General features: G+C 37.1%; 4 protein-coding genes across 4 annotated transcripts in view; 3 read left to right on the top strand and 1 right to left on the bottom strand.

The window, feature by feature from the left end:
- The window catches only part of LOC306880732 (junctophilin-1-like), a gene marked incomplete at its 3' end in the record, with an annotated part of 19,359 nt that extends 16,071 nt beyond the window's left edge, over positions 1-3,288 (bottom strand). The window contains exon 1 of the mRNA XM_079434466.1: positions 2,617-3,288. Coding sequence (XP_079290592.1) covers positions 2,617-2,995 — 379 coding nt within the window. The 5' untranslated portion in view covers positions 2,996-3,288. The remainder of the gene's footprint in view (positions 1-2,616) is intronic.
- Positions 3,289-21,626: 18,338 nt separating this feature from the next.
- LOC306881292 (peptidase inhibitor 15-like) lies at positions 21,627-25,950 on the top strand. The gene is made up of 6 exons (XM_079435307.1): positions 21,627-21,718; positions 21,880-22,174; positions 22,589-22,707; positions 22,972-23,104; positions 23,178-23,293; positions 23,453-25,950. The coding sequence occupies exons 2-6, from the start codon at positions 21,908-21,910 to the stop codon at positions 23,586-23,588; spliced, it is 771 nt and encodes a 256-aa protein (XP_079291433.1). The 5' UTR covers positions 21,627-21,718; positions 21,880-21,907; the 3' UTR covers positions 23,589-25,950.
- Positions 25,951-31,282: 5,332 nt separating this feature from the next.
- LOC306881954 (cysteine-rich secretory protein LCCL domain-containing 1-like) lies at positions 31,283-38,543 on the top strand. Its single transcript, XM_079436349.1, has 15 exons — positions 31,283-31,489; positions 31,928-32,232; positions 34,715-34,833; positions 34,949-35,081; positions 35,185-35,300; positions 35,395-35,495; positions 35,690-35,857; positions 36,044-36,104; positions 36,186-36,252; positions 36,417-36,547; positions 36,628-36,671; positions 36,754-36,826; positions 36,914-36,983; positions 37,343-37,476; positions 37,833-38,543. Exons 2-15 carry the CDS (start codon positions 31,975-31,977, stop codon positions 37,882-37,884), a joined length of 1,527 nt encoding a protein of 508 aa, XP_079292475.1. The 5' UTR covers positions 31,283-31,489; positions 31,928-31,974; the 3' UTR covers positions 37,885-38,543.
- Positions 38,544-51,700: 13,157 nt separating this feature from the next.
- On the top strand, positions 51,701-56,278 carry LOC306880735 (suppressor of cytokine signaling 6-like). Its single transcript, XM_079434471.1, has 2 exons — positions 51,701-52,029; positions 53,158-56,278. Exon 2 carries the CDS (start codon positions 53,275-53,277, stop codon positions 54,871-54,873), a length of 1,599 nt encoding a protein of 532 aa, XP_079290597.1. The 5' UTR covers positions 51,701-52,029; positions 53,158-53,274; the 3' UTR covers positions 54,874-56,278.
- Positions 56,279-72,089: the final 15,811 nt, after the last annotated feature.

Below are 72,089 nucleotides of genomic sequence, written 5' to 3'. Positions count from 1 at the left end.
TAAAGACAGTTTGCTTGATGGAAGCATCCACTTAGCGATAAATCACTTCGAGGACAAGTTACCATCAGCAACCATGATTATAATCTTTCAAAACATAATACTGTTCAAATGTTTTCGGTTGGTAGGATTTGACATTGAAAGATTTTGGAAAAAAAAATCTTATGCTCATCAAGGCTGCATTGATGTGATTAAAAATACAATAAAAACAGTAATATTGGGAAATATTATTACAATTTAAAATAACTGTTTTATATTTTATAATGCAATTTATTCACGTGATGGCAACTTGCAAGACTGAATTTTCAGCAGTCATTACTCCAGTCTTTAGTGTCATATGATCCTTTAGAAATCATTCTAATATTCTGATTTGGTGCTCAAAAAACATTTCTTATTATTATCATTAATGTTGAAACAGTTGTGCTGCTTAATATTTTGGTGTAAAAGAACAGAATTTATTTGAAATAGAAATCTGACCCCAAAACTGGGCAACAGTTTTGTATGTCCTCACTATGCGATACAGATATAAGGTATACAGCAGATACAGACACAGATATACAGTAGATATAGCCCTATAGTGCCACCATGGTCCCCATCTAGGTGAAAAGTTTTTTAATCTCACTTTCAGCAAATATCCAAAGTGCTTAAATGCATACATAAAATAACATCAGACTATAACTAAATAAATTATTGTCAGGCTAGTAATATACAGGTGTAATCCAATCCACATTATGACGCTGAAGTGACCAAGTGTACAGCTCTCCCTCCTATATCTAATATGCCGACCTGTCAGACCTAACAGCTTCAACGGCAGAGCCAACACTATTTTAAAACATGGAAGTAATCTGAGTCGTTTTGAAGTTTGTGACTCCAGCCAACCATAACTCTTATTTATTTACCTATTTATCCACTCATTCCTTATGATTGTGCATATGCCATTGCCTCTACAGCAGTAATGCTGATACGCTAATCTTCCAATTATAGGTAAAGAGGCAGAATGGAAGTGACTTATGATATACAGAGTGCAAAAGAGCCTCTGTCTCAGCAGTCCAGCTGAGCTATAACACTATTTTCAGGATTCTTTGCAGAAGATGAAAGTGAGTTATGAGTAAGTGGTAATGTGTGACCCTGCCTCATAAATTCAACAGTAGGCCTAACTCTCTGACGCCAAAACATTTCAAGAGAACTTCATGGTTTTGCCAAATATGAATTTACCTTGGATTTCAATTTCTTCTTAAAAGACTTAATAATATATTACTATGCAATTTAAAAGTTATTTGAATAGTAATGCTGTTAACCAATTAATCATGTAATTTAGTTATATTTAATAAAATATATAAAAAAAATATTAATAAAATGTCATAATATTAAATAAGATTAAGTAAGATTATGTTTAACAAGGCAATATATTTAATTCATTTGTAAGTCGCTTTGGATAAAAGCGTCTGCTAAATGACTAAATGTAAATGTAAATGTAATTTTTTCCCCCACAAATTAGAAAAAAATTATGCTTTTGCTGTCTCATAATTCATATGGCTCCTATGTTGATTAGTTAATAGAATTATATTTATTCATTGTAATGCACCTTGTGGACTTCTATTTTACCACTGATACAAAAGTACATTTAAGTATATTCATATAATATTAATAAATTATGTATAAAGTATGCTTATAAACTGTAAAATATATAGGCACCAAAATGTCTCTAATTTTTTTTTTTTACATGGTCACTGTATTTTAAAGTGATAGTTCACTCAAAAATGAAAATCTTGTCTTCACTCACCCTCGGGTTGTTCCAAACCTTTATGAGTTTCTTTGTTCTGTTGAACACAAAAGAAGAATTTTGAAGAATGTTGATGGTAGCCATTGACTTAAAATAGTAAAAATACTAAGTCAATGGCTACCATCAAATGTCTGCATTACACACATTTTTTTTTTTTTTTTTTTTCAAAATATCTTCTGTGTTCAGCAGAAGACAAACATTTATACAGGTTTGGTTCGATATGGATGAGTAAATAATGACATGATCCCCCCGACCCCCAGGTGTACACTGTACATGGCACGAAATAGTGAATTAAATTAACAGGTAGACAATTCTACACATTTTTAAATGTCCATTTTATGATTTAACTTCCATTGAATGAAGTGACAGCACAGAATTTTCACATATAGCACAAATGCTGTTTGCAAAAGAAATAAGCTGAGACAAGAACTTGTCTGCTGGTCTACCAGTCTGCTAGAAGTGCTTTGATTTGACATGTTGCAGATGTAACTATTATTAGCCCTGACCTCTGTGAGCAACTTCTGCTGACCAGTCCAGTTATATGCCATACATCAACTCAACTGCATGGACAAACTGCTTCATAAATCTGAAGACCATGATTTAGGGACCAAAATCTAGGCATAAGAAATAACCCAGGCGCTTCAAGACGCAGTCTTGTTTGATCTTCCACAAAAATGGAAGGAAAAAAGAATCCTTACTATATAATACATAAGAGGCTTTAATTTTATAATGATATATTACAAAACAGAGACCCGATTTCACTCGGCAGCAGCATCACAAACACGCAAGACTTTAAAGAACATTAAATAGGTCAAGTGATGTTTCGCTGAACTCACCCCCATCTCCGTACGTCTCGACCCCATATCCATCTTGCAGTCCATTACTCCATGTGCCTTCATACCTGGCAGGTGTATTGAGACTCTGGCGTACCCCGTATCGACCCTTAAATCCGTGACTCCACTCCCCGCGGTACAGCCACCTCCCCTTGGACTCCACGCCGAGCCCGTGCCGTTTCCCCTGCGCCCAGTAGCCCTTGTATGTATTTCCACTGGGCCAGGTGTACAACCCGACTACCTCAAACCCGTTGGACCAGGACCCGGAGTATTCGCCCTGGCCCTTGGGGCCGGTGCAGATGCCGTGTCCGTGGGCTTTTCCGTCCTCCCATCCACCGCAGAAAGTGCCGCCATCGTCGAAGTCGAACCGTCCGCCCGTCATTCAGATGAAGGATTGAAATGAAAGTGTTTGCGTCTCGATGGTTGCTCGTATGTCGGATGCTCAACAACTACAGCTATAAAAAGGGAGGGGGTGTGGGGGTGAATTTCAGACCGCGGGCGCAGTGCTGTGATGCAGTGGTGTCTGCTGGAGATGGCTGAGGGCGCGCATTGGTGCGAGTGTTGGCGGTGAGTGAGAGGGAGGATCGCGCACAGGCGCCGGAGCCGCAGGCGCTGTCACTGTCGCCGTTCCTGGCTTTTTTATGATCCTCTCCCCCCTGTTCGCTTCACAGGGAGGGAGAGAGAGAGGAGGCAACAGACCAAAGCCGGGCGAGAGACACCCAGCTGATGACGTCAATACTACAAGCCCTCCCTCGCGTTGTACCACATTCACGTCGTTTCACATTATAGGTGGGTGAACGATGCAAGTTTTAGTTTTTGATCATCAGAAATAGGCAGATTTGGATTCGCAAGAACAAATGTTCTAAATAACCTATTTTTAAACATTTTATAAACATCTAGGCTGCATTAACTCCCTTTGAATCTTATTATTTGCCTGTTTGTTTTATTTTCTTACTTTAAACAGCTACAGTGGTGGTCAAAATTATTAGAACACTAGTATTTTCACCAGCTAAAAAATGGTTTTAAGTTATTTCTATCTTTTTCTGTAGTGTGTCAGTAGGAAATATCAGTTTACATTTCCAAATATTTATTTTGCCAAGATTTTTGTTTGCACAAAGAGTCTGACAACAGCCAGTGCTCCACTCAGAGATCTGATCATCATCCAGTCTGCCTGGATTGACGTGAAGAAACAGAACAAACTGAGACAGACTAAATACAAAAGAACTGTGGCAACATCTCCAAGATGCTTCAAGAGACCTACCTGCAAAGCTACAGTACAGTTAAACGCTTTAGGCGCTTGTGTAAAAATGCTGTAAAATGAGGATGCTGTCAAAAATAATGTCATAAATAGGTTTTCTTTATCAATTCAATTCTATTAACTAAATTAAATTAACTTTTGGTGTGACCATCCTTTGTGTTTATAGCAGCTTTTGCCCTAGCTGTACTTGAGCATAGTTTTTTAGGTAGCTTTGCAGGTATCTCTTGAAGCATCTTGGAGATGCTTCAATATATATACACACACACACACACACACACATATACACTGTACACGTACACTGTACACGTACACACACACACACACACACACACACACATATATATATATATATATATATATATACACTGTAAAAAAAAATAAAAAGTTGAGCCAACTTAAATCTTTGTTCTTTGCAGATTTTTGAGTACTCTCAACTTATTTTTGTAGGAGATTCTCAACTTTTTGTTGTATAAACTTACAGTTTTTCTCGATTGTTTACACACATTTTCTGAAAGCATGCCTTATATTCTCAGAACTCTACACACAAATCCAAAAAAACACACACAATGGGCAAAACCCCTCAATTCTCCTGCAAAATGAAACTTTACATTCAAAACAATGTTATTTCTTCTCAAAATGGTATTTTGTTTTCAAATGACACACACAAACCATCATATGAATAGACATTTATAAGAACCAGCTGAACACTGACGTGCTCAATGGAAAACACTATGATGAATGGAAAACACTTCTTCTCCATTCATCATAATGACTTAGGCCTTTTTTTGGTTCAGTGTTACACTTACTACAGACAGTACATACATAAGTGTGTTGTAAAATATTTGAGAATATTGTTTTTATACTCAGAACACACAAATACACGGTAAAATTTTATTTTATTTTTCCCGCAAAAACAATGTACACAGTGTACATCCCATTCCCAACCAACACAAAGTTGCACATACACTACATACAAAACAACAGAAGAATTTACTGTATACGGTAAAAAAAAAAAAAAAAAACTATGCTGCATCCTCTCTTCTGTTGCGGTCTGGCCACAGCACCTCATCCACATCACAAGCAATGTTTTCCCTGGCCAAGCAGCGGGGGAAATATCGCCTAGTATGGCGATTCCAGCCATGAAAAGCATCAGCTGCTATATCTCCACATGCATCCTCCTTAGCTTGGAGAAGAGGTATACGCGTTTGTGGATTTCGGTCATACACTTTCCATCTCCAGGCAGAAAAACATTCCTCAATAGGATTGAGGAATGGAGAATATGGAGGGAGATAAACAACTAAAAAGCGTGGGTGGGCAGTGAACCAGTTACGAACCAGAGCAGCCCTGTGGAAACTTACGTTGTCCCAAATGACAACGTACCTGAGCTGCTCTGGGCCATCTACCTGATCTGGTGGAATGAGTGTGTTGTGTAGGGTGTCCAGGAATGTGATCAGATGGGCGGTGTTGTAGGGGCCAAGGGTAGCATGGTGATGGATGACGCCGTGGTGGGTAATCGCTGCACACATTGTGATGTTCCCTCCGCGCTGGCCAGGGACTTCAACAATGGCACGCTGGCTGATGATATTCCTTCCCCTCTTTCGTCTTTTTGTGAGGTTGAACCCAACCTCATCAATGAAGATGAACTGGTGCTCCACTGCAGCCACCTCTAGCTCAAGGACTCTCTGAAACACACATGACAATATCAGAAATAGACATGGAGTGGTCACTATTGTGAAGCACAATCATTATGATTACAATATTGAAATATGTATAATTTACTGTATACAGTGTTGAGAGTATGCATCAATTGTGGGACTCACTTGCACATAGTTATATCGCAATTCTTTGACTCTTTCTGAATTGCGTTCAAATGGCACCCTGTAGACCTGCTTCATCCTGAGATGATTTCTGCGCAAGACACGGTCCAGTGTTGATAAGCTTACCCTATCAATATTTTGAAACATGTCATTGTTTTCTATTATTTTTCTTTGTATTTGCCGTAATGTTATGGCATTGTTTTCTAGGACCATGTTCATGATTTCAGTTTCCTGTTTAGGAGACAGAACATGTTCCCGACCACCTTGTGTTGGTAATCTTTCAGTTCTGGCAAACAAATAGTAAAGTACTGTAAATACAAAGTAGGTATACATTTCCTAAATACTTGAAACATACTTTACAGTATTTTTACAGTCCTACAGAACAGTCCACAGGCAGTACTGTACTACTGTACTCATTGAGTGCTGTATTGATATGCAGTACTGCAATTTTCTAGTGAGAGTAGATTTCTTACCTATTCTCATTTCGGAAAGTCCGGATGATGGATGCTACAGTGTACCTGCTCAAATTTGGCTGTACTCTTTGCCCAGCCTCCCTCATTGTTAGACCATGGGTGACCACATGATCAACCAAAGTGGCTCGGATCTCATCAGAGATTATGGTCCTTGGTCTTCCTCGTCCTCGTCCCCGTCCTCCTCCTCTTACTCTCACTCCTCTGGCTCTGCCTCTGTTTCCAATGTTGGCATCCATTGCTCCAAAATAGCTCACCTGTTGCCCTTTTATGCTAAAGCTCTGATTGCTCATTGTAAAACTGTGTGACGGGTGTTTGCCCTTGTGATGAGTCAGTGTGCATATTTGAATGGCAGTGTGTTCCTTGTGAAAACAAGATATTTTCTGCATGAAAATTGTGCCAAAAGCAGAGAATTGTGTGTAGTGTTTTGAAAAAAGTGTGTTTTAGAACTGCAATTTGAGTGTAAAGCAGGAACTGTGCTTGTAGTTTAGCAAAATTGGTTCAGGGGGTTGGTGAATGAGTTACATGTTGTGGTAATTGTGTCTCAAGTACCAGAATTTGTGTGTAAACAATTGAGAAAAACTGTAAAACAACAAGTTGAGAAAACTTAAAAATCTGCTGAAGTTTGCTGCCTTAAAATTTTAAGTCGGCTCAACTTTTTTTTTTTTTTTACAGTGTATATATATATATAGCAATAGTGTAATCGTTTACATGCCACCTCTGGTAACGCTGTATAGATAGATAGATAGATAGATAGATAGATAGATAGATAGATAGATGGATAGATGGATAGATAGATGGATGGATGGATGGATGGATGGATGGATGGATGGATGGATGGATGGATGGATGGATGGATGGATGGATGGATGGATAGCTAGATAGTAGGGGTGGCACGGTACACAGATGTCACGGTTCGGTACGTACCTCGGTTCGGGGGTCACGGTTCGATACAATTTCGGTACAACAGGGAAAAAAAAGACATCTACTTTGCTCAGTTTCTTTTATTTTGATGTGAAAATGCTAAATATTATTACATGTTATATATAATCTGTTTTGTTTTCATTGTGAGTGTACACAAATAAAAGCAGACCTTTAACTACAAGCAACAGCACAAATAAAAATACAATAGAGTAAAGATACAAATAAAATAATCAGTGATTTTCAGGGGGTTTTTTAGGTACAGAAATTGAAGTACGATTAAAGTAATCAAAGGTAAAACAGCATTGCATATTTGACTGTATAAATTAAAGATTACTCTTTATTAAAGTTACAAAAGCGATTCAATCAAGAGCAGTGAGCGATTTCTTTGTTGTTGCTGTTTATTTAATATTAACTGTCACTTTAAGAGAAAGCACTGATACTGTACGCCCAGCCGGCTATGTCTGCTATAGGATACTTACCAAGACGGGCATTTTGACAGAATTTTGTGTGAATTTATCCATTAAAACACAATACTTCAGAGAGAGCTTCATATTTGCGCGCGTTCTGAGGCGCAGGTTTGTGCGCTTCTGATGAGCGCACGCACAAATCTTCTCACTGCGCGCGCGAGCTCGCGTCCTCTGGCTCTTAAATATTTGAGCTGGCAAAGCTTACATGACTTTAGTCTAAACACCGATATCAACGTGTGCTGTTCAGGTCTCACCTGTGCGCGCGCTATCAGCACCCGGGTGATGACGGAATAAATGCTCATATTCCAGCATACGGCACTCGCATTGAACAAGAGTGAATGATTTGTCCACTTATTTTTATTTTTTTCTTTCTCATCGCTGTTGTTATAATGTACTGGGAAGCCAGAATGCGCATCCATTAACAGAAACATACATTAGCCGAACCCTATTTGTTTTACATGTTATTTATAACAAACCACATGCGTTGTCAGAATTCAGTTGAACCGCGGTCCTAGCGCGTGCCGAACCGTGTGTGGATAACCGTGCGGTTCGGTTTTTTTCCGCGAACCGTGCCACCCCTACTAGATAGATAGATGGATGGATGGATGGATGGATGGATGGATGGATGGATGGATGGATAGCTAGATAGATCTATGTAGAGCAAATTTCATAATAAAACCTTGAGATTTATGGATCTGGCATAGACTTCTATTGTTTCTAAATTCTCCCTCCAACAGTCAGACCAGTTTAGTTCACAATTAAGTCTATAATTATGCAGCTTACCTTGCCCATAACTTGTGCCACATCATTTTAACTAGTAAAGAAAACAGAGGTAATGTTGTCACAACAAAATAGCCGACCACTCTCATGATCAGATGTGGCCACGTTTGTCCCGGCTGGATTTATTACAGCTTTAGTGGTGGTAATGATTGGCCACTTTGTTCTTATAACTAAAAATAGATCCTGAAAATGTATCACATTTGGCAGCATCAAAGTCATTTACAGGCTAAAGAACTGCTAAGACCTATGTGCACCATCTGAACACATTTCAGCAGTATGTAGCCCTGCAGATTGTAGTTTCTGTATACACTGAACACTCAGATGATGTCAGACACTGACTTGCTGAAAGATGAATGAACTTGTGCCATGCAAAAGGTGACAAAGAACGTCAGCAGTCCTCAGAATAGAAACACTGATCCATGTGGACAGTATTTTACAACAATGCTAAAACAATAAATGCAGAAGTTCATAGCCTACTGCTGTGGTAAGTTACTTAAGTAAAGCTAAGCTTAGTTAATTGACAGTATACTTGTCAATAATATACTTGTCAATAATGATTTCAATTTGAAATATACATTTTTGGTAACATACCTTTTCTGGTAACACATAACTTTTAATTTGTTTAGCAACTAGTTGCTTATTAGCATGCTTATTACTAGCATAGTACTTATAAAACACAAATTAATGACTTATTCTGCATGACCATATTTTTGATCCTTTAACCCTACCCCACTACCTAAAATTAACAACTACCTTATTAACTATTCATAAGCAGCAAATTATGAGTTTATTGAGGCAAAGTTGTAGTTAATAGTTCGTGACAACTGGTCCCCATAGGGTGACCAAATATTTACTTTTGCTTTAACTTAATCAGATGTTTACCCAATAAATGCTGTTGTATTTTCTGACGCCTCCTATTGCTAACATTTTGAATTATTATTAGTAACAGGTGTTGTGAATGAGTATGAAATAAATCTTACAAAGTATTTGAGAAAAAATGAATGCCAGTAGTGACCCCTGGTGTCTATCCATCATCTACTGCTCTCTCAATCCTCTGTATGCAGTGTCCTTGTTCAAAAACTAAATTAATTAATCTAGAGTTCGGTAAGAATGCAATCAAGATTCAGTGTGACATTCATAATATGGTATATATCTGAAAAAAATCAAGACAGCTATACTTAATATGGAAATCTACAACATTACATTACAAAAAAATAAATAAAACTTTATGGCCCATAAGAAAAGTAACAGCTTGCTTCAGGACATTTTTCCCTCAGGTTTGTTTATTGGTTTTCAGCACCAGAAAATAAAAAATAAAATAACAGTAACAAAGAATAGATATACAAAAATGCAAATACTTTACAAAAAGCAAAATTTTTACAAATGCACATAAACAAACGAAATAAATGAGTAAAATACAAATAAATAAATAAATAAATAAAAACCCTATTCAAAATAAAACCCCAGAACCCAGCAGGACATTTTACCATAACACACCACAAGATGTCAGTGTGTGCTTGGTACATTTCCCATTGTGCGTGGAATAGTTACACTTTAAATGTCTTGTTACAGTACATCTCTTTTATGAAGTATGAAAATCTATAAATACAGATTTCCTCTCTTATGCCTCATTTTGGATGCAGTCATTGCTTCTAAATACACATTCGGTTTATTGCATGTCCGAATGACTGTTCCAATCATTTAAAAAAAATTATATGACGTGAAATAGGCCTCTTGCTGGTTCCATTTGGGCAAACGTGGTTATGATGTCAGTGTATTTTCCCTAAAAAGCAGCTGTGTTTAAGTAAACATACATAGACAGAACCACTCCTAAAACAGAGCACAGATTCTTATACATAAAGCTGATAGGTTAAGCAACAGAGAATAAATTAAATTAAGAACAAGAAAAAAATCTATTTTAGGATAAGAACATTGCTTTATCCACTAGTCATATCTCATTTTTGTTCTAACTAACTGGAGTTTGTGTGTGTGTGTGTGTGCGTGATTACAGCAGATCAGTTGAATGATTCCTTGCATCATAAACCAAACATGATAATTTATAATCACTTGCAAAATGACATTGGTTTACACGATTGTTCGCATCAGGAGCAAATTCGGTTGCATCATGGTTATCCAATAGTTGGCAGCACTGTTATCCAATACAATATGTTTCTTATATGCATGGCCACCTGACAAAATAAAGCACACCAGCTGGTCATTTAAGACCTGTTTCGTGCCTCTCTAGGCAGAAGTTCATGGTGGTTCTTACAAAGGCTGGGCCCTCAGTATTTGTTTGGGGGCACTGCAGAGAGCTCAGGCCTCAAACAGGAGGGAAACGGAACAGCAAGCCAACAATAACTCATGCTAAGCACTAAGATGGAACAAAGACAAAACCAGGGCTGCCAGTATTTCCCAGAGGGCATTGGAAAGCCAAACTATATTCCTATAGATAAAGCCATCAGTGCATTCTCTATCAAAACGAGTCTTTATAGGAGACATGAATAACAAAAGGGCATGCATACCTTTGTGCCTAAAGAAATATTTCTGCAGAAAACGCATTTAAAATGTGTTTATTTTCCACTGCATAATAGACAGGTTAAAAAATATGAAATAGTCTTACCAAGACATACCAAGACAATTTTACATGCCACATTGCTGTGGATTTTCCCCAGCAACCCACCGAAGCTCATATGTAACCCCTCATCAAGGACAAGATGTCAAAAATCGGGTGCTCAAATATCTCAGAAAAACAGTGCAAGTGCTTAACCACTTTTTTCCCTGCTAAAACAATGTAATTGATACTGTACAGTTGGCATGGACTTTGTTGTGTGTGAAAGTAAGATTTGCTGTGTAAGTGAGCAAGAACATACATGTATATATACAGATAGAACAGGGCATATTAAATATTCTCTCTTTCTCTGTAAAGTTGGTCAGTATCCATTTGGCCAAATTATTCATCATGTGCATGAAAAGTGCAACAGAACAGCACAATGCTGCCATAATTATACACAACACAAAGACAGAATGAAATCATCTCTTTTTCGAAACTATGATTTCAACAAGAACAACATGAGCTCTTGCCATTATGTCAGCTGCCATTGTTAAAACAAGGCTTTTTTAAAAGCAAAGTTTGGCTGTTAGCTACCCTCTTCCTTCACTGACGCTGTGATGCATGAGAATGAACTTGTATTGCTCATTTATTATATACATTTTAGTCACAGTTTCATTTTATAGGTTTTGCATGTCATCATATTGTGTCATTCCTATAAACAGTTGTAGTGGTGGATGATGATATCGCCAAGTAATAATCTTCTGCATTAATAGTTTGAATATTTGTAAATGCCGTCTGTTAGTTCTATTTTTGTAGCATAATTCTATATATGGTACTGAAAGCTGTTTTGTTTTCTGGCACACATGTGAATTGAGGAAGAAAAAAGAGGTTGGAATGAAGAAAGAATTGTTACACACGCACACACACACACAGTTACTATGCTCTCATTGCAATTCATACCTACAGTGCAACCCTTTGTTATGATATCGAAAGGCTCAGGAGACAGATTCAGACATTTACATTTATGCATTTGGCTTTAATCCAAAGCCATTTACAATGCATTTACAATACATGTATGCAAACGTGAAAACATGTATGCATGTTTTCTGCTGGAGCAATGCTGAAGAATTCCTAATTTTGGGGAAAATATGGTGTTGTAATGAATGTAAGATTTAAAACAAGTGTCCATATGTTCCTCCTTCAAAATGCGGCCCATTGCCACTTCCTGTCTAAACCAGACAACTGACCAGCCATCACTTTAATCACTGCAAAAAATACAGCTCCTGTTCCATTCGGTCTAGACCACATTAAAATTCCCTTTGATGCAACATGACATTTTACAACATTCAACATTAGTTTGTGCGTTATTCCACACTGCACACTATAATTCACATTTATTTAAAGTACTTTGGTTTCCAGTCTACAGTGCTCTGGTCAGATCAGCACCAAATACAGTTTGTGTTCCAATTTCCCTTCGCTTTTAACATAAGGTTTAGGATGGGATTGTCCCAAAGGTCAATCCATGGTCATTGCTTGACTGAGGCAGCTGGTCCCGAATGTACCTATTTACTTTATTGTACACTTTAGTGTATTTATTTATTTTTCAATATTTTGTATTTTCATGCTTTTAGAATGTTTGAAGGGTTTTGATGTTTGTTTTGACATGCTGATAATAGTCCGATTTACATTTAATACAGACTGTGATTCAATTATACAGTTTCTTCTGACATAGTGTTTGTAAGCAATATCACACAATAGCTGTGTCCCAATTCAGAGGTTGAATCCTCGAAAAGATGGAAACTTCAAAAGCCACACCCTTTCAATGGCAGTGAAGGCCTAATCAAGCATTGTTAAATGGGACAGCCCATGGAGAATTGCTCTTGCCACCATGACAGGTGCTGTTGATGAGTGGCAGTAACGTTTGTACTGGATTTTTAAAAAAAGTTATATTCAACATTCTGAAAACAAAACAGGGTTCACAATCCGTTTAAATGCTTAACTTGGTTTATTTACGCACATAATAAAAAGTATTAAAAAAATCTATACAAAAATCTGTAATTTTTATTTATCTATTTTGAAATGTTCAGTGATGGGGGTAACGCATTACAAGTAACGCGAGTTACGTAATAATATTACTTTTTTCAAATAACTAGTAAAGTAACGCATTACTTTTTAATTTACAAGAAAATATCTGAGTTACTTTTTCCTTCAGCCTGAGGTCTATTCATTACACTTTTTAGTGTGAAAGGACTTTTACATTTGCTATGATTAAAACTTCTTGTATTAAAAACAAGCCCTGCTCATATTTAAAAAGTAATGCAAAAGTAACGTAACATTACTTTCCATAAAAAGTAACTAAGTAACGTAATTAGTTACTTTTTTAGGGAGTAACGCAATATTGTAACGCATTACTTTTAAAAGTAACTTTCCCCAACACTGGAAATGTTAGACATTTAATTATGTTGAAACCCAATATAAAAGTGCATCTAAAACAAAGCCTGTGGTCACCTGTGTGCAGTCAGTCTGAGCTGCAAAGGATCTGCTGTATCCTTCATGACCTGGCAAACGAAGGATGCATTTTGAGGCTGCATTTATAGGAGCCTTCAAAATTGGGACTTTGTTGAGCTACTGTGACAAATTCGGTCTTGGATTGCAGCATTCAAAGGATGCAGCTTTAAAACACAGCAATACAATGATTCAATGACTCACTTGTCACTTGTTTCATTTCTGAATGAATCAGTGTTTTGAGCAAATTGGTTGAGTAAATGACTCATTTATAAAGACACTTTATGTTCTATCTAGGTACTTCTATGAATAAGTACTTTGTGGCCATTAAAAAAGTTCTAGTATGACTGTATAGTAGCCTATGAATGTTTCCTGGATGTATTTGTTGTGTTGTCACTGTCATGTGACCTACCTTACCACGCTTCACTGCCATTCACAAATCCTCTCTGGTGGCATCATCGAATATTAAAGACTTTCTGAAGAAAGGCTTTCTGAAGAATTTGCCGAAAGTATAGGTCCTCTGAAGACTTTTTGCCTATTTTTCTTCTGTATTATGATCACTGCATTCAGGCATAGCCTGCTATTTCCCATGCTGATTTTTGTTTATTTATTTGCCCATTATATATAGTCGTAAAGTATATTTAGATGTGGCCAGTCCCTGAGTTAACCAATATTTTTAAATGAATCAGTTTAGTAAATGATTGAATGCCTCACTCATTTCAACAGGAATCTATGTAATCAGGAATTTACAATTTTACAAATATTCAGTATTTAAAAGAAAGTAGATGCTGTTTCTCCATTTGATCACTATATTTGTGTTAAACAGATTATACTCGGGGCCATTGAGTTTACAATAAATCAGTTGTAAATAAATCTGATTTGTGAAATTCTTTACCACACTGTTAGACCTCCTTTATCTGTATCTTGCCAAAAACACAAGACTGCCAAGCCACAAAATAACCATTTATTGCTATAAAAACCACACTATATTTAGATTTCTTCATTTGACTATAGATTCCCACACGTGGTTTTAATTATTTTTTTGTAGGCTAGGCTGTGTGAGATTCATCTATGGTGGGAAGTTTATGGTCATCTTATAAATCACTTGCCATTAAAATCCTGATGAGAAAAACACTGCACTGCATCATGGTGGTCACAGAATGACAGCTGATATTGAGGTCCACCACTGATACCAGCTTCAACTGTAAGAAAGTAAATCAAGGATTACATGTGGACTCAATATGAAACAGACAGTTAATCACAGCATTTGGCTGAGCCAACTACACTCTTTTAAAGGAAATATATTAGTGTTAATGAATTTCGGCATAGAGACTCCAGAGGATGTACAGTATTTTGGTGATCTCCCAACAGTGCTTCATGAGCTTTAACCCTAGTTATAGACATAAATGTGCTTCTTTTGAAATACAATTGTTTTTATTACAGTGCTCATAAATCTCACACATTAATAAATAGCCAAAAAAAGTGTATATTACATTACAATGATGATATGATCTTCCTATAATCAGAGCAGCAGTTTAAGTGAGTGCATTAGAGGTTAGTTCTCTTTGTGTTCCAGAAAATTCTGCTGAGTGACTCATGATAGTAAGCAAGGTCTTCAATCACTTTCTTTTTCAGATACAAGCTGTAGTCCACTGCTTTTATGGAGTACTGAGATGGTTGTGCTTGAAGTTTCCTTCAGGGGAGAGTGGCTGTTTTTCCCTCCCTACTCTGATATAATCTTATATGTCAATAACATGAAAGCAAGGAATTAATTGTTACTAGAATTTGCCTTGTATCATAACTGTTGGGCTAGTTTCTCTGTCATCCTTGAGTCTAATCTGAGCCCAATTGTTAGCAAGTAAACAATGAGGCAAGAAATGATGTCAGAGATGTTTTGAAATTCTGCAACAGAAGACTATTCAGAGAATATGGAGATGTATTTGATTAAGCAAAGATCAGATACACAAGATTGCTTGCCATGGCCGACACACTCTTTGAGTGCATGTTGACAAATGTTTTTTTAGTTAAATGTTTTTCATTACAAGCTGTCAGGACTGTCATAGTTATTTTTTCCAAACCTTTTACATTACATGTATTGCAGTGACAGCTCCCCTGGACAGACAGTTCAGGTTTTGAGTGCAAGAACCCATTGCACCATTACATCTTGCATGAAATAAAGTCTTGTGTTTTAGGCCTGGCCAATAAAAGCATGTGTTGTACCAAATTGATGTATTTATGTATTGGTTATGATTGCAAATCCATTAAAAAAAATCATTAATGATGTACAGACAAAAAAAATTGATTACAGTTTATTAATACATTTTAATGTGAAAGAGAATGTTCAGATGAACTTTAGTTTAATAAGTCATGTTAAAGATGACTTAATATTGTATTTTTGCTAAACACATGTTTTTTTCAACAAAATTGGTTTGAGATCAAATAACAAATGGTGGACTCCGACAATGTTTTGGCACATCTTCTACAGAAATGTTGCATAATTTCACAAATCATTTGTAACATTAACAAACGGCCACCCTAACTTATGCAACAAAGCTCTCTGAAGAAATAAATGTATTTTGGATGATCTTTGATTTTTGTCAAGGAACACATCACCCTATCGCAGTTATATTACAATGAGACATATTTCTTAACAAATGAAGTTGTAAATTTGTCTTTGATAACCATGACCGGATCAAATGATCTGTTGGTCTATCTATGATAGCACAGGTGCGTCTGTTCTTATTAATAGCATTTATCCCACAAGTTATTCAACCAGGTGATAGATGTTTTTACAGAAGAAATATGTAGCATCAACACACTTTAAACCTTTAATAAACATTAATCCATGACAAAGAAGCTACACAAACTGAAGGCTTATAAAGAACAGGAAACAAAGGCGCAAACGAGATGATTAATAAACACAGGTGATACCAATGATAATTAATTAAACAAGGACAGGAAATACCAAACAAGGACAAAACTGAACTAAATGGAAACCGACACGTGACACTTATAGGGTCAATGTAACTTTCAAATGAACACTACCATTCAAAGTTTTGAGGTCAGTAAGATTTTATTTGTTTACAGTAATTATTTATTAATTTTTTTTTATTACTATCCTGCAAGGATGTATTCAATTAATCAAAGGTGACAGTCAATACATTTATAATGTTTCAAATAAATGCTGTTTTTTGAACTTTCTATCCATGAAGAATCCTGAAAATGCATTACGGTTTACACAGAAACATCAAACAGCACAACTGTGTTTAACACTGACAGTAAGAAATGTTTCTTGCAAATCAGCATATTAAAGTGATATCTGAAGGCTCGTGTGACAATGAAGATTGGAGTAATGGCAATATAATATATTAATAATATTTTAAAATATATTAAAATAGAAGACTGTTATTTTACATTGTGAAATTTCACAATATTACAGTTTTTGTTGTACTTAAAATGCAAATAAATGCAGTCTTACTGAGCACTTCTTTCAAAAACATTTTCTTATGGTCCCAAACTATTTAACTGTATGTTTGCACACGCATTTCATTCACAATGCTCTTTATTAAAAAAAAAAAAAAAGAGCCAAGGACAACTTATTACAACAAAAAGTGACCAGACAAAAAACTGTCACTTTATATGGACTGTTTAGTGATGGCAATGAACAAATACTGCCTGGTTCTGCATGTGATAGAAGGTGAATGAACACAATGTTCCTGTTTGAGATTTTCATGGCTCTCTAAAGAATAATTTAATAGTATGTTTCTTGTCATTATTTTTTTCCAGCCAAAAATGTTCAGTTCTACATTTCAAGATTGAATGAATCATGATGAATCATTCAACCAAAATACATTTAAACATGCATGCACACGCCTCACGACAGTCATTTGTTACTTCTTTATTTAATGTATTTTGACTGTAGTGTTATTTTTTAATTTTTTATTTATTGATTATTTAATTTTTTTAATAGAGTAGTTTTGAATGTGTGAATGACCTGGAATGACATGGAAAATAATGAAAATGAAATGAATAGGTCCAATGCATATGCACATAGCAAGCATGGCTATATGTAATTTTTGACTTTTAATTGCTGGAGAACTCAGAAAATACAAGTCATATAAGCAGGTTTGGGCAAATAATGTTTTAATATAAACAGTTATTTAATGAAGACATTGGCTTGAGTGAACTGGTCCTCTGATTACAGGTTTGTCATTTGGATGTTTCACTGGGATGGTATTACCTCCTAAACAGGGCACAGGGTAATAAAGTCGTTATTCTTTGACTATGAGCTTCCAGTTTGCAAGAATATCATTGGGTGGAGCAGTAGACCTTTTTTTTCTTTCTCCTACGCTTCAGTTATAGCTAAACAGTACTTCTCCACTAAATTTGAATATGCATTGTAAAGTTATCAAATATTAATTCATAAAGTATAATGAATTTAATCAGCATAATACTAGGCAAACATGCATAAAATATGCAAAAGCTGCTGAAGCTGTGTGAAATGTATATGTAAACTCAAAAACAGCCCAAATGGTTCTTCCATTACAAATCAAATACTGTGCACAGGTGAAAGGAAATTCATAAGATTCCAGATATTCATTCACCTTATTAATCTGGTTTCTTGCATGTTGTTTTATCATTTTCTTACCTTTGCACAGATACTATGCAATTTAAAATGATACAGTTTTCAGTTACTTATATTTTTCTAAAGTTTCTTTATATACTTTTTGTTGTTATATAAGTAGTATATTAAGTAGTTTGGTGCACTGATACGTTATTGAAGTGCCTTTCTGTAAAACTGAAAAAGAAGTTTTGAAATAACATTTGTCCATTTTATTAAGGCTATAATCGAGGGCATTAAATAGAAACATTGTCCTGGGCCTTGTTACAGTAAGAGGGAGATCCAATAAGGTCCTCTCAGTGTATAATCCAGTCATATTATTATTGGTTTATTTCAGAGGTGTCCAATTCTGCTCCTGAAGGGACAAATGTCTTGCAGAGTTTAGCTCCAATCAGCTCCAGCACACTTGCCTAGAAGTTTCTAGTGAGTCTTGAAGACCTTGATTAGCTGGTTCAGGGGTGTTTATTAGGACTGGAGTTAACCTCTGCAGGTCAGTGGCCGTTGATTCATTTAGGGACAGTAAAAACAAAACAAAACTATGACTCCAGCCAAAGAACTGAAAAATGCATCGCACACAGAGCATAGAGCATATGCTAATTTGCATCTCAAGTTCCTATGAAGGCTTTTCTTTAAACAAAATAACCATTATTAGGCCCAGTGGTGAGAAGACCCACTGAAAAAGTTGCAAAGACATGATATAATGCCAGACATTTCCTTTATACAAATTTACCCAAAAGCTAAACTTCTAACTTAGGGCTAATTACTGCTTGGACACAGTAAACATCTCCCTTCTGGACTGAAGAATGCATAAGCAGTAACATTCAATTCCAATAAAACCTGCAAATTCACAGTTCAGCGGAAGAAAGGAGGAGAGTTGAAAGGGGAGTGGGGTCATATGTGCGTCACGTTGCTCTTACTCAGCTTCCACCTGCCAAAGAAAACGATATGCCTCTGAGGGGCTTCTTAACTTGGCTTTACACACATTCTGGCAAATGGGCTCTTTGGATTCAAACACTGAACAAGTGTATCTGAAGAAAAAAACATAACACAAAAACCATATTTCACCGACTTTCTACACCTAAACTATTAACTACACTGAGAAAAGTCAGTTATGTCCATTAAAAAACTTTTAATCTCCACAAAGAATGGTTATACTTTATGACATTATGAATTTTTATATACAGTGCCTATAAAAAATATTCATACCCCTTAATTTTTTTCACGTTTTGTTATGCTGCAGCCTTATGATAAACTGCTTTGAATTATGTTTTTCCACATCAATCTACACTTAATACACCATAATCAAGTCAAGTCAAGTCTGCTTTACTGTCAATTCTTCCACATGTACGGCATATACATACAGAGAATTGAAATTGCGTTACTCTCAGACCCTTGGTGAAAACAGTTAACATTAAACACGTTCAAATACAGATAATACAGTTTAAACATATGTACATACAACTATACAGCTATACAAATAGGACAATTGTAGAAAAAATAAAGAAATAGATAAAGTGGCATAAGGCGCATGGCAGATAGTGCAAACCAGTTAAATAAAGACAAAACTGTGCAGATATATTTGTAGTGCAAAAGGAGCTTATCAACCTGAGGACATTGTAGAAAAATAAAAAAAGAGATAGATACTGTGGCATAAGGCACGTGGCAGAATAGATAGAGTGCAAACCAGTTAAATAAAACAAAACTGTGCAGATATATGTGTAGTGCAAGAAGAGCTTATCAGTCTGTTAAATTGACAGGAGAACAGTCTTTTTATGAGACTATCTGAGAGGTAGTTTGCAGTCAATGCTGGATGAGTTAGTGATCAGTCCAGGAGAGTTGAAGGGGGAGTGGGGTCATATGTGCGTCACGTTGCTCTTACTCAGCTTCCACCTGCCAAAGAAAACGATATGCCTCTGAGGGACATATCGTTGAAACAGAATTGTCACAACTTCGTAAATGTATTAAAAAAAAAAAAAAAAAACTGAAATGAGTACATTGCCATAACCTTAACAAGTATTCATAACCTTAACTCAGTAGTTAGCTGAAGCACCCTTTTTATTCTTTTATTATCTGTGTCCTGTCCTGTTGCTGTCTTCCTGTTGCACTGTGGAGCTTCTGTTACTACAACAAATTCCTTGTATGTGTAAACATACTTGGCCAATAAAGCGGATTCTGATTCTTTACAGCATTAAGTCTTTTTGGGTATGATACGACAAGCTTTGCACATCAGAATTTGGCAATTATCTGCAATTGTTCTCTTTACCTCTCAAGCTCTGTCAGGTTGGTTGGGGGCAGACGCACATTTTCAGGTTTCTCCAGAAATATTTGATTGCATTCAAGCCCTGGCTCTAGCTGGGCCATTCACAGAGTTGTCTATAAGCCACTCTTGCTGTGTGCTTAGCGCCATTGTCCTGTTGGAAGTTGAAACTTCTGCCCAGTCTGAGGTTCTGAATGCTCTGGACTGGGTTTTCATTAAGGCTATATCAATATTTTGGTGCATTGAGCTTTTCTTACTCTGACGAGTCCCTTAGTCACTGCCACTGAAAAACAGCCCCACAGCACACTTTACTTTTGGGATACTATGCAGGTGATGAGCAGAGCTGGTTTCCTTCAAACATGATGCTTGGAATTGAGGTTCATCAGACCAGAGAATCTTGTTTCTCAGAGTCTGAGGGTCCTTTAGGTGCTTTTTTGCAAATTCCTATGTTTTCATGTGTCTTCACTGAGGAGAGGATTGAGTTTGGCCATACCGCCATAAAACCCAGATCGGTGGAGTGTTGCAGTGATGTTTGTCCTTCTGTAGGTTTCTCCCATCTGCATATAGATCATGGAGCTCAACTAGAGTGACTATCAGCTTCTTGGTCACCACTCTAACCAAAGCCCTTCTCCATCAGTTGCTCAGTTTGGCCAGCTCTAGGAAGAGTCCTGGTTGTTTCAAACTTCTTCCATTAAGGGTGATGTATACTACATGCTTCTGTGAACCTTCAGTGCAGCATAATTGTTTTCTGAACTCTTCCCCAGATGTGTTATTTTGACGTAATCCTATTTCTGAGCTCTACAGGCAGTTTGTTTGACCTCAGGGCTTGGTTTTTTGCTCTGACGTGCATTTTCAGCTGTTAAACCTTTTATTAAGACGTGTGTGCTGTTCCAAATCATACCCATTCAATTGAATTTGCCACAGGTTAACTCCACTCGAAGTGTAGCATCATCTACAAGCAATATGAATGCTCCTGAGCTAAATTTCAACTGTCCCAGATAAGGATATGATTACTTATGCAATGGAATCATTTAAGTTTTTTATTTTTAATAAATTTTCAAAGATGTTAAAATCCAGTTTTTTGCTTTGTCATTATGGTGTATGGAGTGTAGATTGATGTGGGGGGAAAAAGTCATTTAAAGCAGTTTAACATAAGGCAGCAACATAAAATGTGGGGGAAAAAATGAAGGAACACTTTTTATAGGCACTGTACATTGTAGGCTATATATATGTGTGTGTATATATATATATGTATATGTATGTATGCTGGCTGGAAACGTGCCCTGTTCAGGTAACCGGCGGGTAGCAGAGCACCTTGCGCTTGCCTCCAGAATCACAGCACAGTATAAAAGCCAGAGGCAGCAGTGGATAGGATGAGAGATCTCCATCAGGATCACTGAGACTCACGGAGCTGCTGCTTCACCGCACACTCAAACAGATACGAACACTTCAACGGTACGATGTTAATGCAGAAAACTTATATGATAATATAATATAAAAAATATATATACTTTATATGTCATTTTAAATAGTTCAAATATCATATTTTTCGGTCTTTGTCTTAATAATATATATTTTTGAGATGAAAATTTTCATGAGTATTATTTCATTTGCAGATTATCAGTGATTATTTACCAAAAAGGGATGAAGAGCATCAACTTTTTTACCGACTTGCTGCTTCTATTCATAGCCAGTGATGCGAGCGCTTGGATTATCAGAAATGCTACTGAAACGCTCACCGGAACCAATATCACTATCGATAAATCGGGAATGGGGACTGACGGATTAGCATCCATGCCCAAATCAAGGCGAAAACGGTACATTTCGCAAAGTGAAATGATAGCTATTTTGGACTATCACAACAAGGTGCGAGCGAATGTTTTCCCACCTGCAGCCAACATGGAGTATATGGTAAGCAACCCACTCATCCCTCTCATCTTTCCATCTTTCCGAAGTAAACAATATGCAGCATTTTACATCTCAATAGCAAAACTATAAAAAACTGATTAGATTGACATTCGGTGCTGCATTTATATCATTCGACAGCTCCTCCTGCTGGAGACAATACAATGTTATAAAAGCCTATGATAATCGCTTCAAGCCATTTAATCCCAACGATAAATTTACTTTTGATTTTAAAAGGTATAAAATACTTGTTGATTTATTGTACACAGAATTTAATAAAATCACACTGTCTTGATTTAATGTGGACATTTATAACATATGAGGGTGTGCGTGCTTAATTAAATGCCATTTTATTTGACATGCATATGTAAAATAATAATAGTTGAATTTTTATTTCACACAATTGTTATGTTGTTTTAGGTTTGGGATGAAGGCCTGGCCAGGTCAGCCGAAGCTTGGGCAGCCATGTGTATTTGGGAACATGGACCTCCTTACCTTCTCCAATATCTGGGTCAAAACCTCTCAGTCCGAACCGGCAAGTAAGTCTTGCAGGTGAACAGTTGTTTGCTATTGATAGAAGAACCTCTCAGATCTTTATTATTCTTAGAATAAAGAAGAATTATGCTTATTTAATGGCTTGAAATGTCACTTTGGGAGCATTATTCAATTACAAACAATGAACAAGACTCAAGGCAATGGGCCAGACCAGAATTTCATGTTTTGAATGCAATCCAGTGGATAATACTTCTTGTTTTTTCTCTCTCGTTTTCTAAATGGACCCAAATTGTTTCTGCTCCTGCCAGTTACCGTTCCATTCTTCAGCTGGTTAAACCTTGGTATGATGAGGTCAGAGATTATGTGTTTCCATACCCACATGACTGCAATCCTCGCTGCCCGATGCGCTGTTACGGACCCATGTGCACACATTACACACAAGTGAGTTTGGTTGGCAAGTCATAATTCAGATTAAGCAAACAGTAAAATGTCTAACACTCTCTGAATGTTACAGATGGTGTGGGCGTCATCAAACAGAGTTGGATGTGCCATCCAAACCTGTTACAATATGGTAGTGTGGGGCGCTGTGTGGAGGGAGGCAACATACTTGGTCTGCAATTATTCTCCAAAGTTAGTCATGTTTTTATCTTTTCATGCAACCCTAGCCAGATATTACACCCAACAAGAGCACAGAGTGTACCCTTTTCAGTCTGATAAGGCCAGCACATGACTAAGGTGTTATGCATGCTCATCTATGTGGTATATTTTTAAAATAGTCCTATTTTTCAGGGGCAACTGGATTGGTGAGGCACCTTACAGAGTCGGTGTGCCATGCACAGCCTGTCCTCCAAGCTATGGAGGTTCATGCAGCAACAACATGTGCTTTCCTGCCATCAACTCAAACTTAATGTACTGGTTTAAATAAGCTGTCTGTCATATGTTTAAAGGAATAGTTCACCCAAAAATGAAAAATCAGGCCGTCCAAGATTTAGATGAGTTTGTTTCCTCCTCAGAACAAATTTGGAGAAATTTAGCATTACATCACTTGCTTACCAATGGATCCCCTGTAGCGAATGGGTGCTGTCAAAATGAGAGAGCAAACAGCTGATAAAAACATAATGATAATCCACAAGTACTCCACATGACTCCATTGCATCAAAAACTTGTTGTGACATGAAAACCTGCGTGTTTGTAATAAACAAATTCTTAATTTAAGATTAAAAAAAAAAAAGAATCGCTTCTGGTTAAAGTAGGTGTCCTCGATCCAAAATATTGCTTTCTCCAGTGAAAAATCAGAATCAGATCTGTATCAGAAAAGAAATATGCACCAATCAACCATTGTTTACAAGTAAAGACAGTCTAAAGCAGTCCTAAACAAACATGCCAATGGATTTTGAATGAGAGGACAACGGGAGATGGACTTTTTCACTTGAGGAAGCGTTATTATGGATTATGGGTATTTTTTGCCAAAAACCACATTTTAAAGTTAAAAGCCTTAATAATGAATTTGTTTCTAACAAACATGCAACTTTTCACTTTCCAAGATGTTTTCACTTTTCCAAGATGTCCAATGACGGCACCCATTCACTGCAGAGGATCCATTGGTGAGCAAGTGATGTAGTCTGTTCAGATGAAGAAACAAACTCATCTACATCTCGGATGGCCTGAAGGTGAGTACATCTCCAGCTAATTTTTGAGTGAACTGTTCCTTTAATTCTATTGAGTGCATTTTTACCGTGATGCATATCTTTTAAATCTATATTGATTTTGTACAGCAGATATAGTTGCTTTTATTTGTATGTGATATTGTCGATTCCAGAAATGGTGCTAATTTTAATACAATCTTAACTTGACTGTTTTAGAATCAGCCATCATATTGATGCTCATGAATGGATTAGTTATATTTTCTTCTGATGCACAGATCAAGTCTGTGCTGATCACTCTTTACAACTATGTTTATATTCCATTTTTATACACATACATTAAAAAAAATCTGTTTCATCAGGGTTTTTCCAAGGTGCTTGGACATAAAACACTCAAGCTATTTTTGGTAATGACGTTTTTAAAGCTGTCCGTGCATTTTCAGTACCAAAAACCACTCCAAAGTTTTTGTAATGATCATGTTAAATGTATTTTCAGCATTTTTATTTAGTCATGTAAAGTTTTTATAAGTGTTTAGATATATTTTATGTTGTTGTGTGCGTGATGCTTTTACCTATATTGGCAATTCATGATAAATGATCATGAAATGGTGCTCTTCTATGACAAAGATTGTTATTCTGAATTTGATTTGCTTTACATAATGTTTGCTAAACAGTAACATAGCTATGGTTATGCTTACATGACCTCAGATTGTGACCTCTCCCCAACTCCACATCCTTATTTTATAGCTCGTTCTCTGGAAGAGAGAAGGAGCATCTATGCTATAAAATGATTATATAATCTCATATCAATTTGTGTTATATATAAAAACATTTTTGTGCCAGAATATCGTAACAAACTATTCTTTCAATTGGTGGCTCATTGAGATAATTATTAACTGCATTAGTTCTTCATTCCCAGCTTATAGCTGTCTTGATTCCAGCTTTCTTTTCCTTTCTATTTCTTGCTCTGCTTCCTAGACTCAGCTGTTCGCGCTCACAATCAGCGCTTGTTTCCTTTTGACGCTGATTCGTTTCTCTATTTCTCTCTGTGTTACTAGACTTCCTTGTCAGATTATTGTGCTTCGCAGCCATTCTGTCAGATCTCTCTCTCTAGACTACTGTCTCTCTGTTGAGTTTTTGTTGAATAGTATTCTGTCCAGTCCAGTCCTGTCGAGTGTCTGACCTGATCTCTGGCCAGTCTCCCAGCTGCCTGCGGCCAGTGGATCGTTTGCCTCTGGGCGCAGCCCTCCGGACAGTACAGTCTCCTGTGGAAGTCACCGCTAGCCTCTCTGGCGGGACCATTCGCCCTCTCGTTCAAGTCAAGTCTGCTTCTATATTCCATTTTTTTCCCTGAGTTACTTTCCAGTTCTGCGTATGCCTGATCTGGCTAGTGAACAACAGACTGCCTGAGTTCGTTTTTGTGGACAAACTCTGTTTTACTTGCCTTTGCCTCTGGGTCCCTTTGTGTTTGAAACAGAAGCGGGATTGTTGTCTTCTTGTTTTCTTTTAAATAAGGGATAGGTAGATCACATGCCCTTAAATCTCCTTACACACAGGATAGCACATTGCACTGAGATTATTTATTTCAGCCCAATATGCAGTTTTTGTGATGAAAATATACTAATAAAGAAGTCTTTACTACTTGTGAGTGTGTGTTTTGGGGTACAGTTTACATGAGGTTGACACTGCATTTAAAGTATTGCTATTGCAAATATACACTGACATTTCTTCGAATTCAAGAGATGTATTGAGTTCATTTGTAAATACATTTCTAAGATTTTCCTGGCACATGTTGCTCATTGTCTTTCAGAGGCTGCTGTACTACATGTACTTAATTGATTGCGTAAATGTTTGTCTACGAAGCTAAATGGTTCCAGTTTTCCTGGACAGTTTTGCAGCGTTGCTTCTCATCCACTTTCCAGATTTTCTTTTGTAGTTATTTTTATTTGATTCTTTTGTACTTTTTTAGCTTAATATACGCCTTTCTGTTCTGTTTCTGATGAAAAGCTCAGAGCTGTCCAAAGATCTGCAGGCCTCAAATTTTGAGTCACCTGAAAATATTCCTGATCACTGCAAGACTGATCTGGTGAAAATATTCTCAGTATTTCTGTATGTTGATTAAGCTGAAATATGAGAAATAGTGAACCAATAGTATGTTTGCTCAGGGGAAAAAAAACAACACACCCTTATTTTTTTAATTTTTCAGGCCATCAATATTGGCAATGGATGTAAGCAGAAAGAAACTGAAAGATTTCCCCCCTCACCACCACCAAATAAGAAACATAACAACCCAGCTGCCTCAGCAAAATCAAGTCAAGTCTGCTTTATTGTCAATTCTTCCACATGTACGGCACATACATACAGATAATTGAAATTGCGTTACTCTCAGACCCTTGGTGCATACAGTTAACATTAAACACTGACTGTAGACGTTCAAATACAGATAAATACAGTTTAAACATATGTACATACAACTATACAGATATACAATGAGGACATTGTAGAAAAATAAAAAAAGGTCCAGGGGATGTGGGGAGCGGGGGGGGGGGGGGGGTGTTATGTAGTATCAAAGTTCAGTTTTGCATGGGGTAAAAGAGGGGAGGGGGGGCAAGGATGGGAGGGAGTTCAGCTTCCTGACAGCCTGATGTATGAAGCTGTCCTTCAGTCTGCTGGTCCCTGCCTGGAGACTCCGCAGTCTCCTCCCTGATGGCAGCTGAAGAAGCTGTGTGTCGGGTGGGTGGGATCACAATGCGGAGGGCTTTGCGGGTGAGACGGGTGCTGTAAATGTCCTGGGGGGAGGGGAGAGAGACACCAACGATCTTCTCAGCAGCTCTCACTATGCGCTGAAGTGACTTGCGGCAGGATGTGTTGCAAGCGCCATACCACACAGTGATAAAGCTAGTTAGGATGCTCTCGATGGTGCCTCTATAGAAGGTGCACATGATGGGGGCCGGGGCTCTGGCTCTTCTAAGTTTGCGGAGGAAGTAGAGACGCTGCTGTGCTTTCTTGGCCAGTGCTACAGTGTTGTTAATATAGGTCAGAACCACTACATACATTACAGTTTTTCTCCATTGGTTTGGCTCATTTCAAACAGAAATTACATTCTCAAAATAACATGGACAAACCTCCAAACCTCTTGGCAAATGTTCACAACAGAATGGCATTTCTCATTCATTTTATCAAATGGCAAATGCCTTAGTACATGTCTCAATTGTCTCAGTGCATCTTTGCAAATGATTAAGTACAAGTAGCCTACAGTTATACAGTTAGCCCACATTTAGCACATTTTCCAAATGAATAGATCTTGTAGATCTAAACTGATTAGTTGATTCTCAGTCTAATGATCATTCTCTCCAAAACATGTCAGCATGATTTCATTGTATAAGTACTCGCATGCACAACTGTCTGTTCAATTGTCAAAATTGGTCAAGAACATAATACCATGAATACCATATATTAATTTCTTTGAATATTTGATAAATTGATGACAGTCATTTACAGTCAGGTGAAACTAGACTAACGAAGGGGGAGTGTCACACACAGGTGTTTTCCCTGATCGTGTGCTGCCAAACACAGATATATAGAGCTTGACCAGCGCCAGTCCGATCTCTGAACATGGATAGACAAGGCCAAGCAAACGGACAAGGGGAAGTTCCTCCTCAAGGAAGAGGAGGAAGAAGAAGAAGAAGAGGAGGACTGAGAATGCGTGGTGGAGGAATAGGGGGAAGAGGCCGAGGAGCGGGAAGACACTGTGCTGTCCCGAATGAAATTCGGGCCACAATTATAGACCATGTCATAAACCATGGCCTCACAATGGCAGAGGCAGGTCGTCGAGTGCAGCCTAATGTGCCTCGCTCTACAGTGTCCTCCATCATCCAAACCTTTCGCAGGGAAAACAGGTATGTACTCTATGTAATCTATGATGGAATTATATGTTGTATAGGACAGGGCACTGTGCGTGAGGCAAAAAATGTATAACTTACTGTAGAGATTTTGTGTGCATCTGCCTACAGTAGTAGGTCTATACTAGCAGGTAAAGAGGACTAGTGGAATGTTTTGATACTAAATATGACAAGAAATAGATTGAACAAATTACTGTAAACAATGGAATTACATAATTTATACAGTTTAGAGTAGTATTCCAGTCACTGTGCAATGTTGCATTAGGATTGTGGTGAAGTTACTGTGAGTAAAACAATAATACAATTACACTGGTAACTTACTGTATTCTGTTTTTTGTGTAGGATTGGACGACAACCTCGCGTGGGTGGCAGAGGAAACCTGCTCAATGAACAACAGGAAAGAGAGATTAGTAACATGGTGATGGCAAATAATGCCATCACATTGAGACAGATCCGTGCTGCCATCCTTCAGGACAATCATATATTCCAGAATATAAACACAATAAGCATCTCCACAATAGACCGGGTTTTGAAGAAGCATCAGATGACAATGAAACAAATCTACAAGGTACCATTTGAGAGGAACTCTGACAGAGTGAAGGAGCTGCGGTACCAGTATGTAAATGTAAGTCAGTTACTGGTTGTCTCTCATTATAACCTTACCTGTAATCACAGTAAGCAGTAGTTCACTTATTTGGTTTCAATACCTCCTTTACCTGATTTCAGAATCAGTATTTGCTTCATCTGACTTTGACAATTTCAACAGAAAACTGCAGTTTACTGTATTATACAATTATCATTATAATCCTTATTTTGTTGTCTCCCAATCAAATCTATCTAATACTGTAGGTTGTACTGTAACATCTCAGTAAGTCATCAGTATTTCCCACTCCCCTTTCTATCAAATACCCCTGCAGTACTTCCTCATAGACCTATCACTAGTTTAGAACCACTGGAGTAGTGGCCTGTAGTATATTGAACCTGTGGGGGAGAACATGTAATTGTCTAACTGTAGTATATGACTCTTCTGTATGACTGATTTTATGTTCTTTACTCTATTTTAGAGAATAATGGCATTGGAAGGACATGAGACCCCTCACATCCTGGTGTTCGTGGATGAAGCTGGCTTCAACCTGGCCAAGGGCCGAAGATGTGGCCGTAATATTATTGGCCACCGGGCCACAGTGGATGTCCCAGGTCAGCGAGGGGGCAATATAACGATGTGTGCTGCCATTTCTGAAAATGGTTTGGCCACTCACATCCCCAGTCTTGGCCCATACAACACACACAAGCTCCTCATCTTCTTGGATCGCCTTTTATACCGATTTTATCCCTGAAAATGAGAGCGGTCTCATAGGGCCTCACCTACCCATTTATGTAATTATGTGGGACAATGTCAATTTCCACCATAGCCCACTCATTAGGGGCTGGTTTGCAACGCATCCAAGGATGGTCATGGAGTTCCTACCACCTTACTCTCCTTTCCTCAATCCGATAGAGGAGTTTTTCTCTGCTTGGAGGTGGAGAGTGTATGAGCATCATGCTCAGGATCAGCCGTCCCTGCTCCATGCTATGGACGCAGCGTGTGACGACATTACAGGAGATCAATGCAGGGGATGGTTGCGGCATGCACGCCGTTTCTTCCCTCGTTGCATCGCAAGAGAAAGTATCTGCTGTGATGTGGATGAGAATCTGTGGCCAGACGGACAACAGCGTGTAAATAATCAGGAGGGTGAAGACAATGGACAAGAGAGGGAGAATGAGTACAGCGACCACTGAATAAGTCCTTGTTTTTTGATTTTTGTTTATACAATTTATTACTGTAATGTACATTTTCTTTTTACATATGAAACCTTTGCGTGTGAATAAAAAATGGTTATAATTTCCTTGGTAGTGTGAGTGCAATCTGTGATGTCAAACCTTGGAGGCTACTCTTTTCTGTTGTATATTGTTGGTCCTCTGCCATAGTGACAAAACATCTAAACATTTTGTATGGCAGTACTCACACAATGCCAAAGGGACGATGCATTTTGGGGGCACTGACTATTCAGATTAGAAAGAAATGTAGTTTTTAACATGAGTGAACTGTTTTAGGAGAGATATGAGCTTTTGCAGGTGAACCATGTTGTTGGGGTCAACCATCCAGGTTTATTTTGACAAAAGCACCAAGAATGATGAGAAAGGAGCCAAAGCTATTGAGAAGGATCTTTGCCATTTTGGAGACACTGACTGTTTAAATGAGAAGGGGATTTAGATTGAAGCCTGAGTGAACAGTTTTGGAAGAGATGTGAGCTATAGTGTTGTGCTAAACTGTAAGAGTGTTTTGCCAAATGATCTTCGAGTTTTGAGAATGTAATTTGTTTCAAGAAATGAGCCAAACCAATGGAGAAAAACTGTAACTGGGCCTGCTGAAGGCCTTCCTGGCCAACAGATACATTGAAATGACAATTCTTTTTCAATTTCTTCATATGTGCACATCTAAAGGTAAGTTTTAACTCTTTCTGTATTAAGGTTACAGGATTAAAATCATGTGATTTTGCCAAAAATACCAGATTAATATCTGAAGGCTTGAAAAAACATTACTCAATGCTGCCATCTAGTGTTTGTTTGGTCTGACACAGTATACCGGACAGTCCATTGTTTTAGATAGATAGACAGACAGACAGACAGATAGATAGATATTTTAAAAAGAAACACACACACATATTTGGGGTTTTCATGTTTTAAGATGGACATAATGATTTTTACAAACTATACAATATACTATTCTATCCTGTAAACCTAACCTTCACGGAAAGCCTTGATTTGTATATATATATACAGGTTTACAGTAAAGATTTACTCATTGGGGACCAAAAATGTCGCCACAAGGTCAGAAATGAAAGATTTTGCCATCTTTGTAGGAGGTCTACCTACCACACGCACACAAATAAAAATAGCAGAAATCTTTGACTAGATATGCAGAGCAGAAGCACAGGCTAATGCAGCAGTATTTATGCGTAGGCTATATTTTCACCGGTATATATGCTTCTGTGCTGTGGGTGTGTCGATGTGCGTGTGGGCGTGGCTTAAAAGTACACTATAAATGAGAAAAGCAGCCTCACAATTTGAAACATTTGAAAGTACATTATTTTGCCGCGCAATGACTCATGGTGACTCATTCATAAAGAAACTTAAAGCAGATCAAAGCAGGTGGACACATGTATTTGAAATACAAAACAGCAGCGAATAATTCTTTCAGGAACACCGGAGATAAACATCCACGCGCGGAACGGCAAAAGGTAAAATGCTGCTTAAAATGCTTTCATTATAAATAACACTTAACATATTTTAAAATATATCATATGAATTGATAGTAGAAAACTCTAGAAAAGTTAATACTAATTTATTTAAAGGTAGCATTAGGGTTACTCATATAACTAAAGATGCTATAGACTTCAAAGGCTTGTGTGGTCAGTTTTAATGCAGGACACGACCGTATGAAATGTTGCATGTGTGTGGCAAAAGGCTTACACAAGTCTTTAACAAGTGAGAAACAATCAGCTCGGTTGTAAAAATGCTGAAACTGCACTTTTCAGTCAGGCTTGTGTGAAATGAGCATCCATGCAAATGCACACAAATCATCATTATGTAAAAATTCTGTATAAATATGTATATAGGCTAAGTATACATTTGTGTGCATTAAACTTATTTTAATCTGATTAAAAATTATTTCACAGGCAGAGAACAGACCACTTTGGATTTTGTAACTGACAGCTGTGGAAACATGAAGTGTGGACATGAAGATTTATTTAGTGGGTTTGTGCTGCTTGTGACTGTCCAAACTGTGGTTTCCATGGTGATTCCCAATGCCACCCACTTAGAAGCCATCCTGGAAAAATACATGGATAAGGATGAGGTGTGGTGGCAATCCAAGTCAAGGGGCAAAAGAGCAATTTCACAGAGCGATATGCAACTGATTCTTGACCTACATAATAAGCTGAGGGGTCAAGTGTACCCCCCTGCCTCAAATATGGAGTACATGGTAAGATCACATGATTCTACCTCAGTCACAATTCTACTGAATCATGCTCCTAACTTATTATCAAAGCATGAACAAAAATATATTTTCTGCACAATGTCAAACAAAATTCAAGGGTCAGTCTTAGTTTTACCTGCCAAATAGTGAATAAAAATAAATTGTCATGACAATTTAAATGACATGATACATTTTTTATATGTCATGACCAATATTAAAATAGTACATTATTTGTCGAAGTAAATTAATTTAGCTTTATAAAAAAAGATTTGCGATTTCGTAAGGTTAGTATAATTCATTAAGCGTTAGATGACAGCACGAGTAATCTAACTGCAAAAAAAATGGAAATGTAAAATTAAATATGCAATATTTCAAATAAATTTAAAATTCTCTGATATTGTCCAATAACTGACATGGAACCAATATACTGTGCATCCCTACTTGAAATAAGCAAGAAGCGAGGAAAGAATCAGTAAAATATATTTTAAAATGTGAAAACCTTTAAAATATGCTAAAGTACAACTTTCCCGCTGAATGATGAGTTAAAAGGCTATTTATAAATTGGTGGGGTCATGAGGGGGCTTATAAATGTTTCACATGGCTCTGCCAACCGGTATTGGGTACCACACCATAACCGCACTTTGCACAAATGCATTAGAACACATTAAACTACAGTCAAGTTTGTGGTCTACAACAAACAGTTCATCAGGTCCATCAGGGAGGCCAAAATGCAGCTTCTCCTTCCCACATTCTGTGGCTCACCTACTGTATGTGGCGCTCAGCCAGACCTCTCATTATTTTCTGGCCAAATATGACCTGATACTTCTTAGAACCAAGCTGCTGCTTCGTCCCACTGCATTGCAGTTGGCAACAATGATGGCAAATATTGACTCAGACATCAAAGAATAGAAAAGTATATAACACTCTAAATCAACAGAGACCATCCTTTTATTTTAGCTCTTAGGTCCAGTGTACAACACAGTAGTTCTTCTTTAATCCTAAAATACATCATGCATTTCTCAGCACTGCACATGGATCATTTTATATTACTGACGCTTGCAATCAGCTGTAAGAGAAGAGTTTCAAAACATTCTTCTGAGACAATTACTTTTGAGTTGATAACATCTGTGGCCCTCTGGGACTCTGAACAATTCAATGTTAAATCTGTCAAATCCCAGAGCCCTGTTTAACAGAATGTGTCTTTGTGTGGGGCGCAGGTAGGGGAGGAGACATTAGCTACCTCCATGCTACACAGTCCTCTGGGAAATTACTCTAAAAGGGAAGTAGAGGGAGTCACAGAGGATGCATATCTTCCTTGGAATGCACCCAGATGGTCGCTGTAACAGCAAATTAGGCATCGCAACAAATAAACAATGTCAAGACAGGTCTCAAAGGCCACATAAAAGGCCAGCGGGCTTTGCATCTCTATGCACGTTCTGCTCAGATGCAGAAAGCTTGCTGCAATTTTATGCACCTGAAAGACCAATATTACATTCACATTTATGCTAAACATTTTAAGTACATGTTGACGACATAACATAATTAATACAGCTTGCATTAACATCATTGTAAACAGTAACAATCTTATATTTTTCAGGTGATATATTGTGCAGGATAAAAGATCAGAGTTATCAAGGTGGTTGAGGAATAGTATTTGTTGAGGACTGATGGAATGGAATGTGCCAGCTCTGCACATATGGAACAGATTAGCACAGGGCAGCAAACTATGCATATGTAATTTTAAATTAAGATGCTCTCTATAGAAATAATCAGAACCCTGTGCAGAACAGTACACTGCTTATTCTTTCATACAATACACTTTAAACCAGTAGAATTTACACTAATGGCAGTTTTAATATGTCTTTGTTTTGTCCCAAGTTAGTGAAACAGAAATTCTTTATGGTTTTTAACTCTAACTGGCCCACTTGTAGATTTATATCAGTCTACTGGACAGAATAACCATGCATTGACGTACATACTGTAGGCAGAACCAGGTTCAACAATTTGCCATAAAATGTTATCAGAATATATATTTTTTCTGACATGCTTTTGCCCTTTAAAATATTTGCTTTTGTGTTTTAAAAGGATAGTTCACCCAAAAATGAAAATTCTGTAATTTATTCACCCTCATGTCCAAACCTGTATTACTTCCTTTCTTCTGCTGAACACAAAAGAAGATATTTTGAAGAATATTCATAACGAAACAGTTGTTGGCGACCACTGACTTCTATTGCATGGACAAAATATATTTTATGAAGAAAGAATTACATGAGGGTGAGTAAATGATGACAAAATTTTCATTTATGGTTGAGCTAGTCTGGATCTTTTACACACAAGACACGCACAGGTATGACATTGTCAGGTTTGAGTTTGATAAGAAGGTGGTTGTCGCCAAATTGTGTGTGAGCTTATTATGCACGCAAATACAGGACTGATAACCGTATTCTGCTGCATATACAATATAGCTTGTGGCTCTTCGCTGTGACAGGTGTGGGACACTGAACTGGAGAGGAGTGCTGAGCACTGGGCACACACTTGTCTGTGGGAACATGGACCGTCTCACCTGCTGACCCGGATTGGCCAGAACCTGGGAGCTCACTGGGGCAGGTGCTGTATTACAAATGCATAAAAACAATATTGATGTCACATTAAATAACAATTGCATCTCAATGAGTTCTTATACAGTGCACTAACTGTTTGCTTTAAATATGATTGTCTTTAGAGACAGACCTCCGACATTTCATGTCCAAGCCTGGTATGATGAGGTGAGAGATTTCAGCTACCCCTATCCACAAGAGTGTAACCCTCACTGCCCCTACAAATGCTCTGGACCCGTCTGCACGCATTACACACAAGTAAAACCACATTCACGTTTTAACTATTTACATTTTGCGATGATACAAGCAATCAGTTGAGATGTGTTATATAGTAATAGCAATATTATGTTTTTTTTCACAGCTGGTTTGGGCCACAACCAACAAAATTGGCTGTGCCATCAATGTGTGCTATAACATGAATGTATGGGGGATGATCTGGGCCAAAGCTGTGTACCTGGTCTGCAATTACTCTCCCCCGTAAGAATGTTAAGCTTTTTTTGTCATATGCAGTATGATATAATTCTAATAAAGCACTGTTATTAGCTTTTGTCATGTGGAATCCTTTTCACAGAGGTAACTGGTGGGGACATGCGCCATACAAGCACGGGACCCCTTGCTCTGCCTGCCCACCCAGCTATGGCGGCGGTTGCAGAAACAATCTCTGCTATAAAGGTACTAAACCATAGTATATAGACCAAATACTGAGATGACAAATTTGATTCATTATTATGACGTATTACACAGTTAAGTTGATTAAAATATGTTTGACATCCCTAAACTAGATAGGAAAACAACATTTAGCTAACATGTGAAGGCTGTAGGTCCTGAATCATTTGAAAAATGTAATTAAATTGTGCTCTCTTCAGATGATGGCAGTCATTATAATTACACCCCTGAGACAGAGGAAAATAACTATATTGAACCAGAACCCGAACCAGTTCGAAGCCACGACACCCACTACAGAGATGAGACCCCAACACCTTCACCCAACGAGAACATTGAGAGGAACGAAGTCATCAGTACTTCCCAGATGTGTAAGATAACTTCACTGGCTGACTCAAGATAAATTGGTTGACTTAAATGGACAGGGCTGTAAAGTCTTTACTGGGTGCCATCAGATACAGTATGTTTGCATAGATACTGTATGTATGTTCTCTTAAATTTAGAAAAAAACAGCACTCCTGTGTTTATATATTGACATCTACTATTATTTTTTGCAGCTCAGCAAGTAGCATGTGATACTAGATTACGTGATCAGTGCAAAGGAACTACTTGTAACAGGTAAAATGGGTGGACAAACAAACATATGTGATTTGGCCATTCTACTATGAATAATTTCATGTCTGGTAAATCTTTAATCAGGTACGAATGCCCACCAGGCTGCTTGTACAACTCTGGAAAAGTAATTGGATCAGGTCATTATGACATGGTAAGTAAATGCATTCGCTTTGCATTTTATTTATATCAATGTGGCATCGCACAGATTTACAATTGAATTTATTTTTTCCATTTACGTATTTAAATGCTATATCTAATTTTGGATGGATTGTGGTCAGCTCAGGGTCTCTCTAATTAATGTTGCTGTTTTTCCAGCAATCCAGCATCTGTGGTAGCGGCTTGCATGCTGGAATAATAGATGATGATGGAGGCTGGCTGGATGTCACAAGGGTGGGCAGAAGGCAACGATTCTCAAAGTCTTTCAGAAATGAAGTTCAGACACTGGCGTAAGTCACAGAACCCATACGTTTCATGCTGCTGGATGTGGGTTCAACAATGTTCTCACATTTTCCATGTTATTCCTCAGGAAAAATCAGAGTGCCAATGCCTTCACCGTATCAAATGTTCCAGGTAAGTGCACATGTCATTATTTTGAATGAGATAAACTTTCAGTTTTAGAAAATAAATGTAATAAATGTTTTATGACTTCCAGTGAAAGCAGTTAATTGTGAAACTACAGTGGCACAATTTTGCCCTTTCAAGAAACCAGTCCGGCACTGTCCCAGGTAAAATAATCTTGATGGATTGCACAAAATACTATGCAGTAAATTTGTCATTAATAGCACAACAGCTAACAAGATGCTTTTTTTCAGGTTGTATTGTCCTCGTAATTGCTTGTATGACAGCAATGCCCGAGTGATCGGAACCCGCTATTATTCAGATGTAAGTCTTAATGCCATTTAAAGGGATAGCTTTACCAAAAATTTAAATTAGCCCATGATTTTCTCACTAGATTTACTGCTGAGATTTACTTTGTATTTTTCAACTTAATTTAACTCAAACTATCCATATTATTATTTATAGCTCTATACTATTATTATATGCCAAAAATGATCTTTTTGTTCCCCTAATGAACTTTAGGAGAATCGTCAGAAATGAGGATTATACTTAAACATAAGTCTCATAAAAGGACAATAATATGTTCCTCTGGGTCGCTCTATTGCATCTATTAGGAAGTCACTGTTCTGTTACCACTGCAGTAGAAAATGAGCCATCTTTCCTTATTGTGTCACACTGAGCAGAATTCCAGTATATGCAGGGCAGCTATCCACGCAGGGGTGATTCGAAGTGACTCAGGGGGTTATCTGGACGTAATGCCTGTGGACAAGAGGAAGCAGTACAAGAGCTCCTACCAGAATGGCATCACCTCAGAGAGGTACTGAGTGTGTTGAGTCAGCTTTTGAGCTACTACTGCTGTAGCTGATCTTTCCTTCTTGGCTTCAGCTTGTCTTCAGACTAACTATCTAATATCCCTCCATATGAGCTTGGTTGGATGAGGTAATCATTTTATTTAGTGGGTGGCTGAACGGTAATCTTATAAACTCTGCTTCTCCTCTGCAAAATAAAACCAGACCACCTACACAGTCTGGTTTTGTTTTGTTTCATTACATAGCATTTTGAGGGTATCATGAGTATCTGAAGGGTGATTAATGAATTATACTAGCATTTAAATCATATATGTTTCTATCCTGCTGGTTCGGGATTAATATTGGCCATTATTCTTCCATTTAGCCTACAGAATCCCTCAGGAGGCAAAGCGTTCCGAGTGTTTGCGGTCATTTGAAACCATCGTCCAAGGACAGATGCAAGGAAATAGAGCTCTTGGTAACATAACAGCCAGTAATTACCACGCATTTGGTTTGCTGGTCTTTCTGGGATGGATTTTAGGCCAGTGCTGTCACGAAAAATCTCCTCAACAGGAAAAAAAGGCATTGACTTTGACACCATCTGGCCCTGAGAAAACAAAGTCTCCATGATTTTTTTTCTCTGCGTGTACATGTCATGTATATATGTGTTGTAAATATAGTGAATTTTATCCATTACATAAATTTTGTATGTTTTTACAAAACGTATATATTTGTTATTTTAAGCACATAAAGATATAAAGCATTCCTTAAAATAACAAAATAGGCAATTGTGCATGCAAACACAAAAGTGTTAATGTCTGAATATGTCGAATGTGTAGAAAAGGCCATATATTACAGTTTATATTTTTGTAAACATATTTTTATATCAGTGTTAAGAAGCTGCTCATTGGTGTATTGCGCTTTACAGTATATTATGCTGCATATGTTCAGAATTTGATACTGTAACAACCTGGCAGGCCAGGAAATCATTATTGCTTTAGAAGAATTTGAAAAATGTACCACAAAAGGAGCAGTGGAGACACATTTTTGTGTTATTTATTTTCATGCAATCTAAAATAAAGATATTTAGACTCATAATTCATCTGTTACAAATATTACTATACCATCCTCTCATGACTGTGACTATGAACATCTTGAGTGCAGACCAAGTATATTGAAATATTTAATGTCCCATCACAATGTCCAGTTTTGATGTATCAGTTTTGAATGTCTGTGATTGTTAAACACAGCTGTGAGGTTATTTCAAATTCGAGACTCTGGAAGGATTTCTTGAAGAATGAAAACCCAACGTGCCTCATGTGAAAACACTCAACTTCTGCTGGCGGTGCACAGGCACCACAGACAAAGAAGGACATTGTGTGCATGCTGGTGTGTGTGATGATTTTAATCTCACTTCCTGGAGTGTATTTCCTCCATGTCAGGCACAGATGTGGTTGAGTGGTAGTAGTGAGCTCTCTGTCACTCACCTTGACCTCTCTCATTTCCTGTCTGCCCTCTCAGGCTCTCCCAAGATCATTGCCTCCAGGCTCACAACCCCTTGCAGTTTATCACAAGTATGTTTCTGCCTTGTTCATATAGCCATCAAATGCAGAATTTTTGAAAAACCTAAATGTGTAGAAAGTTTTACTCATGGAGAAATTACTGTCACTACTGTCAGTAAGATATTGTATATACATAGAGAGAGAGATATTTGTAACAAAATAATAGAAATAATTATAATTATAATAATAATACTCTTGTTCAGCAAGGAAGCATTAAACTGATAAAAAGTAACATAATACATTTATGTTAAAAATAAATTTATATTTCAAATGAATTCTGTTCTTTTGAGTTTTCTATTCAGCAAAGAATTCTGAAAAAGTGTATCATGGTTTGCTAAAAAAAACAGCTTTCCCCATTACAGGAATAAATTACATTTTAAAATATATTAAAATAGAAAACAGTAATTTTAAATTGCAATAATATTTCAGAATTTTACAGTTTTAATAAATGCAGCATTGGTGAGAATAAGAGACCTCTTCCAAAAACATTTAAAAAATCTCACAACCCCAAACTTTTGAATATAATTTTATATTTTATGTTTCCACTGTTTTGTGATAATTTTTTGTGTGTGTTGAAACTTGTTTCCATTATGTTGTGCTGATTTCATTGTGTTATGTTAATTTCGCTGTGTTGTGGCTTGTTTCTGTTTTGTTGTGCTAATTTCACTGTGCTGTGGCTTATTTCTGTTGTGTTGTGTTAATTTCTTTGTGTTGCAGCTAGTTTCCAGTGTGTTGTGCTAATTTTGTTGTGTTGTGGCTGTTCTGCTGTGGCTTGTTTCCATTGTGTTGTGCTAATTTCTTTGTGTCGTGGCTTGTTTTCGTTGTGTTGCAGCTTGTTGCCATTGTGTTGTGTTAATTTTGCTGTGTGGTGGCATGTTTTCATTGTGTTGTGCTAATTTCTTTGTGTCGTGGCTTGTTTTCGTTGTGTTGCAGCTTGTTGCCATTGTGTTGTGTTAATTTTGCTGTGTGGTGGCATGTTTTCATTGTGTTGTGCTAATTTCTTTGTGTCGTGGCTTGTTTTCGTTGTGTTGCAGCTTGTTGCCATTGTGTTGTGTTAATTTTGCTGTGTGGTGGCATGTTTTCATTGTGTTGTGCTAATTTCTTTGTGTCGTGGCTTGTTTTCGTTGTGTTGCAGCTTGTTGCCATTGTGTTGTGTTAATTTTGCTGTGTGGTGGCATGTTTTCATTGTGTTGTGCTAATTTTGCTATGCTGTGGCTTGTTTCTGTTGTGTGCTAATTTTGTTATGTTGTGCTAATTTCATTGTGTTGCGGCTTGTTTCCATTGTGTTGTGGAGATTTTGTCGTATTGTGCACTACTGGGCCACCGTATTGTGTCATATGAACAGCAAGTTACCCCCTGTTATTGAAGACGACTGATGGTAGAATAATGTCATGATGGCTGATAGCACACCTCTACAAAATTATTTGTGACTGAAAACATAAAAAACAGATTCACAGTGAAATATCTCTCATGTGGGGTCACAAATGCTAACTATAGCATAAGCTAACACCTTGTTTCTGTTTGTCAGCTTTTGTAAAACAAACTGCAATAAATTTTACACACTGTAGCTACCCATCTTTTGTGAACCCACACTTTGATGCAAGCCTTCTGAACAATAGTTATCAGTTTGTTTGATCACAGTTACCAGGAGATGGAAGCTGTGTTGTGGCGAAACTTCCCAGGAGCAGATGTATATGATGGTCTCCAGAGAGAAGAGGCATGCATCAGAGCTCTGTCAAAATTCACAAGCCAGTGTGGCAGACGTGGTGTAGATCCAATGTCTGAAAACAGTGCGACTTTATATTTTATATTTGCACCCAACAGACTATTGGCTGGATCCTATAAACTGTAATGAAAAATCTCTGTGGTTCATATTGCGGTCAAAATTAATTATGATCAGTATGCCACCAAGCGTTACGAGCATTCCATAATAGTTGCATTTTTCCTAGTAATGTGGTTCATTGCCATACATTTAGGACATGTTAGGGATATTTAGGAAATATTTGATTGTTATTAATTGAAATATCTACTATTTAAAATTGTTAATATTTGAAATCTTTCATTTTATATAAATTTAAATTAAATTTAAATATTAGTCAGAAACCATGAGATTAATTAAGATTATTTTATTCCATTGATGACCCTAGTTTTTAACATCACAAAGTTAAAATTTTGAATAGTGCTGCAAAATAAAATTTAAATTGAAAATGTTGCATTACATTGTTACATTACTCTAATATACTATGTTTCAAAAACTATTGTCACAACATGTTGTCTAGAAAATGTCAGTGATATGTTTCGCACAGTTAAATGTGTCTTCGTACATAAAAATGGATATCTATAGGTTTCTGTTTCTTTCTTTTGATCTGCTGACTACCTGATAGAGTACTGAAATTGTTTATGGCACAAAGTGTAATTTGAATTGTGTCATACTCTCAGCAGCTAATAAATCACAGTGGAAAACACATTGTGGTTCTCACAAACCACATTTATCCAAGCCTGGGTAGAATTTTAATTGACCTTGTGTAATTTTGTTCTTGGTTTTCAAGGATGAAGACATGTCATGCAACCTGCCCATGATTGCATCTGCCTATTTCTCTAGTTTCTTTACATTGCACAGCTTTTAGATATGATATAAGATATGCCTTCCATATCTTAAATATGCATGACAGTTGCATTTTTATTATTCGTATTTAGCATGGGATTTTCCCTGCTGTCCACAATCCTTTCAGAACAGACCTGCGATCCAGTGGTCCAGAGAGAGATGACCACAGCACTGAATAGTAAGGATGTCTATTTGCAACCAATCCATTTTTGATATCCACAGCCTGGTCATTGCAAGCCAGTTTCTAGAGATGACTCACACATTCATATGAATTCCTCAGAAGCCGCTCGCTTGAGTGGACGTATGATGTGCATGTGGTCGACAATAAGTACCTTCACATAAGGGCTTGCAGAGGCCATGTGCGAGCTCACAGCCACAGCAGATTTTAATGAGTATTATTCTAACATACAGCAGGAACTTGCTTTTCTTTGCATTGCTGGTTTGTATAATGATAATGGAATATTTTTAACCGTGCTTATATACATAAATATCCAGCTCACAGCCCACAGAAGTGTCATATCTGGTTCCAGATGTTTTCATTCTCTACATGTAAGTGTATTTCTGAAAATAAGACATTGTGCATGGGCTTGTATGGGACAGAATTACAGGAAAACTGTTGTAACTTGATCTGAGATACATTATGATTCCAAAATGCTTGTTGCAGATGTTGATGTCCTTTCTGATGGGTGGTAGGTATGGGTTTTTAGGATTACATAGTTTTGTCATTTATACACAAAGACGGAATTCTTCTGAAAATCTTTCAAACTGAGGCCACACCACTTGCACCACTTCACCTTAGAGGTTTGTTTGCCAAGTCTCCCGTTTCTCAGTACCCTAAATCTTTTGCGTTTCACCCTCCCGGTTGCGAAATTGGCTAAGGTGTTCTAAGGTGTATTTGTCAAGATCCCACACACACTGAGGTTGTGCCAGTGTGGTGGTTGTGCAAGTTTTCCCTATGTTCACACAGCAGTCGTAAAAGCAAAGAGCTTTCTGCCCACTCCCCTGTACCTCCACTGTATGTCCTCGAAGAACCTGAGGAAAATTTTCCGCCATGGCTAAAATCGGCATGCTAACGTTTGGCTCGAGCCCTCGGTGCCCTCCTGTCGCTGACCTGAGCAGAATGCACACAACCGAGCCTACTATTTCCATCGTAATATTTATAAATTTCACTAAAATGTATATTTTGCTTCATTGGGAGTACAGACCGTGTCTTGAAATCACGACAGAGGGTTCGTTTTTGTCAGCTAATGTGAAGCAAACCAAAAGAGAGTGGTTTGTTTGGGTTGGATGCTTCAGTGGGTCATTTTGATGTACTTGATTTGTATGATTTTTTATTTGATATGGTTATTCAATATTTTGTCATAATTCATGCATTGATTATATATGACTTTTTCAGTACTGTTCTTACAATTATCAACTATGCAAACATTTACATGATCTACAGCTTTAAACTAATTCAATCCTAACTGTTTCTTGTGACTTTGACCTGATATCGCACCATGTGACTGTATGACTTTATATTTCACAGTTGTGACTTCAATTATCTCTCAATTATGAATTTATATCTCAAAATTGTGACTATACTTAACAATTGTGTCTTTATAATTCAAAACTGTGACTTCAGAATCATATGTCACAATTGTGACTTTAAAATTCCTAATTATGACTATATCTTACAATGACTTTATATCTTATAATTATGACTTTATCTTAATGTGACTTTAAATCTCACAATTGTGATTTTATATCTTTAAATGTGACTTCATATCTCCTAATTACAAAATATGACTTCATATCTCATAATAATAACTTTATCTCAATGTGACTTTAAATCTCACGATTGTGATTTTATATCTTAAAATATGACTTCAGATCTCATAATTATAACTTTATCTTGATGTGACTTCATATCTCACAATGTGACTATATCTTCAGTTATGAATCTATATCCCACATGTGAATTTATATCTGACAATTATGAATCTATATCCCACATGTGCGACTTTGAATTAGACAATTATGAATTTATATCTCACAATGTGACTTTCTCATTTTAAACTTCTAATTTTTTACTCTGAGGCAGAAACAGACTTCCCCAATATCCTTTTCATTAGGAAAAACAATTCAAACTGCTTATAAAATCACTGGCATACAGTAGGTTTCTCACATAGGTTTTGAATTAATGTGGTCTCAAACCACTGGCAAAACAAGAACACGAAGCATTTCAAACCACACTATCAGTTATTCTACACCAGAAGTTTATCTAACCATTTCAGAAGACATAAATGATTTGATGTGGATGTGTTGATCTGTCTTGAAATATATGCCCTGTGACTTTGAATGCTGACTGCGCAGGACATACATAAGTGCACTGTGCAGTGTGTACACTGCGATGACATGATTTCATCCAAGTCGTGGTGTTTATGTGGGTGCTGGGGTTTTTTTTTTGCCAAGGGTAAACAGCGAGAGGTGCTGCTTATAGAACTGGGCTGCTTAATGATACAGTGAGGAGAGGGGCTTGCTCTCACTGTTCACGTCATCTCTGACCTTTTTTCTGTTTGGAGGAAGTATCTGATTTCACCTCTTTTTTTCTCACGTTCACACATAAACCATTGTGGACAGCAGGTGAGTGTAAAATAGCAGCTTTGTTTTGATCTGATGGAGGTAAGGCAGCCAACGCATCAAAAAATGGCATGCAACCAACATGAACGCCTGTTTATACAGCCAGTAAAATCAGTTTCATGCTAAATTATTGTATCCCCTGCCTGATCTATTCCTCCAAGTGTTCAGGACAACATGTGAGTGCCATCTCTGTTGTAGTGCAATACTTGTGTGTTCATATTTACATTAATGCATTTGAAAGATGATTTGATAAGCAGCCTGATTTTATAAAGTCACCATGTTGTTTTCAAAATTAAATATATTAGCCTAGTTAAAATGATATTTTTTACATTGTAAAAGTATGCAGCCAAAGCAATTACAGTAAATATTACCTGAAAAAATATTTACTTGACAGTTGACAGTTAATTTTATGTATTTATGTCTTTTTAATACATTGTGTTTGTGTCATTAGTTCTCAGATTTTTTCCCCATCAAGTCAATCCAACATGAATGTGTTCACGCTCCATCTGCAAACACATGACAAATGTGAGAAGGTGAGGACAAACGACCTGTGCATTTCATTTATTAATATTATTTGTTAAATTTTCACCAAACAGTTAAGGAGCAGAAACGAATGGCTGATGGGCTGTGAGTGTGGTTGAGCATATGGATGCATTAGTTCATTTTCCACCAGCTGTTTAAAAGCAACACTGCCCTCTACTGGACTCTATTGCCACATTTTCCTCCAGTTGTTATTGCAATTTTCATTTCGATTAGCCTTAAGCACAAAATTCGTATTATTCTGCAGATGTGATGAGTCATTATCAAAAGAAAACGTCCTGGTAAGCAGGATCCCCTGGGTGGTCTGGAAATATTCCATTTGAATCCCACAAGCAATAAAACTGAAATGCTCAAACTTACACATCACTTCTGGAAAAGAAGGTATCTTACTGCTGTGTATTGCAGTATGTTTTCGAAGTTTCATATTATAAAGCCAAAGAGAACAGTCATAACCTGCTCTGAATTCACTCATGCCTGTTCCACAAATGAAAGTGCTCGATTTTTCAAGTCTACGTATACACTAGACAAAAGATTATGTTCTTTTTTGCCCTGTTTTCAACCTTTTAAATTTAGTCTCATCAAGTCTCCGATAACAAGGGAGCCCTTTATAAGTGGGCACTGGGGGCATAGTCAAAGCAGGTCTGTATGGAAGAAGCCAAATTTCGTCTCGCTTCAGGGAAGTTTGGCACAATATATACTGCTTTCTTCCTGATAATCAAAGAAAGAGCAAATGCAGCAGAACTGTGTGCGTAGACCACAGGGAACCAGTGGGGTTAAGCTAAGCAGAAAGAAAATAAATCCCATTTCAACAGACTGGCTGCCTATGGACTTATAGACCCACTGTGGCACCTCAGATGAGCAGCTGAGCTACTTGTTCTGTTCCAAAATATATTCATTGTGGGTGCTGATTATATTTTTGCTTACATTTTGATGCATTTTCGTTCACAAGTGCATTTCCAAACAATTTCCAACAAGAAAGCATATTGATTGAAGTCTCATTTTCTCCCGCTTTCCATGTCTCTCAAGCATAGAGATGCAGTGTCTCATTTGTGCAAGTTCACTTAGTTCATTATATAACATTAGGTAAATCAATTCTAGGCCAGCCACTGAAGATATTAAAAATCTTGAGGTTGGCATATACAAACAACCCATTAAAAACAGCCAAAATAATCACGTGACTTGTGATTATTTACTCGCAACCTGATTTTTGCATTTGTGGATGGCAATGCATCAGTGTGCCTATTAAACCCCTGGGGGAAACATGTCTGGCATGAGGCACTCAGTGGTGATTGACATGTTTTCCTGCCTGTAACTACCTGAACTAATGCCAGTTTCAGCAGTTGTGACCTCAGCACACTTCCTCTGGATGTCTTATTTAAACATGGCATAGCCCATAAAGGTCTCAAATACTATTAGTTACTGTCACTCATTTTGTCATACTTTCATGATATGTTGCATTAATGTCCTAAGTAGATATTAAATGAGCAATTAAAGTCTTAAAGGGATAGATCACCCAAAAATGAAAAAATCAGTTACTCACCCTCAAGTTATTTCTTTCTTCTGCTGAACACAAAATAAGATATTAAGATTCCATAGTATTCTTTTCTATAATATGGAAGTCAGTAGGAATCATCAACAAACATTACCCTAACATGTTTCTTAAATCGATGTATATTCTCCATAAAATTAAACCTGATTTCCTTATTTAGAAATAAATTCAGTAAAAAAGGACTAGTCAGTTTTTCATTGTTACTTTACAGTGAGGTTATGTCTGAAAAGTACTGACTGTGTGATAGGCCTACTGGTTGACTATTTTGTTACATAGTTTTGTACATTCAGTTCAGTTTGCATTAGCACAAACGTTGCACATTCTTTGCATAAAACTGTGCAGTTTGCAAAAGCTTTTCGGTCTCGCAGCAGTGCATAACACCATATTCCTATGCAGCTTAAATATTTAATTCCTCCACGGAGATGCTATCACACCTCTTGATGGCAGCATCCCCCTTTCCCTAGATATTTTAATATCATGAACAGACAGGCCCCAGGGTAACAGTGCCAGTCAGGAGGAAACGGATACACAAGGGAGGCAAAACAACAAACAAACCCTGGAACTGGTACAGGAAGCTATGAAAATGAAGCTTGTCCATTCCTGCTGATGTTAGTTACTTTCAACTTTAGCCTAAAGCGTTCTGTTGGTATGAATAAAATAAGCTGTAGGAGGCGATTGAGATACTATTGGCGTCTGGTGGAGATAATGAGAGGTACCACTGAAATCTTAATTTCAGCATTATTTCCACTTGCAGATTAAGTAGAAAGCAAGAAATCAATCAGAAAAGTCAACAATAGAGAGATTAAACAGTGATTTTGAGTGATGTAATGCTTCACCACATTTCTCACAACTATGTGTTTATATCGCACAATGTGACTTTATGTCTCAAGATTGTGACTTTAGATCTCACAATATGACTATATACCTCACAATTATGACATACTGTATATGGGAAATCTTAATTGCAGCATTATTTTCACTCGCAGGCCAAGTGGAATATCAAAGAATGACTTGCATGAGGCACTCTTAAATAAACCAGCTAAGAGCACTTTCCATGTGCTTACAATTCATACCGCTTTGTTTGATAGTAAAGACTTCTTGTATTGTATTTTTTTTTTTTTTTTTTAGTCGCTGATGTTGAATCAAATGACAATAGTTGTGGCACACACTAACAACTCTCAGTCCTATTATTTGAATTGTGCTTCAGCTCTTCAACATACTGTTAAAGCAACAATGTCAAACCACTTGAAGAGAACCAATCAACCAAATAGGCTATTTGGGCACCAAAATATCATCTAAAGTGGGCAGTTTATTACGTTAAGCAATTAGTTTGTTCTGACTTTTACAGGCACATCACTTTATTGATTTCCAGTGTATTTTTATGAGCACTAGTCTCATTTACGATTTATCATTAACATTTCCCTTTATCATTAATATTTTCATCAATCCACAGACATTTTTATCTCCAAACGACGTAAAGGAATCTAATATTTTAGTGCCTCAAAGTGGAGACAAATCTCTTTTCCTCCGATGTTAACAGATTGAGCTGTAAAGGAGATTCAGGTCAGCTCTCTCTGTTGAAGGACGAAATAAAGCCTTATGTCGACAATCAGCCCTGATTTGTGATCCATCATTCACATCACTCCATCACACGGGAAGACTTCAGCAGTGAATGAGAACAGCCTGTTGGTTGAGTCATCACACGTACCCTCACACTGGGCTCCATCGCCCCCAATCAAACTCATTGTCCTGCTGCTCGCCTGCCCTCTGCGTGCACCTGTTAAACGTCTCCGGTAAAGGATGGCCCGTCATGACTGCTTAATATGACCTCCGACCCTCGTGAGCATGTCAATCACTCTTCCTCATGTTTTCCATCTGGCCTCGCTGCCAATCGAGGCATGAAAACATGTCAGATGACATTGAGTCTCAAGGCAGTTTATGCTATCAAGGGAAAGTAATGCGAGCTGTCGTGGCGGGTTTTGTCACGTCACTGTTCAAAACCACTGGAGAGACATGCAGACAACATAACGTAGGTCTAATACTCATACCCAAACTGTGTTTGTTTACAGATTACATCACTTTATTTAATAAGGGAAAATTAAACTTCACTGAGTAGATGATAAAAATACGGAAGTGTTTGTCATTTGTATTCAAACCTAATTTTGCATATGAAAATTCTGAGGGTAAAAGAGTAGAAGGATTTATTACATAAATAATAATAACACGGGAAGTCGTGGCCTATTGGTTAGAGAGTCGGCCTTGTAATCCAAAGGTTGCGGGTTCGAGTCTCCGACCGGCAGGAATTGTAGGTGGGGGGAGTGAATGTCCAGCGCTCTCTCCACCCTCAATACCAAGACTGAGGTGCCCTTGAGCAAGGCACCGAACCCCCAACTGCTCCCCGGGTGCTGCAGCATAAAATGGCTGCCCACTGCTCCGGGTGTGTGTTCACGGTGTGTGTGTGTTCACTGCTGTGTGTGTGTGCACGTTGGATGGGTTAAATGCAGAGCACGAATTCCGAGTATGGGTCACCATACTTGGCTGAATGTCACTTCACTTCACTTCACAATAATACAAAATAAAATTTGACTAAAGCTTACTCTCCTAAGTATTTGCTGTAAAATGCATTGCAGTGAAAGCAGAATACATTGTGTTGTCTGTGAAAGAGGTGCTTGGTTAACCCTTGTTCCTGATGGTAATTATCCCTCTGCAGAGTATCTGTCTCCTTGTTGTAGCTTTCAGTACACCTGACCACAACAGCCCACAGCTCTGTCAGTTAAACGGGGTGGAAAAAACAACACAGAGAAAGAGTATGACATCAATTAGCCTGGCCTTGGCATGCATAGGTGCCCTCTTTGAAATATCACTGACACTAATTAGACCACACTTTAATCAACTAAAAGTCTGATGTGCAAAAGCACAACAAAAGTGCAGGAGGGTTTGCATTTTTCTTGTGAGCAGATTGGTTTGCTTTTCCAAGGTCTCTTCAAAGAAGTATGAGTGTATTGAGGATACATAAAAATCCTCAAAATATTTTCTTGGGAACAGAGTTTGGCTTAAATATATTGTTAATAAAATAAAATTAAACCTGAATATACACTGAACAAAATTATAAATGCAACACTTTTGTTTTTGCACCATTTTTATTGCGCTGAACTCAAAGATCTAAGACTTTTTCTATGTACACAAAAGGCCTATTTCTCTCAAATATTGTTCACAAATCTGTCTAAATCTGTGTTAGTGAGCACTTCTCCTTTGCCGTGATAATCAATCCACCTCACAGGTGTGGCATATCAAGATGCTGATTAGACAGCATGATTATTACAGGTGTGCCTTAGGCTGGCCACAATAAAAGGCCACTCTAAAATGTGCAGTTTTATCACACAGCACAATGCCACAGATGTTGCAAGTTTTGAGGGAGCGTGCAACTGGCATGCTGACTGCAGGAATGTCCACCAGAGCTATTGCCCGTGAATTGAATGTTCATTTCTCTACCATAAGCCATCTCCAAAGGCGTTTCAGAGAATTCTGGCACTTTGGAGAGGTGTTCTCTTCACAGATGAATCCCAGTTTTCACTGTACAGGGCAGATGGCAAACAGCATGTATGGCGTTGTGTGGGTGAGCGGTTTGCTGATGTCAATGTTGTAGATCGAGTGGCCTATGGTGGTGGTGGGGTTATGGTATGGGCAGGCGTATGTTATGGACAACGAACACAGATGCATTTTATTGATGGCATTTTGAATGCACAGAGATACCGTGACGAGATCCTGAGGCCCATTGTTGTGCCATCTATCCACGACCATCACCTCATGTTGCAGCATGATAATGCACGGCCCCATGTTGCAAGGATCTGTAGACAATTCCTGGAAGCTGAAAACATCCCAATTCTTGCATGGCCAGCATACTCACCGGACATGTCACCCATTGAGCATGTTTGGGATGCTTTGGATCGGCGTATACGATAGCGTGTTCCAGTTCCTGCCAATATCCAGCAACTTCGCACAGCCTTTGAAGAGGAGTGGTCAACTGTATGAGAAAGAAATGTGTTGCACTGCGTGAGGAAAATGGTGGTCACACCAGATACTGACTGGTTTTCGGACCCCCCCAATACAGTAAAACTGCACATTTTAGAGTGGCCTTTTATTGTGGCCAGCATAAGGCACACCTGCGCAATAATGATGCTGTCTAATCAGCATCTTGATATGCCACACCTGTGAGGTGGATTGATTATCTCGGCAAAGGAGAAGTGCTCACTAACACAGATTTGTGAACAATATTTGAGAGAAATAGGCCTTTTGTGTACATAGAAAAAGTCTTAGATCTTTGAGTTCAGCTCATGAAAAATGGGGCAAAAACAAAAGTGTTGCGTTTATAATTTTGTTCAGTGTACTTGCACTGTTTGAAATTAGTGCAAATGAACAAACAAATAAATACACGCATACAGCACTTGAACCTCTACAGCACCACACACCAAAAAGATGACCAAAAAATGTAAACAAACAATAGACAATTAAACAATTAACAATAGACAGCTCTCCAGTTATGATTATAATAGTATCACACAAGTACAAGTAATGTATATTATTAAATCAAATTATTATTAAATATGTAAAAACAAAATATTTTTTCTTTATTACTTCAGAATCAAGGCATAACCTTGCAAAAGTATAGACTTTTGCTTTTACTGTTGCTTTTACTTCATAGAATTATATATATTTTTATTATTATTATTTCAAAGCACAAAAACTAATACAAAGTAATTTGTTATATTAGGAAATATGAAGTAAAAAAAAAAAAAATGAATCCCCTTAATGAAACATATTAACCAGTTGCACTCTTCTGTAATCATGACTTAAATTAATAGAGGACAGCTGTCACATTATATGCCAGTGAAAATATATTTAAAAAAAAAAATGTATATGTTTAGTCATTAAGTCTCATTTAAAGAAAAAAAATATTACCACCAATATTGTCCAGAAAAAAAAGACACTTCAGTGACCTTTTGTGCATGTTATATATATATATGTAACAAGTGTAACTTGCCAGAGGAACTAGGCTAAAGGTTGGTATTTAAGTGATATTTAAACTTTTTAGAGAGACTTAATCAGTACAACAGTAATAAACCACTAAAGTACAAGGTGACATCACAAAAATATGATTGTGTTGGCCAACAGAAATTGGAATTATAGGAACTGGAAGTATATAAAATTACAAAAAAAATTAACATGTCAAAATAGGCTGTAAAACACGTGATAACGGACCTGTCATGAATATAAAATAAATCAAGTAAAAGCCTATTATTTCAATAATATGCGGCTTCTGGTGCTAAAGCAGACAGTCAGTGGTACTCAGTGATCTCCTCCCCTCCTTCACATTCACTCCCATGATGCAACAGCAAACAAAGAGGGCAGAGAAAAGAGACAGGACAGGGAAAAACGGCAGCTGGCTAGAGAAAAGTTTCAAACGCCGAAAATAGGCACAATTCAAAACGTCCACAGCGTACGGTGTCACTTTATTGCAAAACGCGGTCATAAAGTGGCCATTATTCCTCGTCTCTGTAGAAATTGAGCTCGTTTCTGCGCTGTTTTTGTAAGTGCAGGTATCAGCTAGCCGTGAAGTAATAATGTCTCCTAATGTGATTTCATAGCTCTGCGGACACTGATATGAAAACTGCTGTTAGTTGACAGTGTATTCAAGCCACGGCAGGTAATGTATAGTTAATATTTGTATGTGAATATTGATGGTTAGCATTGTAGCATTAGACAGAAGTGATGTTTAATATACAAGGCCTGTACAGGTTAGCATGAGTGCTAACTGCTCTTAAAACGTTAGCACGCTCATTTTTATGAATTCAAGGAGTGTTTTGAACTTTGAACTGTATAACTTGTTTATAGAATAGCAGATTCATATTGTATATCTGTTATTATCTGATGAATTCATAACGCGCACTGGACATGACAGACAACAATCAGACATAACTATTTAACCTACTGCAATATAATAATGTCATTATTTTGAAATACATAGCACACGCGAATGTCAGCCTTGATTACCCTATACATTTTCCTAGAGAAGTGGTATTTGCTACCATGTGTTTATGTTAAATATGCAATATGGTTTTTAATTATTTTGGATTTAATCTGGTGAGTCTGTACTGTTTATTGAACAAATAACTTTTAAAATCAACATGAGTCCTATCTCTTAAAACCCTGTTTACTTTATTGGTTCATGTTGCTGGACCTATTGTGTGTGATTTATTTGTGCATGTTATGTTTGCACGTCTTAATATTTTTTACAGTTTTTTTTTTCCAGGATTCTTTGAATAGAAAGTTCAAAACAATAGCATGTATTTTAGATAAAAATATTTTGTAACATTAATATGGTCTTCACTGTCCGTTTTGATCGAATGAATGCTTCCTTTCTATTAATTTCCTAAAAAATTGTAATGTAACAATCAGACATTACCCAAAACAAGGACTAATACATTGGACCATTTAGACCAATCATTGAATGTAGCCTAATAATCATTTAATTATTACCTTGTCAAGAATTGGTCTTAAAAGGGGGATCTTTTCAGTCTCTAGCTTTTATGACAAATTGAGACACTTCACAGAATATTTGTCAAACCACTTATGAGTTAGTCAAGGAAAGAAGGTGTATAAAATGGTGAAAACCTTTCACTGAATTTTCTGTCTTAAATTGCGAAAGAAACATGAGTTGCGATTGTTGTTTTATCCTGAATGTAATGAAATTTTATATATATATATATATATATATATATATATATGATTACTTTGTATTTTTAGTCAATTAATGTCTTTTTCTGTTTTGTAGGTATGGCAGTCGTGGGTCGTATGTGATCAGCTATGTGTAAGTGTTCACAATCATCTCCCTCATCCCAAGAACATCACTCATAATCCCCCTTCAAATCATTAAGGGGGTTCTTTCAGAATGAAGAAGATCAGTCTGAAAACAATAAGAAAGTCATTTAATATAAAAGGTAAAGAAGAGAATGAACTTGCCGCATCACAGCCGGACCTGTCAGACAGTTTCTCCGCTGAAGACTCTCTGTTTGGAGGATGCTACAGTAAAGATCTCGTCAGTAGTGACCTGGATAACGAGGATGAAAAAAGACCCAAAGTCAGATCTAAGAGCGAGGGTCTCATGGGTACCTTGAAAAGGAGACTCTCAGCAAAACAGAAACCAAAGGTCAAGGGTGGTTCTCCATCTGTATGCTCTATAGATGATGACACCTTCTCTTCTTCTTCGGCACCCATTACTCTAAGTGACATAAAATCCCAGCGTTCCTCCCGCTCCACATCCGTCCATAGTCATCATTACAGTCCCACCCCGTGGCCTCTCAGACCAGTGAACTCGGAGGAGACGTGCATCAAAATGGACGTTAAGGCATTAATGAACTCCTCAGATCCAAGTCCGGCTCTCAACGGTGTGCGCCAAGACTTCCTAGACCTCCAGAGAGAGTTCAAAGAATCTAGCGATTCGTTGAAACTCACCAGATGTGTGCCAGACCATCATTCTGGCGCTCAGAATGGTGATTTGCACCTTGAAATGGATGAACATGTGCCTGTAGTCATTGGTCTCACAGCTCAGGATTATATTCAATACACAATGCCTTTAGACGATGGACTCTTTCCTGACGACGAAGGTTCGCGCTCTTTTTGCTTAGATGGCACTACACCCATGGACGTCGTTCCGCAGTCAGAGGGATGCAGATCTCTTCATGCAGAGGAGGAACCTATTGACCAGGACCTCCTGTCACCAGACATCTTCATGGAGTCGTCATCGGTGAACCAGCTCTTTTTAAATACTGCAAATGTCTTGCTGCAGGGCTCCAGACTGGAAGCCCCACTTTCCCCCTTGCTACCTCCGTTGCCCGATAGTTATCTCCAGAGAAGCTTCTCTGGGTTTGGTGGTACACATGCTCAGGTTGCAGAGAGAGTCATGCACCATCTCAACTTTGACCCCAACTCAGCTCCAGGGGTGCAGCGGCTCTACGATGCCGTGCAGAACAGTGGACCCATGGTGGTTACTAGTCTCACGGCTGAACTGAAGAAACTAGCTAAGCAGGGTTGGTATTGGGGTCCCATTACAAGATGGGAGGCTGAAGAAAAGCTGACGAATCTTCCAGACGGTTCTTTTTTAGTCCGCGACAGCTCCGATGATCGATATCTTCTAAGCTTGAGCTTTCGCTCACAGGGTAAAACTCTGCACACGCGAATCGAGCACTCGAACGGCAGTTTCAGCTTCTACGAGCAACCTGACATCGAAGGCCACTTGTCAATCGTGGATCTCATTGATAATTCGGTCAAGGATTCAGAGAACGGAGCGTTCTGCTATTCCAGATCTCGCTTGCCGGGGTCCGTCACCTACCCCGTTAGACTGACCAATCCCGTTTCGAGGTTTATGCAAGTGCGCTCACTTCAGTACTTGTGCCGCTTTGTTATCCGCCAGTACACGCGGATAGATCTGATCCAGAAATTGCCTTTACCGAACAAAATGAAAGATTACCTGCAGGAGAAGCACTACTGAATGCAGTAAATCCTGACTCGGTTGCTACTTGCACTTTTTGGAAGACATAACGAAGCAGGTTTTGCAAACATTTCAACAGTTCTGTTACCATTCAATTACACATATTCTGAAAGGAATAATGATGATGTTTGTCGGTCTGGTAGAGTAGATAATTCAGTTGTTTGTGAAGAGTTGAAGTGCCAGAATGTCGTTAGAGTGTTTGGATCTCAATGTTGGAGCATTTTACGCATGTTCTCGTAGTACTGTAGCATTTCATTTTTGTTACAGTCAAAGACAGTCCAGTATTTTTCTTCATATCCCACACTATGAAATATCAGCACACAACTCCAGCTATTTTTTAGGGCGTTTAGAGGTTCTTGGCAAAAATGCACAGAGTATAGAAGCCTTAATAATGGTCGCACGTTTGTGAATGCGTAGATTACATTCCTCCTCGCCCCTTTTTTTGAACACACAACTTTTGTCGTACCAGCCATTGTTATGTCATCATCTCATTCAAAGGGAAAATGTACTAAACAATATGCCAAATGATGTCCTCTCACCATACATATGATCTTACCCTTCTGTGGAGATAATCTAATAAGCTATATTAGCTGCTCATATTTGTCAGATCATAGTCTTTCCCCTTTTTTGTTTGCATTCTTTAGCATGTAATGCCAAGTTTAGGTGCCTCACAGAAACTCATCTTTGCTGTAGTTAATTGATTTTGGACGGTATGATTTGTTCTTTATAACAGTCATCTTTTAACAGGCATGCAGTTACATTATAAATACATCTGGTCTTTTCTCCCTTGCATTGTTTAAGTGTTCATTAGTATTGTATATCATTGTTTAAAAACTGAAAAGTTTCCTGTTATGGACTATGTCAATGGTACAGTTTAAAATCATCTCTTTTTGGGAACAGAATTTGCTTACTGATATGTTGTAACTTGAACTTGTTCTTCAGTTCAAAATAAAAGTTTTATATGATTAATCTCTCTCAGTTCATTCTACTGTAATACTCTTATTCGATCTGTAATTTAAAATCCCGTTTAGGTTAGTAAAAACGTTTTAACAGATGCAGTAACATCATTTTTGTTTTATTTTTACATTCACTAATGGATTTTCTTTCTCCTTTGTCAGTGTTTTATTTATATGCTTATGTTGTATTTGATCTTTAACCTGGAGAATTGCACCCTTTCATTAATGAAATGCAAAGCAGCAAACAAACATCAGGCAAATTTGTTTTCTCTTTCTTTTGTGCTGTATAAGTAAGTACTGTATATAATGTTTTTAAGTAGTGGCTAAATTACCTTTTATAATGACTATATACAGTATATATATGTGTGTATGGTATAAGTAACTAGCTGTTTTCTACAATAGGTCTATCATATGTACCTAATGAGTTTCATAAAATATCATTGTCTTTGATACAGGCTCTTTTTTTTTTTTTTTTATGGTTTCAGTGCTGAATCCAGTGTGCCGTTAATATTTTTAGTGATTCACCTGAAGATCGTGATTTGGCTTATTTGGTGTAGAACGATCATCCTTCTTGCACACATGTGGTGGGTTTAGATTGATGATTAATTTTGACGTTCCCTGTTTTTCAGCTGAGGACTGTCTTGATGGCACGATCGGCACAGCAGTGCTGTTATTTTAATGTTTTTGGAAATAACAATACAAGTGGGCAGAGTGTAGGCTTTATTATTTTTTGCCAAAGAGGCCTTGCACTGTTTTCTCCATTCAGCACATGTGCACATTTTTAAGACTTTTCAACCTTTTCCTTATTTTCTTCGTTAAAAAATTTTAATTACCAAGCAATTTGAGACAGGGTGATAAAATTTTAATATTTTGAGTTTTTGTTTGGAACCGCTGAGTGAGTGAAAGACAGCACAGAGCCAACAACTTTCTGGCTGAAAAACGCATTGTCACATTCCATCAAAAAGACATACTGAACACACTTAATAAATTACTGAAGCAGTTCTGTAAGTCTCTAGAGACAAATACATTTTTAGTATAGTTTTTGTTGTTTTAAACCATTTTATTTGGACAAATCATCTTATTTTCAAACCAGCTCATAGTGTTAATAAAGTTTAATTTGATGCTGCTGTGGGAGAATCCAAGTGCTTTTGCTAATGCCCGATTTTCTGTCTGTTATTAAAACATTAAAATCTTTTAGTTTTGTAATGCAGTGATTGTACGTTGACCATATGTTTTGTTGTTACATCTCACTGCCATTTAAAGACATCAATAGGCCAACAGCTGCTCTGGTGGAGGTGAGTGTTTGTCACGGGATGTGACATTTACACACTCTGGACTTGAGAAGGCATCTAAGATCTTCAGTAAACTGCCTCAAGTATCTTCTGAAGACATATGGATCCATCTTAACCAGCGTGCATTTTGCTTGCATGGTGCTTTAACCCACCCAACGGACTCCAATTGTAAGCATTCTCTTAGAAGGCTGCATTTTATTTCATTTCATCATATGTTGGCTATTATATGGTCAATGCATGATTTGTCAATCCCCTACATCGCTGTGACCCCTCCTGGAATCCATCCTGTTAAGGCTCTGGAGGACACTATTACAGGTGGTGAAGGATTTCTGGCTCTGTTTATTACTCCCTCCCTTCTTTTTTAATTGGTTTCTTTGGAATTTCACATCAGACTCCTTTGAGAGCTTTCTACACTCCACTTACCGGTGTGAATGCCTTCTATATTTTAATCAAAATTACTTCTTTGCATCTGTTTGTCTATTGTATCTGAGGTAATTGAGAAGTTTTGACAGAACATAGACTTCATAAATCCACTTGTCATTCAAGTAATCTGAGAATCAAATCGAACTACAACATTTAAATGTACAAATATATAAAATAATGGGGACATGACTCAAAATTCTCATATTTGATCATTTGGTCGTATTTGATGGCATTTTAATGCATTGTCATACTATTGTTCCTCAGCCTTTTTTATTAATAACTTGCCTGACAATCAGTACTGCTGCTGGATGTATTTATTTATTTATTTATTTTTTTGTTAACAACTGTTTATTAAGTTTTATTTTGTGGAACAGTAGTACAAAACAAAAAGCAGCTGTACAAATTTAAAACCCACCCCACCCCACCCCTTGGTAGACTCAAAAAATAAATAAATAAATAAATAATAATAATAAACACATTAATTAATATTAATAGATAAATATAAACAATAACAAAATAATTTTTACAAAGATTTTAGAAAAGAAGACAACATTAAAAGCTGAATGCCATGAATGTACAGTTTTCAGGTTAGATCCATGTATACGAGAAGTAGAGAGTTCCATTGAGATACACAGTCCAGGTTCGTCTGTCCGTTGTGTGAGGAGGATTCCAACGGTTGACTAGCAATTTTTTTGCTGCTGTGAGAGCAGCTAACAGTAAAGATCTTTGTTGGACGGACAAGGTGAAGTCCCAAAAGTCATTCATGAAAAAATGGCGCGGCGTCAAAAATATCTCAGTACCCAACAAATATGATAGGTCCTGTGAGAGCGGAGTCCAAAAAAGGTGAGAGAGAGGGGCACTCCCCCCAAAAATGCTAAAACTCCTTGGGAACAGAGATTGCACGTAGGAGAAGACCACAGATTCATATAAAAACGTTTAATTGGAGTCAAGTAAACCCTATGCAGCAATTTCCAATGAATCATTTGGTGATTAGGGTTTTTAGAAGACAATTTAAACATACCCCATACCTGATCGGAAGATAAAACATGCACATCCTCATTAAGATCCTTAGCCCAATAATAATAAATAAAGGTTTGTATGAATGCTCAAGAAGAAAGAGACAGATGACTGAAGCAGAGGAGGGAGATTCCTCAGAAGGATTAGTTTGCGCAAAGCTGAACAGGCAGTCGAGACGTCCAAGGCACCCCATATGCCCGTAGGGCCGATCTAATACGCAAATGCATAAAAAAGGAGGTGCCTGGCAGATTATATTGAGTTTTAAGATTCTGGAAGGATTTTAAAACACTATCATCATAGATATCTCCCAGAGTGTTTACTTTATTATGAGTCTATTGCGGACAATGAAATGGAGTACTGCCTGACAAAAGGTTATTATTGTGGAAAATAGGTGAATGCCTATGTCCTTTTGTAACTAGTTGTGAACGTCTTTCAACATCCCTCCATGTGGAGAGGAGATGGGTTACAATGGGACCAAACCGAGATTTACTCTGCCTAAGCGGAACTCCTGAAAAAACAAGATGCTTTAGTTTATACGGATAAACAATAGATTCCTCAATTGTTCTCCAAGACACAGAAGCGTCAGGTTCAAACCAAACAGCTAAAGGGTGGAGGGAAAAGGCTTGAACATTCAGTCTAAAATTAGGGAAAGAAAGACCTCCATGTAATCTACATCGTTGTAAGGTAGTCAGTTTAATACGAGGACGTTTCCCATCCCATATATACCGTGAAACACATGCATCTAGTTTATTCCAGTAGCCAACCGGTGGAGCGAGAGGAATCATGGAAGAAAAAAAATTAATACGTGGGAGAACATTCATTTTAATCACCGATATACGGGCCTGAAAAGAAGGAAGACCAATTTTCCAAATCTGAGGATACTTTGGCTAGAACACTATTATAGTTTTTTGAGACGATTTCCTGCAGGAAAGGAAAAACATCTATCCCCAAGAACTTAAAGGTTTGAACCAATGGAATAGATATAGAAAGGTACATGGAATCAATTTTAGAATTGAGCGGAAGTAAACATTACTTACTCCAATTAATTTTAAACCCAGAGAGAGATCCAAAATGGTCAAATAAATTCAACACATGAGGAATAGAATGTGACGGCTTCTCCAAAAACAATAAGATATCATCAGCAAACAAAGAAATATGATGATGAGTATTCCGTATATTTATGGGAGAAATAGTTTCAGATTGTCGGACCGCTTGAGCTAAGGGTTCCAAGGATAGGGCAAATAACAGAGAAAGCGGGCAACTCTGACGAGTACCTCGATGTATAAAGAATGGGTTAGAGTGAACAGCACCTGTGAGAACAGTGGCTGCTGGATTGGCAAACAGAACTTTTATCATATTTAGGAAACTCGATCCCAGACCCAGATGCTATAGAACCGTCCATAAATAGATCCATTCTAGCTGGTCGAACGCTTTCATTGCATTTAGAGATAATACTGCGCAAGGGGAGGACAAACTATTCTTTGAATTAATAATATGATATAACCTGCGTAAGTTATCTGAAGCTGAGCGAGATTTAATGAATCCTGTTTGGTCATGATGAACTAGTCTATTCATAAATTTCTCTAGACGACGAGAGAGTACTTTAGCATATAATTTAACATCAGTCCCTATCAAAGAAAGTGTCCGGTAAATAGAACGAAAGAAGTCGGATCTTTATCTTTTTTTAACAAGAGAGAAATAACAGCTATATTAATAGATAGGTGAAATGAGCCTTGAGTAACTGAAAAATGTATCATATCTAACACGAGGGGGCCTAAATCCGACCAAAAAGTAGTATACAATTCGATTGGAAGGCCATCTGTGCCTGGGGATTTCCCCTTGTTCATAGATCTAATTGCTGACTCCAGCTCCTGAAGAGTGACCGGTTCAGCCAGGTATTCCGAATCTGAATCTGACAGCCTAGGTAAATCAAGGTTGGACAGAAAGATGCAAAAGAGTCAGGGTCACCATCAGCAGAAGTAGTATAGAGGTTAGAGTAACAAGAGTGAAAGGTAATATTAATATCTTTTGGGTCTGTCATAATGAGCCCAGATTGGGATTTCACTGCTGAAATATTAGCAAACTTTTCATCGTTGCGTAATCTTAGGGGGTGGCTTGGTCTACTCCCTTGAAAATAATAATTCTGCCTGGATCTTTGGATCAGGAATTCTGCCCTGGATCTCAGTAATGAATTGAGTTCAGACCTAACTGCCATGATTTTACTGAGTGTATTATCTGAGAAACAACGCTGATTATCTCTAGTCAGATCAGTTCAATTATCTTTTTGTGTCTGTTTTTCTGAAGGAAAGAGGCATATGCAATTGAATTATTCCTTATAAATATAAAACGCGAACTATCCACCAACGAGGATGAGGTTAAACATTGCTGAAGTTTGTCAGATCACAAAGCTTGAGAGTGTGATTCCTTTGGTCCAGATCTATCTAGGATATGCGACATTACAGAATTCGTATCTGCACCCAATACAATTTCAAAATCTGAAAACTTCAAGAGATTGGTTGACAAAACAGAGAAAAATGTAGGGTCAGGAGTACTAGGGGCATAAACCAGAGATAAATACAATATTCCTATTCTCCACTGTTGTTTTTATGTTATTCTACCATCTGTATCACAACCCTAAATAGTAATATTTAAAGTCCTCCGGACCAATATTAGGACACCCTTGGTTTTAGTATCCAAAGATGAGTGAGATACCACTTCATAAAACTTATTACACCTGCGTATATCCTCCTCTTTCAAATGGGATTCTTGAACTAACACTATATCAATCTTTCTTCTTCGCAAAAAATCCAGAAAACCTGTATGTTTGTGAGGGCCATTTAGCCCATTAATATCACAACTCAGAATATTAAGGTCAGTCATAGGTATCAAACAGAATTATTGCATAATAAGACAAATTACAAGTTTGAGAATAAAACCAATTGAGTCTACCATTAACCACACCCCACCCTCCCTGTTACCATTCAAAAAAACATAAACACATTCCCATGAATTATGGCAGATCAAACCAAGAACAGACCTTGATCTGCCAGCACCACTTAATATGGTCCGTGGCATCAACAAAAACCTGCACATTACTGTAGCACCAACATTTGGCCCCATAGTCACATATTGACTAGGTAGTGTTTCTATTTAAAAAATAAAAAATAAAATAAAGAAAGAAAATATAGAAAGAAAAGAGAGATACAGAATACAACTAAAACAAATAAAATATAATCAGTAAGCGATACTGTATGCACAATGAACTATGAATTAAGAAGTGAACATTAAAGTGAACAGTGAAAGACACAGTCACCTAACCATTTAGACAATCTCTTCTCCGATTAGACAGCAAATGTCCAGCTGAAGTTCACTGAGAGTTAGTGGATGAAAGGGATCTGAGAAAAACTCTTGCTTCTTCTGGGGAGTGTAGCATTTTAGGTTCACCTTGATTGAGAATGATCTTCAGCGTTGCAGGATAAATGAGAAAATTATGGATGTCAGCGTCTCTCATCTCCTTCCTAATTGGCACAAATGCACTTCTTCTTTTTGCGGTGACCGGAGAAGAATCTGGAAAGAAAGACAGCGTTGCTCCGTCAGAAGTTTTCACCGGGGCATGAAGTCTGGCGGCCCGCAGAATGAGCTCCCTGTCCGTGTACCACAGCAGTTTAAAGATGAAAACCAGTGGTTTAGCGCGATCTGAGGAGAGCCTTGTGTACACGCGATGCTCTCGCTCCACTTCAATCTCTTTGACCGCCAGAGACGGGAGCCACATCGGTAGCGATCTTTTCAAAAAGCCCATAGGGTCGTCCTTTTCGTAACCTTCAGGCAATCCAACCAGATGCCGATTGCTGCGCCTATTGCGATCCTGTAAGTCCACAACCTGTTGCTCGAGCTTGGCAATGTGTCTATCGTGATCTGCGATGATTTTCTTTTGTTCTCTCAACTCCCCTGTAAGAAGATCCAGTTTAGAGCATAACGACATGTGAGAAGCGAACTCGTTCCACATCGCCGTCAACTCGGTTCTTAGAATGTCCTCAGTGTGTAACAGTGTTCGCCATCTTGTCCATCATATCACTTGAGTTCGGTGACTTGGATTTCTTCGTAATCGGAGAAGCCGACGGAGACGACTCCTGCTGTTTACAACTACATGCCATCAGGTAAAGCACCACCAATGAATAAAACTTAAAACAAAACGAAAAAAATCTGCAAAAAGAGGCCAAACGTATGGAGCTCAGTTCAACTGCGACTAGGTTCATGAGCACGTCACGTGACTTCTCTGGATGTATATTTTGCATCCACCAACGCTTATAACATCCACCATTACGCATTTTTCAAAGTCATTTAATTCTTTCATCTTGCTCAATCTTCCTTGAATTTCAAACATGTAATTCTCAGTTATCTCATTTCCTGGTAAATAATATGGCCTGTGCACACCTATCTGGTTACTGACAATTTCATCTATTCCACAGTCTGTTTTGTTCGTTTCATCTAATGGCAACTACTCAGCACACGATAAGATGAAATGCTTCTTCTGTTCACCATGCTTATTTGGTTAATATCGGGATACATTCTGTAAATTTAAATGTTACATCAGAGATTAAGCATTAAAGGAGGTTTTATTCTGTCCTCTCTGGAAAACTCGTGCAAGTTTGACTGGCAAGGCCAAGTGCCTTTTGAAGCATATGAGAACATTTTAATATTTCATAGAGGAGCAAAATGTCACAGATGAAACAATCCAATCAAATTCCTATAGCCTGAGGTGCAGTTTCTGTCCTGGATAGATGATGAGGAAATGTTATCTGAGCTGCACGGGCTCCTGCGAATGTCGCTTGATGCTGAATAAATAACCACCTGTTAGGTATTCAGTTGAAACTATGCAACCTCAGCCTTTGTGGAAAAGCCAGTTACAGCTCATTCATGTTGATATATTTTTTCCTATATATAATTTTTAGATCATTAATACAGAAGAACACCATTTTAAATTTTGCGTAAAATTTTTTTTGATTGACTAACATTCTAAGATGTGCAATTATTTTCCAATAAACTCACAACTGTACAGTAGTTCTAGGTCTGTCGACCTCATTATAGTTCCATATCAATTTGTCAATTTATTTACAAGTTTTTTCAAAGTCCCTACAAGTTATGGACCAAAACCCACAATGACACTGACCAGCAAAGAAACTTAAAAAGCCGAAAAACTATTAGCAGCTGAAAAACTACATGACATTTTAGTATGGTGGTAATTTGGCTATTTTTGAAGCAGTTAAACTTACAGTTTCACAAGTCAAGATGCAGCTGCTGCCGAACACTGTTAAGAGATGTATTTTAATGACAAAAACCTGACAAATGTTTTGAAATACATTGTGGTAAATGCAGAATAATTCACTCTGGTCTATTGAATTACTGAATAATAATATACACCTGAGGTGTAACAGCCACGTTGCTGGACTGCATTATTTTTAAATAATTCAACGGTCCTTTGTCAATTCTTCCTTACTTATTAGGCCCTTTGGGCCCTTTAAAGGTAGTTCAGCCTGCTGAACATCTTATAAGCATCATTTTGATGTATTAATACACTCACTTCAATACCTCTGATTCAGTCTCATTAATTGCATAAAGAGCAAGAATCGAGCCTGTAAGAAATCACAATGGCATATGCAGCCTTACAGTGGGTCTCTACTAGAGACCTGCAGAGTTGAGCTTTTTGTCACATTGACGCTGTCTTTATCTGTGAGCCATGCCATCTGTCAGAAACCCCAGAAGACCTCTTTCTGAGCACACCATGTGTCTCCACATAAAAGGGTGGCTTAAGCAAACAGTACTGTGCAGCACCATACCTCACTCGCTTGAAGATTCATTATTCTGTGAGATTACCCTAAAGGCATTTCCAGATGTGGCTTTATATATCCTAGACTTCACCTGTTGTTCTTGGTACTTTACATGTTAGCATAGCAGATATGACACTTTAAATCATTAGCATTAAATTAAGTTAAGCTTAAAATAAAATGTGAGAAGATCAGAAGGGCTGTGGGTTTTTTAGATGTGGTTTTCCAGCTGTGTTCTAGTTTCAGGTGAGCTGTTTCGGTAGCATATTGGTGGGATAGCGTGCAGTCGTGTCTCATGAGAATTCTTGCTCAGTTTGATTGCATTTACACAACACACTGCTTTGCTTGCTGCTAATTTACTTGAAATTTACAGCAAAGGATATTTCATGATCACATTAAAAACAATACCTGAGCCGATTAAACAGAGATGCTGATTACAGGAAAATATCATACATGCAGGGATGGGCAGTATTTCAAATACATTAATACTATTTTGTATTTAAATACCTTTGAAAAAAAATCTAATGTATTTTGTATTTAAATACATTTAATCTTAGTATTTTTGTAATTTCAAAATACATAAAATACTTTTTGCCAATCAGCCTCTTTATTATACTTCTGATTTTCTGTATCAACTAGTTCAAACATGCCACTTTCATGCATGTGAGCTGCAGCTGTATGACTCCATCTAGAATTGGGTAATGGAATTTTCTGGATTCCTGTAAGGAAATAAGGAATAATACTGCCTTTGTGTGCTATCAAAATTTCCTATTTCCAATTTCAGAAGTCCTGATTACAAGCATGTCGCATTCAAGTGCTTTGCTGTTGGAAAGAATAGGAATCGTGGAGGACGCCTGAGAAAATATTATTAAAGCCAAAATCGTAGTTTTGAATAAAATGTAGCATCTCATTTGTTGGCAACTATATCATCATTCACATTGCTATCTTTACAGTTAGCTTGTTGATGATTCTGGATTTTCAGTCAAATACAGGCTGTTTTGCTGTGTATAAACCATACAAAATGCTTGAAATGGTTATTGCACTACTATGTGCATAACTATAACATTAAAACAAGGTGATCTTGCTTTTGTGGGGAAAAAATGCATACCTGTCCCAGCAGGTAAAAAAGAGCACTATAAGGGGTACATGGCATTAGCAATAGTCTTGTTAGGTTTTTGTTTTTGATATAAAGTGTAAATCGATTGAACTTTTTCTATATCATTTCTATATCATCGTGGTCTGCAAATATATCTGTGGAGCTGTGTGTGTGTGTAGACAAAGATAACTATAATGCTAATAATAAATATATATATATTAAAAAAAAATGTTCTAAGGGTATACTCACACTAGGCACATGCCTTGTACTAAAGCCCAAGCGCGATTTTCCTTTCGCTAACAGACAGATATATCACAGGATTATTACAGAGGAAACTGAGGTTAATGGTGGAATTTGCAGCTTTACTCACAAAAAAACTACATTACAATAAGATGAGAACCAGACCCATTATAAATCTAAATTTACTCGAAATTAAATTAATTGAAAAGTCTGATATCCAAGTAGTAATAAAGTTTTTTGCTGTCATAATGATAACAGGGACATTCTACCAGAAACGAACATTTCCACTTGTAAAAATCTTGGGAATTTTTTATTATTATTATAAAATCTGAATGTTGAGTCATATGGAGGACATGTTAAACTATGAGAAACGCATATCGTGGCATCTCAGCATGTTTTTATGATTGAATAAAATACATTTTTATATGCATTTCACCACTAAAATGTCAGGCCCTGTCACAGACAAATTTGTATATGTTAGAATGGTTGCCTTATAAATTTCGTACAAATTTTTTTTACAAATATTTGCATTTAACATGGTTTTGTAATTCCTATAAGAAATATAAGCAACTTTTCGGTCAACTGTAGTACACACAAATCACAGAATACCAGCCAGGCACTCTAGTTGTAAAAAACTACCTTTACATAGAAGATTTTTACAAAAACATAGCAGTGTATATTTACCCCCACCTTCATCTACACAGTTAAAGAGATTAATTCATCAATATTTCCTCAAATAGTCATTTTTTATATCATAATTTCCTGTGTGACAGGACTGACATTGGCGTGACAGGGCTGAAGGGGCTGTGACAGGACTGACTTTATGGATTTATCTATCATTCCTATTTTAAATTATTATTATAATATTATTATTAATGTAATATTAGACTGGTAAAGTTACTGTCACACAATCATTTAACAATCATTAAAAGGTTACACTATTCAATTACTGTGTAGTTCTATGGAAATATAACTTCATAATATATAAAGTACATTTTACTATGATACAGCAAATGTAATTAATAGACATTTAACTGAACAGCACAATGTACCAGTGATGCCACATCATATTACTGCTCAGTAACAACAGGGTAATACTATAGTAATATCTACATTATTACATAGGAAATTACATGGTAATAGTGGAAATTGCATGTCATTTCCAAGGTAATAATGTAGATATTACCATGGTATCACTCTGTTATTACCAAGCTGTAATATGAAGTGATACTGTGACGGTAACCCTTTCTAACCTTGATGGCCCTGGAACTGCGACCTTTCTCTTAAGCCTAAATTTTTTCTGTTGCTTTCTCTATAATTTGCACCTATGTTTTTGGTCTCGCTCATTGAACTCATGAATACTTTTCCTTCTTTCCTTTTTCTGCCTCCATCTCTCCCTTTCATTTTGAAGACCTACATTACCTACCTACATTTACCCACATTTCACTGCGGGTTATACTCTGTACAATTGTGTATGTGACAAATAAAAATCTTGAATCTTGAAGATGTTTTTCCTTTCTCTCAGGGTCTGCATTTAGGCTAGTAGTTCACAACATTGCCTTTATCTCTCAGCTGCACTAACTGGAGCCATCTAACTGGCACCTGTATCAATTGGAATAATCACAGTCACCATTACTTAAAGCTAATATAGATGACAATCATATCTATATATCTATATAGACCTAGATAAAAGAGGTACTAAATTAAAAAAAAATTGTCGATGAGCAAAAGCTTCAAATTTACAGTGTAATTAAATGTCTATTTATTCAAATAATGTTTTACAATGTCATTAAATACATATTATATGCAATAAAGGTAATAAAATAGAACAATGCCATTCATTTGTAAGGCCGTGTCACGGCCACTTTAAACTGCTATTACTCAGCCTGCTAGCATGCTAGCATAAAAACTATTAACATGCAATCAAGGAATTTCAGTAACCTATTTAGACATGTTTTGGATTTAAAACATTTTCATTATTTTCTGGGATGTTTTACCGTGACAGGGCCTGACCCTTTAGCTCGTCCTCCTCAAAAAAAAAAAAACATACAGAAACCAGCTTAAAATGTAAAAAAATCAAATACAGAACTCATCCTTTATCAGTGTCAGCTTCACCTCAGTCAAATTATGTCATTTCCTCTGAGTCATACCCCTTGAAGGCTTATTGCACACATTTTATGTTGCGTTTTATGTAAGCGTGACTGGACTGACCGAAAATATGGGGACAGTTGTAAAATAGCATTTATTTGTAGAATTTATGTTTAATTTCATGTTTTTAATCAATTGATGTGAAACAACTTAAACTTGTTAGTGATGGAGATTTGTTTCTAAATAACAGTTACTATAGTAACAAAACCATAAAAGCTGTAGGTCTACTTTGGCTGAGGACAAGGACAAAGACGGGATTTGTAATGTTCAAAAGTGTTTTTTAAAGCAAGGACCACAATGGTTACTATAACTTTATTGTGTTATCCTTGACAATGAAGGTTGTAACAGTGAATTACTACTTTTTTGTGTCAAATAAACTCAACTCAACTCAATAAAGAAAAAAATATCTGAGAACTTAATGAATGACATATTCCTTTACAGAACAACTCACAGAAATCAAGTTAGTTTTAGAATTTTTTTGGATGAAATATTTTTTATTCACTGTAAGAAGTCAAGGACCGATAATGTACGTTTCTGATAGAATGTCCCAACAATAGCGCATACAAAAATAGTAATAGATCGTGCGGTTAGCGATCACATACATGTGTACCACACACGAGCCACCTCTTCAAGCGGGCCAGGGCATGGTTAAACGAATCGCACAGGACACGGTACAGAGCAGGCACACTTGTGAAATGAACTGGACTTTGGGGGTCAATCGCGCTGAAGCTTGGATCAGATCCCCTCGTGTGAGTACATCCTAAATCTAAGTGAATAGCAGATAGCATACCACAACTATTAACCATAACAGCACAAAAAATGATGAATGATAAAAACACTGACAGCCAATCGGAATCATTTCTGATTTAAAGAGCTTGAGCATTGCAGCCTGGTCTCATACGTACCTCTGTGCACTTTCTGTGCGACACCGTTTTACGGCTATATTGTTGATATAGGGAGCTACGTATTGCTGTGTTTTTATTATGTTGCTACAGGTACGTACTTCAGCGGTTCAGAATTCAAATATCCAGGGTCTGTTCGTAAAAGTTAATGCTCTATCGTGTTGGAAATATGTCCTACACCAAACCCAACCCTGAACCTACCCGATAGTGTTAACAAATGCAAAACTGGTATAAAAATGTATTTGTAGATGCAACCGTGCCATTTCAACTTTCTTTTATGCAGATTTGAACTGTTTTGTCGAACCGTAGTTACACGTCTTCTAAGTATGGCGCCATACTCCGTGAGCTACCGAACTATGGCAAGCAGTTTTTACTTTTATTCCTTCTCAGGATATGAATTCTTGATATCAACAATTCAGTTTTCACTAGTAAAAATGTCTATTCTTGATATCAAAAATGTCAATTTAATTATTGATATCAAAAATGTAATTATTGATATCAGAAAATAACATTATCACTATAGTGACAATTAAATTGTTGTTATCAAGAACTAAATTGTTGATATCAAGAATAGACATTTTTACTAGTAAGAATTGCATTTCTGATATGTGAAATTGGAATTTCAACTAGTAAAAAATTTAATTGTTGATATCAAGAATTCAAATCATGTGGAGGAATAAAAGTCAAAACGGCTTGCCATAACTGAACAAACTTTCCGTCTATGAAAACCCATAGATAGGAGGATGGATATGTGCGATGCTAACATTCAAAAGCATCAGTTTTCAAATCTCCCAGCATATTAATATTGTTTTGAAGTCGTAACATGATATTCTTAAAGTAATTGTGCGAAAAATACGCTTTATTAATCAAAACTCTGTACATTTATGTGAAAAGGAGGATGGATTTATGTGTAATCTATCTATCTATCTATCTATCTATCTATCTATCTATCTATCTATCTATCTATCTATCTATCTATCTATCTATCTATCTATCTATCTATCTATCTATCTATCTATCTATCTATCCTTCTCTCTCTTACTACCTTTCATTTTGTTGTAAAGAAACTAGTTTTAAAAGAACCGTTCCCAGATTTGTCATACAAAATCTATAGCAACAAACAATATTTTGTTATATTATTTTCAAATTTCTGAAAGAAGTGATGGTCTTGATTTATTTTTATTTTTTTAAATAGCCTATCTGCTTATTTAACCAGCTAGAGACATCCTTAGTTGAATTATTTCAATATCTGCAACCCTTCTCTGAATTCTTTTGTTGCTTGTGATTTTGATGAAATTAGAATGTGCACCATACGTAATGCACTAGATTTAGTAAAGAATGTCATTTGTGGCTGGTGCAGCAGGTAGCCTCGCTTTTTGCATTTCAAAAATTGATCTTTTTTTCAAAAACTGAGATGTGATCTCTCAATAAATAACATATGAATGTGTAATCTCTCAGAAAACATAATGAATCTCAAGTTGTGTGGACACATATATGATAATATATATACAATATATGATATTTTATGTTTTGTTTTAGCATTCCAGTACTAGTATGGCACAATGACAAGGTCATGAATGTTATTACCTCAAAATAAATAAATAAAAATGAATGAATGAATGCCCTGAATCCAGTGTAAGTCATGACTTCAAATGCATCCATTTAAAAAAAAAAAATAATAGTATTTACAAGTGATAATAAAAATGGATGTAGTCTAAGTATGATTAAATGAGGTGGTCTGAAATGATCAATCATGCCAAAGTTAACTTAATATTTTTTATAACTTCTTTATAAAAAGACATTCATTTGGTGCTGCCACTTTTGAAGGTGTTTGAGATTCACACTTATAGGCAAGAATAAATGTGTGGTCTCATTAATTTAATGTATCCCCTGCTGAGTTTCATCCATAGGAGATCTTTCCTTTGCCTTAAGTTTGACAGAATCAAGTAGAGGCTATCAAATACTTACCTGCAATTTTGCTTTTATTTAACACAATAATATAATAAAACTTAGACATAGATATATATCATTGGTGCCTAAAACAATCCACAGGGTGATGGTGAGTTAACACAGTATTGTCAATCATTTCTTTATTTGAGCATTAGACTGAACTTATAATGAACAATTGAAATTGTAGCTCATTGAAAGTGTTTATTGCGTCATAAATATCATGTTTATTGTTTGTTCATAATGCATGTACATATACAACTTGTAAAATGTATAGATCTACACTTTAAAAAAAAATATTTTTGTAAATAAAAAATAGTTTCTACACCATTTTTCTTCAGTGCAGAAATTAACAATTACTACAAAAATACATGATAAAAATAAATTATGCACAAGTCGGCCTATTAGGCTACTTATTTTTAGTGTTTGTAAGAAATGGCGCATAAGTACGCGGTGTGATACGAGCTGTGAAAGTAATGCCAGTTTCTGTTACCCGGGTGAGCGGACTGATATCTTTTTGCAGTGGATGATGGCGAATGCCAGGAAATGTCTGACCGCTGAATAACACGATCGACCAATTAAAGTATTCTAGAGATCTTTTAATAATGTTACCGTATTAAACCTTAATGTTTCCATTAATATGAAAACCAGTACGCTAAACTGAAAGTATGGGATTATTCAAGCATTGTGAGCGCACCATGTGCACATCAATGTGACAATAACTAGATGTGAGGAGCACTCAGGCTTACTGACTTAATGAGAAGTAAGTAAAGGGTACATAACAGGAACCAGCAGATGCTCTTATTTATTATTTACATACAGCCACTGACATCCTTTAGAGACAGCTTCCCATAAGAGCTGGCATCAAGGTCCACAGATTACAAGACAATTGGAAGCTCTAGGAACAGAGGACACATGCTCAAACTGCTCTCTGGTGCAGTCAGTTGTGAGGTTATTAAAGATTCTCTGAACTGAAGCATTTTGTTTGTATTGTACTACCGTTCAAAACTGCTCCTCTGAGGACTATTTAAAAAAATCTAATATTACAACTTATTGTTGGACATTACTCTCCCAGAGTTGCTGTCCGACACATTTTAAACCGGGGCAAATTTATGACCAACGTTTTCGACAGATTGGACATAAATTTTATGATGGGCCATACTCTGTTACTCAGTCTGAAAATCACAGCAGATGGGCTACGAAAAACCGCTTTAGATGCAGAAAAGTAAATGCTGTAATGTCATTATGCTCTGGCCAAGTTTGACAGAATAAACCATTGTCTGCGATGGAGCCAGCATGCAAAGTGAACTATTGCATTCAAACAACCTGTTCAGAGGCCATAAAGTGAGGAACTATTTGGGGACGTAGCA

The sequence above is a fragment of the Barbus barbus genome, assembly GCF_936440315.1.
Source record: "Barbus barbus genome assembly, chromosome: 15".
NCBI classification, from domain to species: Eukaryota; Metazoa; Chordata; class Actinopteri; order Cypriniformes; family Cyprinidae; genus Barbus; species Barbus barbus.
The sequence above is the reverse complement of the archived record's forward strand: the minus strand, read 5'-3'. Positions and strand labels throughout refer to the sequence as shown.

Bases quoted from the DNA above. Each gene is read 5' to 3' on its own strand.
- LOC306880735 (XM_079434471.1), top strand. From the start codon at position 53,275: ATGAAGAAGATCAGTCTGAAAACAATAAGAAAGTCATTTAATATAAAA.
- LOC306881954 (XM_079436349.1), top strand. From the start codon at position 31,975: ATGAAGTGTGGACATGAAGATTTATTTAGTGGGTTTGTGCTGCTTGTG. The intron at 36,548-36,627 runs GTAAGTCACAGA...GTTATTCCTCAG, and splicing joins AATGAAGTTCAGACACTGGC to GAAAAATCAGAGTGCCAATG. The intron at 37,477-37,832 runs GTACTGAGTGTG...TCTTCCATTTAG, and splicing joins AATGGCATCACCTCAGAGAG to CCTACAGAATCCCTCAGGAG.
- LOC306881292 (XM_079435307.1), top strand. From the start codon at position 21,908: ATGAAGAGCATCAACTTTTTTACCGACTTGCTGCTTCTATTCATAGCC. The intron at 22,708-22,971 runs GTAAGTCTTGCA...TGCTCCTGCCAG, and splicing joins CTCTCAGTCCGAACCGGCAA to TTACCGTTCCATTCTTCAGC. The intron at 23,294-23,452 runs GTTAGTCATGTT...CCTATTTTTCAG, and splicing joins GTCTGCAATTATTCTCCAAA to GGGCAACTGGATTGGTGAGG.